Here is a 72,089-nt window from a genome sequence, read left to right as displayed (position 1 = left end):
TCAGTCTTCCAAAGTGCTGGGATTACAGGCATGAGCCACTGCGCCTGGCCTTTTGCCTACTTTTTAATGTTTTTTTTTTTTCCTGTAAATTTGTTTACGTTCCCTATGGACTCTGGATATTAGACCTCTGTCAGATAGATAGACTGCAAAACTTTTCTCTCCTTCTGTAGGTTGTCTGCTCACTCTGTTGATAGTTTCTTTTGCTGTGCAGAAGCTCTTTAGTTTACTTAGATCCCATTTGTCAATTTTTGCTTTTGTTGCAATTGCTTTTGGAGTTTTCATCATGAAATTTTGCCCAAGTCTATGTCATGAATGGTATTGCCTAGGTTTTCTTCTAGGGTTTTTATAGTTTTGGGTTTTACATTTAAGTCTTTAATCCATCTTGTGTTAATTTTTGTCTAAGTTTTAACAAAGGGGTCCAGTTTCAATTTTCTGCATAGGCTAGCCAGTTCTCCCAGCAACATTTATTAACTAGGGAATCCTTTCGCCAATGCTTGTTTTTGTCAGGTTTGCCAAAGATTAGATGGTTGTAGGTGTGTGGTCTTATTTCTGAGTTCTCTATTTCATTCCATTGGTCTATGTGTCTGTTTTGTACCAGCACCATGCTGTTTGGTTACTATAGCCTTGTAATATAGTTTGAAATCAGGTAGTGTAATGCCTCCAGCTTTGTTCTTTTTGCTTAAGGTTGTTTTGGCTTTTCAGGCTCCTTTTTAATTCCATGTGAATCTTAAAATATATGTTTCTGATTCTGTGAATGTCAATGTTAGTTTAATGGGAAAAGCCTTGCATCTATAAATTACTTTGGGCAGTATGGTCATTTTTATGATATTGATTCTTCCTATCCATGAGCATGGAATGTTTTTCCATTCATTGTGTCCTCTCTGATTTCCTTAAACAGTGGTTCTTGAAGAGGTCCTTCACTTCCATCAATCCTTTTCTCATTGGACACAGTTTGCCAGTTTTCTTGCCAGCATTTGCACCCCTCCTCCCAGAAGCTTCAGGAAGCCAGTTTGCCTCCAGGGAAGTCAGGACTTTGTGGTAAGACTACAAAGAAAACAGAAGAGGAAATGTGTGGTCTTTACTTCCGAGACTCCAAAAGGAGGGAGGGCATAGAGGTATGCCAGGCCAGAGGCAACTGGGTCTGGGGACTTTACCCCCAAAGGGATTTTTGGACTGGGGTAACTGGAAACAGTGTTAGGCCTCCCCTTGGGGGAGGTGAGGCAAACCTGAGTCGAGTGAGGAGGAAGAACAGGGTGATCAGAGACTGCTGGCACCTTGGTGGCAGTGCCCACTCACTCATGGGCTCCCTCCGTAAGTACTTGCTGAGTGGCCACCCTGTGCCAGGCTGTGCTCTAGGTACTGGGGATTCTGCAGTGACAGAACAGACCAAAGCCCCTGCTCCCCTGGGAGCACATCCCTGATAGGAGGATGACAGTGAACACAGAGGTGACTTAGCCCTCCCCTCCCTCTTGGTTTTTCCTCACTTGCAGGAGGAGGTCCTCCCACCTGAGCCCAGAGACCTCTTGGGGTCCTAGTGTACTCCTGGATTCCCATGAGCTCCACATCTACTCTACAGGGTGAGGGTCTTGATGCCAGAAAGTGGAGAGGGTGGAAGAGAAGGAGCTAGTGCCTGGTTGCAATGGCTTAGACAGGGGAGAAACCCATCATGCTTGGGTATCAATAACCACCTTATCCAAATTTCACTTTGGTATGATGCCGTGGACTTTCATTAGTGGGGAGATGAACTCCATCCCTGTGCCCTGGCATTTCTTCCTAATGTCCTGCCAACCCGGGGCTCTGTGGAAAGCAGTGGTATTTTTAGCCAGGACCATGTTCAGGACCTCTGTCACCTCATTCTGTCAGTCTTCGTGCTGAGAACTCTCCGGAGAAAAGTCACTCTTTATGGTGCTAGGAATGGCACTTTTTCTGAGCGCTGCTTTGAGCTTTATATTTTTATATTGCAAGTTACAAAACTGAGGTCTTATCATTTTTTTTTTTTTTGAGACAGAGTCTTGCTCTTTCCCCCAGGCTGAAGTGCAGTGGCACGATCTCGGCTCACTGCAACCTCCACCTCCAGTTCAAGCAATTCTCTAGCCTCAGCCTCCCAATTAACTGGGACTACATGCATGTGCCACTGCATCCGGTTAATTTTTAAAAAATTTTGGTAGAGACCAGGTTTCACCAAGTTGGCCAGTGTGGTCTGGAACTCCTGACCTAAGGTGATCTGCCTGCCTCAGCTTCCCAAAGTGTTGGGATTACAGGCATGAGTCATCTTGCCTGGCCTAATTTTTTTCTTTTTTAAATTTTAGTAGAGACTGGGTTTTACCATGTTGGCCAGGCTGGTCTCCTGACCTCAGGTGATCCACCTGCCTTGGCCTCCCAAAGTGTAGGGATTACAAGTGTGAGCGCCCTGCCCAGCGGAGGTCTTATCTTTCCCTCCCTCCCTCCCTCCCTCCCTTCCTTCCTTCCTTCTTTCTGAGGGAGTCTTGCTCTTTCGTCCCAGCTGGAGTGCAGTGGCGTGATCAACTCACTGCAACCTCTGCCTCCAGGGGTTCAAGTGCCTCCTGCCTCAGCCTCCCTAGTAGCTGGGATTACAGGTGCCCAGCACCACACCCAGCTAATTTTTGTATTTTTAGTAGAGAAGGGGTTTCATCATATTGGCCAGGCTGGTCTCGAACTCCTGACCTTGTAATCTGCCCTCCTTGGCCTCCCGAAGTGCTGGGATTACAGGTGTGAGACACCGTGCCTGGGTCCGGTCTTATCTTTTAATTGGTTGTTACAAAGCCCAGAGCCTCATTTGTGGCCTCTGGCAAGTGCACAGGACACCCAGCCAGCGTTTCGTGAACCCACATTGCTCCTGACTCATCTTTTTCATTTATTTTCTTTGTCCCATTTTCCTCATTTACCTATTTTAAACTTTATTTTATTGTATTGGATTGGATTAGTGAGGAGAAAATAAATATTGCCTGTCCATCGTGTTTGCTTCAGGCACACATGATAAATCCGTGAGCCCTGACCTCACACCTCAAGCAGGGTTCCACCAGCTCTCAACGCTTTGGGGATGCCTCAAGCACTTAAAAAATTTTCTCTCTTCCATCTGCGAAGTCACGACCTCTGCAAGATTCATTTCAGGCACCGCCCTCTCTAACAAGCCTTTTCTGAAATCTTGGTCCCCAGTTGGACTGACCTCTCTGCTTGGGCCCCCACACAGCCCTGGAAGGCGCCTCTGCTGTCCAACTGTCTGTGATTATATAGGGCCACCCAGACTGGCCCCATAAATATGTCAGATGAAGGCACAGATAAACAAGCTCACACCTTACGAATAAGTGGCATAAAATCATCACTCTAAATGTGTACTTCATGTCTAAGTACAGTCATTATAAGAATTCACAGAGGAGGGTGGGTGCAGGGAGGGGAGGAGGGGCTTTGCGGGTGTACCAGCAGCTGAAATTCATCAGTAAGAACTAAAATGTAGTCCATGTCCCGCGCCCCGTGCCCTGCTAAGTACTTGACTCACACAACACCCTAGCTGCCTGTCATCCCCATTTTAGGGATGTGGAAACTGAGGCCAGGTAAAGTTTTTGAGTGATGTGTGGTGAGATGTGGTTAGGCAGGAGGGGTTCAGTCCCTCGGTTGAGGCAAGCAGGTTCAGACCAGTATCTATGAAGCACCTTCTGGGGCCCCCACAGGCAGAGATAATCTTGGGGAGAAGTTCAAAAAGGCAGAGGAAGAAGACCACGTGGGGAGGGGTTTGGGGAGCCAGGGGAGGGTGGAGAGGACAGGACCCCGAGGGGCCGGGGAGGGCAGATAAAGGGGGGAGGGCAGATAAAGGGGACAGGGAAATTGAAATCCGATGTCAGAACCTGGCATCCGACACAGAGGCCTCGGGAGAATCAACGGAAGGTCAGGGCCGCGGACACCCGCGGCAGGACTGGGGCATGGGGAGGAGGGGAGAGCAGAAGAGCTGGCGCAGTGGGAGCGGGGTTTGGGGAGGTGGGGACTGGCGGGCGTTGGGGGCGGGGGAACGTTGCCTTGAAATCACAGCTGGCACCCATTGGATTTCAAGGCAAAGTTCAGACACTTTCGGTTCAATGCTCCGTTTTCTCGTGGCGAGAAATTCAGAGCCACCTCATGGACAAACACAAAAATCAACAAATAAAACAACCTGTTCTTGGTTCTTGAAGGACCTTGTGTCGGGTTGTGGGGATGGCAATTTCAGTCCCCGGGACCCCGCCAGCCTTGGTGGCAGCGGGGGAGGCGCTGGGGGGGCTCTCCAGATCGAGACGCCACACTGCGCCCAGGCCCTGCGCGAGGTTCCCGAGCCGCCGGCGCTGGGCTTTGCTTTCCGGTGGCGACTGACAAGCCTCCCCGGGCCGCCTGCGCCAGCCCAGCGCGCCCGCTTCCTCCCTCTTGCGCTGGCGCTGGCGCAAGCACCTAACCCTCTGTGTGGACCAGGGAGCCTCCGCACGTCCCGGGCCACCCCCGCCGAGCGCAGGGACCCCCGCCACAGCTGCTGCGCCTTGTCATTACAGCCTCCAGGGGAGCCACAGCGAGGAGTTCTGCTTTGACTGGGGGGCCTGCCATTTCCAGGCTGCTGGCAGGGACCAGGTTTTAGATTTGGATTTGGAGACACTGGTCACTTTTTCGATAGTCTGTATGGGGAGGATCCCGAGGATTCCCTAGAAAAAGGGTGAGGGGGCTAGAGTCCTTTAAAAAGAGAGGGCAGAGCAGAGTAACTTAATGCCCCGTGTTAAAAACGCAAGCTTTGAATGAAGAGACCCCCCCACACACACACCCCCAAACAGGCTTTGTGTAAGCAACATGGCTGTTTATTGGGCTAAGGCCGAAAAGGGCGTTAGCGAAGGGCGGCGGGATAGGAGTTGGTTTTATAGGTTTGGGGTGGGCAGTGGAAAGTTACAGAGTAAGATCAGTTACGGTGGTGGGGGTAGAGGCAAGGAGTATACATTACCATAAGTTCAGTTACAATGGCCGGTGGGATAAGGGTAGTTAAGATGGTAGGGTGGGGTGAGGAGTATTCACATTATCATAGTAACAGTTAAGATGGCTGGGTGGGGTGAGGAGAAGCTTACGGCCGGAGGAAGCTCCGCTGGGCGATCAGGGATAATGGCGAACGCAGGAGAGGGGTCGGGGGTAATCTGCTGAGGCCGGCAGGACTTTATAGACTTTCTGGGTCTGGGCTTGCACAAGGAGGCCTGACACTCCGGAGCAGGTAGCGTCACCTTTCTGAGGCTGTTTTTTTGTTTGTTTGTTTGTTTTGTTTTTGTTTTTGTTTTTGAGGCAGAGTCTTGCTCTGTCGCCCAGGCTGGCAGGCTGGAGTGCAATGGTGCGATCTCGGCTCACTGCACTTCTGCCTTCCCGGTTCAAATGATTCTCCTGTCTCAGCCTCCCAAGTGGTTGGGCTTATAAGTACGTAGTACCACCACACCCAGCTAATTTTTGTATTTTTATATTTATTTATTCGTTTATTTTTTGAGACGGAGTTTCTCTGTTGTCGCCCAGGCTGGAGTGCAATGGTGCGATCTCGGCTCACTGCAACCTCCACCTCCCGGGTTCAAGTGATTCTCCTGTGCCAGCCTTCCGAGTAACTGGGATTACAGACATGGGCCACCAGACACCACGCCCGGTTAATTTTATATTTTTAGTAAAGGCGGGGTTTCTCCATGTTGGTCAGGCTGGTCTCAAACACCTGACCTCAGGTGATCAGTTTGCCTTGGCCTCCCAAAGTGCTGGGATTACTGGCATGAGCCACCACTCCTGGCTGAGGCTGTCTTTTATTTTTGTTTTTGGTGTGTGTGTGTATGTTTTCCATCTACAGAATGGAGGTGGCTGGTGCAGTGAGTGGCTCATGCTTGTAATCTCAGCACTTTGGGAGGCCAACGTAGGTGGATCATTTGAGGTCAGGAGTTTGAGATCAGTCTGGCCAACATGGCAAAACCCTGTCTCTACTAAAAATACAAAAAGTAGCCGATGTGATGGTGCACACCGGTAGTCCCAGCTACTCTGGAAGCTGAGGTAAGAGAATCACCTGAACATCAGAGGTGGAGGTTGCAGTGAGCTGAGATCGTGCCACTGCACTCCAGCCTGGCTACGGAGCCAGACCCTGTGTCAAACAAAACAAAACAAAAAACCCCAAAATATCACTTGAACAGAGGAGGCAGAGGTTGCAGTGAGCCGAGATAGCACCACTGCACTCCAGCCTGGTGACAGGGCCAGATACTGTGTCAAAAAAAAACCCAAAACCAAAAACAAAAAACCCCAAACAAAAAAACACAAAAAAGAAAAGAAAACAAACAAAAAAATAAGTGGTGAAGATGCCCCCTCCAGGATCCTTTTGTGAAGGGTGAAGATTAGACAGGAAGGGTCCATGTCGCAGAGGAGACTGTTTCCAAGGAAGCTGTGTGATTATTAGCCATTTTTGTTACTAGGCTTCTAATAAGCCGTTTAACTCTGGTCAACTTCCTAACCTCACCAATCCTGCTAACCAAGTAGTCTTCAAGTTTTTTTAGTTTTCATGTTTTACATTTTCCCAAAGGCCTGTGGCTGGGAGAAGGCTAAAAGCAGGCTAAATGTGCAAGTGCTCTTGAGAGTGGGGAGCCAGACCCTCTGGACCACTGCAAGAAATCCACCCCCTGAGAGGGAATGTGGTCAGGGATAGGCTTGGAGAAACTTTGGGGCCTCCCAGGAGATCCCAGTGGACAGAGGTAGGATGGTGCCCTCACATTGGCTGAGTGCCACTACATGGCATGCCCTGTTAATCAGTTACCTCAGGAGATGGTGTTTGGCTCCTGCCAACCTCAGGACTGCATGCAGGGACTGAATGAGAACGGGCTAGATGGAATCCCTAGCCTCAGGGGACTACAGCTGGGGGCTCGTGGGGGTCAGGCACCAACTACTGCCCTGGTGATCCCCAAAGCACAACACTGTGCACCACCTTCATGGTTTCTGCTCTGATACCTAAACTGGTAGTGTCTAATATCTCCCTCTAAATCAACTCACATCTTTTACTATGAAAAGAAAACAAGCAATGTTCTAATATGTTAAGAAAACACTTAAATATTAAAACAACAACAACAACAGCAACTAACTATTTACCTATGGGGTAGTCTACCCCATATCTTATTTAATAAACACCAGGGATACAAATAACCTGTGGGAAACAATGGCTTTTTAAAGGGATACTCACCACAGTTCCATGAGATTGCTTTTGTCTTCCCCATTTTTCAGATTGGAAAATGAAGGCCAAGATGTGAGGTCTTACTTAAAGTCACCTAGCTAGTAGTGGGTGGAGCTGAGATTCCAAGCCAAGTCTGTATCCCAGATGCCTGTGTCCTTTTCACTACATGTGCCTGCTCAAAGAATCCTTTATTCCTGAAACCCTGTTTCATGTAGCACACCTGTGCATGGGGTGGGATGACTGATTTGCCCTCTCACAAACTCCCAACACAACCAGAAACTCAGGTCCAGTGAGGCAGTGATGGCCACCCCTCCTCAGAGAGCACATCTGATGAAGCTCTGGGGCACAGAGGGTGTCCAATGCTCAGAGTGGCGTCATGCTAACTGAGGGCTTAGTTTTTAATGTCCCTGGACTCTTCAAGGCAGAATAATTAATCTAGATGCCTGCTTACCCAGGGCTTCCCCTTGGCCATGGCACTAAGCATGACCTCTTAAAAGTACCTACAGTATGTAATTATGAGAAATATTAACTTCCAAAGATGTCTACAATGTCTACAGCGGTATGTCCTAGCCCACGTGCTCCCTAGAACCTTGCCACTCCCTCATAGAGGCAAAGTCTATGCTCCTTCCCCTTGAAAGAGGGCAAACCTTTGTGCTATATAGACCAAGAGGTTACCGAGGAACTGACACTGACTTCCAAGGCCAAACCATGAATCTACCATGCACTTATATCTTGTTCTTTAGGGATGCTTGCTCTTGGAACCCAGCCACCATTGCTGTGAGGAAGCCCAACAGCCTGTAGAGAGGCTCACATGGGAAAGAAATAAGGCCCTTGTTCCACAACCTCTGCCTTGCCTCAAAACCCAGCAGCAACTTGTTAGCTATGTATGTAAGCCATCTCGAAAGTGGCTCCTTCAGACCCAGTCAAGTTCCCTAGATGACACAGCAAGTGGAGGAAATGAGCTGTCCTCACTAAGCCTTGCCCAAACTGAAGATTCATTAGCAAAATAGATGATTGTTGCCATTCTAAGTTAGTATGTTGTGGGGTAACTTGTTAATCAGCAATAAGTAACTGATATGGATACTACTAAATACAGTAAATAATGCAAAAATAATACTATATTTTATTTATTTTTATTTTTATTTTTTGAGACAGTGTCGGGGGCCGGTGAGAGTGGCACGTCTGCCGGGGTCTCTTGGCCTGCAAGAGGGTCCCAATACCTGGAAGAGAGAGTGCACGGAAGAAAAGAAAAGACAGGACAGCTGGAGTCTGGAGGGCTGGCCCTAAAACCAGCAACTTTATTGTACACTGAGTTAGTATATATATCTTTTTCTACCTCATTTTACAGGAACATTCTTTGCCCCACCTCATTTACATAAGCATTCTTAGTCCCATCTCAATTATCAGAACAGGTGCCATTATCTTAATAAAGGGAAGAGAGAGCCATCCGGCTACAAGCTTAGGCAGCGGAAAACACACAATGGGTACAATCAAGTCACACAATGGGTACAATCAAGTCATGGAGGTGGGTCTCATTATCAGGGTGAGGAAACCTATAGTTAAAATGTTAATGATCTATGCAAGTCATCAGAGAGGCGATAGACCCATTAACTTTGCAAATAGCAGTCACAGGAACAAGCATGGGACCCATCAATAGAGGGTAAACAAAGTCATAAAACTAGCCCAGAGCAGGTACTTCAAGAAACAATGCCTAGTAAAACCACACAGCCTTCACCCAGCCTTTTAGGTCAGTGGACCAGAAATAGGCTTCTGCAAACTCAAACTTTTATTAAATCTCTCTTTCACTGGTCTCAACTGCTTCCAGGGGGTGAGAAACATGTCCGGGCTCAAGCTCCATTATGGCGGGGACACCAAGTGGTCTCAACGCTGGAGCGATCCCCACAAGACAGAGTCTCTCTCTGTCATGCATGCTAGAGTGCAGTGACGCAATCTTGACACACTGCAACTTCTGCTGCCCGGGTTCGAGCGATTCTCCTGCCTCAGCCTCCTGAGTAGCTGGGATTACAGGTGCCTACCACCATAGCTGGCTAATTTTTGTATTTTTAGTAGAGACAGTGTTTCACCATCTTAGCCAGGCTGGTGTCGAACTCCTGACATTGTGATCCACCCACCTCGGCCTCCCAAAGTGCTGGGATTACAAGCATGAGTCACTGCGCCCAGCAATACTATATTAAAAAAAAAAAAATGTATAGAGTGGTGTGCCAGTAAAAGTTTGGTTCTCTATATTGAAAAAGGAAAAAGCTCTAATTACTGACTTCTATGGTGTAAACGCTCCCACCATAGCTGATTTCAAGCTCTCAGTGGTTAAAGAGTCAGCTTGCTAAATTCCTGAAAATTTAACATTTGATCCCATCTGGCTCAAGCGCATCACTGTATGTGTAGGAAAAGGATTAAAAAATGCAGGGCAGACAAAATCCCCAAATGGCTGGAGAGCATTCAGCTGTTACTAGCCTTTTTGGACAGAGCACAGATTTAACAGCTCTGTCATGTGAGAATGGCTGCTGACTTTGCAAGAAGGAGGAGGACACTGCCCTGGGACTCCCAGTTCAGCAAAGCCAGTGCTAGAACGCCATGACTTTCCAACTTATTTTTTCATCTCTGACCAGCAGACACTCCTTCACGTAGGAGAGGTGAACTCTATTTTGTAGATGAGTTGGAAACATCAATATAAAAGATATTTACTTCTGGTTCCAAATGGCACACACCCAAACATGTTTTCATGACAAAACTATTTCTCTAATTTTATTTGTACTTTTCTCATTTAAAAAATACAAAGCTGGCTAGGTGCAGTGGCTCATGCCTGTAATCCCAGGACTTTCGGATGCTGAGGCAGACTGATAACTTGAGGTCAGGTGTTCGAGACCAGCATAGTGAAACCCCAACTCTACTAAAAATACAAAAATTAGCTGGGCATGGTGGATAATCCCAGCTATAATCTCAGCTACTCAGGAGGCTGAGGCAGGAGAATTGCTTGAACCTGGGAGGTAGAGGTTGCAGTGAGCTAAGATCATGCCACTATACTCCAGCCTGAGTGACAGAGGGAAACTTGGTCTCAAAAAAAAAAGAAAGAACAAAACACCATTGGAGATGTGGTAAAGGTAACTGAAGACCAGAAAAGAAAACTCCCAGGTGTCCTGGCTGAAAGAGAGAGGGAAGTGCAGTAGGGTGGTGTATTAGTCTGTTTCCACGCTGTTATATAGAACTTCCCTGAGACTGGAAGTTCTCAGGGAATTTATAAAGGAAAGAGTTTTAATTGACTCATAGTTCCACATGGCTGAGGAGGCCTCAGGAAACTGACAATCACGGTGAAAGGGGAAGCAGGCACCTTCTTCACAAGGCGGCAGGAGAGAGCATGTGAAGAAGGAACTGTCAAACACTTGTAAACCCATCAGATCTTGTGAGAACTCAGTATCAGGAGGGTGGCATGGGGGAAACCGCCCCCAAGATCCAATCACCTTTCTCCCTTTACTTGTGGGGATTACAGGTCCCTCCCTCAACATGTGGGGATTACAATTTGAGAAGAGATTTGGGTGGGGACACAGAGCCAAACCATGTCAGGTAGATTGTGAGGTTGACACCTAAGCCAGAAACACGTCATATCATTTTGATGAAAGGTTCAGAGAAAGAGACATCTTATTGTCCATCACATGGGCTTTGAAAAGCTGTTTCTTTGGATGGGTTGAATAAACCTCTTGCTGATCTGTTCGTGCTTTCTAAGAGGTGTTCCGTGAAAGATGTAGGAATAAAAAAACGAGTTTACTCCAAAGAGCATCCAATTGACTCGGTCCCCTTTGAGGCTACTTCAGAAAGAAGAATGACTAGCTTTAGCCCCTCCTCTAGTGTCTCCAGGACCACAAAGGAAGGGATGTGTAAGACAGACAACTGGATCACTTGTAAAAGTTAATAGACGTGAAGCAGAGACAGAGAGAAGTGAAATGCATTCATGATGTATTCAGACTGGGGACGGTCTTAGTTCAGGCTGCTATAACAAAGTACCATAGATTGGGTGACTTATAAACAACATATATTTCTCACAGTTCTAGAGGCTAGAAGTCTGAGGTCAGGGTGGCAGCATGGTCTAGTTCTGGTGATGGCTCTCTTCTGGGCTGCAGACAGCTGATTTCTTGTGTTTATTTATTTATGTGTTACACATGTAGAGGTCACTAAATTGTCATCTGTTTATCACCACATAGATTTTGCTTACCTTAAAGTAAGTATATTGTCAGTGATGCAAATTTGTTTACACTAAAATAATGCAGCAAAATATAAATTTCAAATCCAAGGCAGTGAATACCTGGAGGGGTGAAGAGGGGAAGGATGCACAGAGGTGTTGCTATTGTTTCATTTATTTTATTTTTTTTCTTTCTTTTCTTTCTTTTTTTTTTTGAGATGGAATCTTGCTCTGTCACCCAGGCTGGAGTGCAGCGGCTCGATCTTCGTTCACTGCAACCTCTGCCTCCCAGGTTCCAGAGATTCTCCTGCCCCAGCCTCCCAAGTAGCTGGGATTAGAGGGTGCGCCACTGCACCTGGCTAATTTTTTTACTGTTATTAGAGATGGGGTTTCACCATGTTGGCCAGGCTGGTCCTTTTTTTTTTTAAGACAGAGTATCAATCTGTCACCCAGGCTGGAGTGCAGCTGTGTGATCACGGCTCACTGCAACCTCTGCCACCCGAGTTCAAGCATTTCTCCTGCCTCAGACCCCGGAGTAGCTGGGACTACAGGTGCGTGCCACCACGCCCAGCTAATTTTTGTAGTTTTTAAAGTAGAGACGGTGTTTCATCAAGTTGGCCAGGATAGTCTCCATCTCTTGACCTCGTGATCCGCCCACCCCGGCCTCCCAAAGTGCTGGGATTACAGGCGTGAGCCACCACCCCTGGCCTATATTATTCTTTATTCCCTTTTGAATGCTGTGAGTAAAGTATTAATTAATTGCAGGCCTAGATCCTGGACAGACCTAGGCCTTCTTCTCACAACACTGTTTCCTTGAAAACATATCAAGTTCAATGTGGAGTAATGTATGTTGGAAACTGGTCACCTGCTTTGTTTACTGCGAAGTCCTTGGTCTGTGGGACTGTTCCTGACCTGGGAATGCACACAGACCTGAGCTTTCATTCACAAGGAAAATACAAACACTCGTGGGAAACCAAGCAGGGACTTCTCTCTCTCAACATGAACCACATACACCTTCATCTCTTTCTCTCTTTTTTTTTTTTTTTTTTTTTTGAGATAGAGTCTTGCTCTGTCGTCCACATTGGAATGCAATGGTGTGGTCTTGGCTCACTGCAACCTCCGCCTCCCGGGTTCAAGCCTCAGCCTCCCAAGTAGCTGGGACTACAGGCGTGTGCCACTGCACCTGGCTGATTTTTGTGTTTTTAATAGAGACGGGGTTTTGCCATGTTGGTCTGCTGGTCTCAAACTCCCGGCCTCATGATCCGCCCACCTTGGCCTCCCAGAGAGCTGGGATTAAAGGTACGAGCCACCAGGCCCGGCCCTTCATCTCATCTCTAGCCGCTGTGCATTCTCTGCATGTGGGTGAGTGAAGGGATGAGAAACTATGTGCATGGGTACTGCTGAACCTCCCAGTGAGCTGTAAGATGCTGGCCATACTGCATTTCCTGTTTTGCATTCTCTGTACAGCTAGATAAATGCAGTGCTAAATTAAAGCCCATTGAGACTTATGGATCTGATTGCCAGTCTGAATATGTGCCCAGTGCTGGTGGTAGGAAACATACCTTAAATAAATACATCTATATTTGAATTAACTTGAAGCCATATAAAAAACTGAAGATCTCTGGTAAAGGTAAATACATGGGCAATTATAAAGTAGTATTATTGTAATTTTCATTTATAATTCTATTTTTATTAATAATTGTCTGCATTTTAAAAAGACAAATGAAAAAGCAAGTATTAACCTATTTATTGGGCACATAATATACAGATATGATGTGGGACATCAATAACCAAAAGTAGAAGACAAAGATGCATGGAGCAGAGATTTTGTATGCTACCGATGCTAAGTTGGTATAGACTCAAAATAGAATGTTGTAGCTCTAATAAGTTAAATATCATCCTCATGGTAACTGGAAAGAAAGTAACTGTACAATACACTCAAAAGGAAATGAGAAGAAAATAAAAATTTTTCTCTGAAAAAAATCAGCTAAACACAAAATAGGCAATGATGGAGGAAAAGGGGGCACTGAAGAAATGGCACGTAGAAGAAAACAACACAATGGCAATAGCATTTACTACTTATCAGCAAATACTTTAAGTATAAGTGGATTAAGTTCTCTAATTGAAAGACAGAGATGGGCAAAATGGATATAACAAAACAGGATCCTACTATTGTATACAGGAGACTCACTTTAGGTCAAAAGACACTAATAGGTTGAAAGTGAAAGGATGGTAAAAAAATTTCATGTAAATAGTAACCAAAAGAGAGCTGAGGTGGTTATACTAATATTAGATAAAATAGATTTTAAAGCCAAAAAGTTTACAAGAGACAAGGAAGGACATTAATAAAAGGATCAAGACAGAAAAAAATATAGCAAGTATAAATATTTGCACACTTAATAGCAAAAATATATGAAACAAAAACATGACAGAATTGTAATAGGCAATTCTAGAGTAATAGTTTGAGAATTCAATATTCTACTTTCAATAATGGAAAAAACAACCAGAGAGAAAGTAAGAAATTTGAGGACTTGAACAATGAAACAAACCAACTAGCCCTAACAGACATAGACAGAACTTCGCTCTGCCCATTAACAATAGAATGTACATTGTTCTGAAGTGCACATGGGATGTTCTCTAGGACAGACCATCTGTTAGGCCATAAAAATGTTTTAATAGATTAAAAAGTATAGATATCATGCAAAGTACTTCTCTAACCACAATGGTATGAAGTCAGAAATCAATAACTGAGGAAACACCAGAAAATTCACAAATATGTTGACATTAAACAATGCACTCTCTCAAAACTAAAGCATCAAAGAGGAAACCACAAAGAATATTTGTATCTTGAGATAAATGAAAAGAAAAACACAACTTATCAAAACTTATGAGATGCAACCAAAAAGCAGGGCTAAGAGGGAAAAGTTGTAAATGTCTATATTACAAAAGATCTCAAATCAATAACTCAACTTTACGTCTTACACAAGTAGAAAATAAAGAGTAAACGAAACACAAAGATAGTAGAAATAAGACAGTAATAAAGATTAGAGCAGAGATTTTTGAAAAATAGAGACAATAAGCAATAGAAAACATCAGTAAAACAAATAATTTCTTGGGAAAGATAGACAAAATTGACAAACATATCTAGACTGACAAACAACAAAAGAGAAAAGATGCAAATGACTTTAATAAAAATAAAAATGGAGACATTACCACTGACTCTACAGAATTAACATAGATTATAAGAAAATAGAAAAATAAATGAAAAAGTAGACAACCTAGAGGAAATGAAGAAATTTTTTGAAACCTAGAAACCTAGATTGACACAAGAAATAGAAAATCTCAACAGTTCTATAACAAAGCTATTATAATCATAATTAAGAAAAAACTTTTTGGGTGTGGTGGCTCATGCCTGTAATCCAAGCACTTTGGGAGGCTGAGGTGGGAGGATCATGAGGTCAGGAGTTTGAGACCAGCCTGGCCAATATGGTGAAACGCCATCTCTACTAAAAATACAAAAATTAGCTGGGCATGGTGGTGCACGCCTGTAGTCCCAGCAACTTGGGACACTGATGCAGGAGAATTGCTTGAATCCAGGAGGCAGGGGTTGCAGTGAGCCGAGATCATCACTCCAGCCTGGGCAACAGAGGGAGACTCCATCTCAATAAATAAATAAATAAGAAAAAGAAAAAACTTCCCCCAAAAAGAAAAGTCCTGAATCAGATGGCTTCATGGGTGAATTATACTAATCATTTAAAGAAAAATTAACACAAATTATTTCTCAAATAATTTCAAAAAATTGATTTTTTTGGGATAGCAAGGAACACTTGCTATGTATTCTGTGAGACCAGCATTACCTTGCTATCAAAACCAGATGACATCACAAGAAAAGAAAATTGCAGACTAGTATTGTTTATAAATATAGCTGCAAAACCCTTAACAAATGTGAGCAAACTGAGTTCATCAGCATACTATAAGGATTATTCACGATCAAATGGAATTTTACCATGGAATGCAAGGATGTTTCAACAGAAGAAAATCAATGTAGTACATCACATTATTTGAACAAAAGAAAAAAAATCACATTATCATCTCAATTGACATGGAAAAAACATTTGATGAAATGTAACACCCTTTCTTAATAAAAACTCTCAGCAAATTTGGAACTGAGGGAAAATTTCTCAACAAGATAGAGTGTGTTTCTGGAAAACTTACAGCTAACATTATATTCAATGGTAAAAAATTGAATGAGTTTCCCTTAAGATGAGAGACAAGAAAAAGATTCCCGCTGCTATTTGACACTGAATTGAAAATTCTAGTCAGATAAGAAAAGAAAGTAGACTGGGTGTGGTGGTTTACACCTGTAATCCCAGCACTTTGGGAGGGCGAGGTGGGCAGATGCTTCGAGCCCAGGAGTTTGAGACCAGCCGGAGCAACATAGTGACACGCTGTCTCTACAAAAAATTCAAAACAACAACAACAAAAAGCAAAGCTGGGCATGGTGGCATGCACCTGTAGTCCCAGTACTCAGGAGGCTGAGGTGGGAGCATTGTTTGAACCCAGGAGACTGAGGTTGCAGTGAGCCAAGATCTCGCCACTGCACTCCAGGCTGGCCAACAGAGTCAGATCCCGTCTTAAAAAAAAAAAAGTCAGCCGGGTGTGGTGTCTCAGGCCTGTAATCCCTGCACTTTGGGAGGCTGAGGTGGGTGGATCACTTGAGATCAGGATTTCATGACCAGCTTGGCCAATATGGCGAAACCCATCTCTACAAAAAATATAAAAACTAGCTGGGCATGATGTTGGGTGACTGTAATCACAGCTACTTGGGAGGTTGAGGCGGGAGAATCGCTTGAGCCTGGGAGGTGGAGGTTGCAGTGAGCTGAGAGTGTACATTGCTTTCCAGCCAGGTGACAGAGTGAGACTCCATCTCAAAAAAACAAAAGAAAAAAAAAAGAGTAATCTAAATCTAAAAAAAGAGGTGAAACTATTTCTATGTATAGATGACATAATCCTTCGTATACAAAACCCCAAAGAATTCACAAGGAACCTCAGAGCTAATAAATGAATTCACCAAAATTGCAGTGTACAAAATCAACACAGAAAAACAAATTGTTTTCTATACACCAGAAGGAAATTAAGAAAGAAATTCCACTTACAATGGCATCTAAAAGAATTAAATACTTAGAAATAAATTTAACTGATGAGGTAAAAGAAAACTATAAAAGATAAAAACTACAAAAAAATTAAAAAGATCAAAGTAATTGAAAATACATTCTGTGTTCATTGATAGTAAGACTTAACACCCTTAAGATGTCAGTACAACTGAAAGTGATTAGCAAATTCGATACAATCTCATCTAAAATTCCAACAGCCTTTTTTTTCCTTCCACAAAAGGGGACGCTGATCCTCAGATTTAAATAGAATTGAAAGTGACCCTGAATAGCCAAAACAATCTTAATAAGAAAGAATAGAGTTGGAAGACTCACGCTTTCTGATTTCAAAACTTCCTACTTTTTTTTACTTCTCTCTCTCTCTCTCTCTTAAGTAGCCATGTGTTGGCTACTTTATTTTTAATTTTTTTAGGGTGTTGTCCAACTTCCTGTTGATTTGCAGTGTTAGCCATTTTAATAGAAAACGTGATCAAAAGTTGATTACAAGCCTTCAAAAAGACAGAGAAAAACCAATGAGTTTCAATTATATTACAAGTTTTTGTTTTGTTTTGTTTTTTAACTTAAATGCTAACTTCAGCCCAGGGATTTTTCACAACCAAACTAAAAGTTACTTACTACATGGGAACATCAATGCAACAAACAGTAAAATTTGTAAACTCAAGCCACAAACTTATAGTTAATAATCATGGTAAGGGATATTGCCAAAGAACAACTGATGTCTCAGTGAAGTTGGAAAGAAACTCTGCCTTCTGTGAAGGAAGAGAAGAAATATGCAAGCAATTCTGCTTCAGAGAAATTTGCATAGAAATGGAAAATGCTAGCGCCTTTAACACAAGTGAAATTGCAAAGCCTCAATATGTTCCACTCAATCCACAGAGCACCAGATGTCAAATTGGAGCCAAGGTAGGACTGAACATTGAATTTTCAGCTTGCAACTCGCAGAGCACAATTTCAGGTGTGGAAACCATCTGTAGGCAAGCTCTTTTAAAAACATGAATTTTGTACACCGTGAATTCTAAAACACACACTTCTTCATTGTTGTTCGAATTTCAGAAGGGCACCACAAGGTACCAGGGTCTTTCAAAGTCACTCATGGCAACAATTGTGTCTTTTTTCCCAGCCTTGGTAGCCCCTTTCTGCAATTCTCTAGCCTCTGCATGCACTGCGGCACACCACTGTTTATAGAATGAATTCTGACATTGAATCCAGTCATGTCCTAAGTTGCATGAGGCAGCTTTTCCCGGGCACCTCCCATCTCCTTGGCTTGGAAGGCTTCCCAGTCACTTCTTCGGGCCCCACACAGGAGGCCACTTCTGGAAGCACTATTCCTCCAGCTCCCTCTGCTGGAGACCAAAGTGACAGTTTGTTGCAAAGACTTGTAGAAACAGATTACCTACACATTCATTTTGTACACATTTAGTTAATTTAGAACCTGGGACTTTTACAATTGATTTCCCAAACCCCTTTATGGAGAGTGATGAACTATGCAGCAACACCAAAGCAGCACAGTTTCTCTTTCTAGGAAGAAGAGGACTAGCAGACATAATTGTGTGGGTCAAGAGAAATTTTAATAAAACAATTAAAGGAAGACCAATGGCCCAGAAACCCGCCTTTTATTGACACTGTCATTTTCTCAGATAGAGAATCTTAGAAAGATGTAATATTTTCTTTTCTTTCTTTCTTTTTTTTTGAAACGGAGTCACCCAGACTAGAGTACAGTGGCACGATTTTGACTCACTGCAAACTCCGCCTCTCAGATTCAAGCGATTCTCCTCCCTCAGCCCCTCGAGTAGCTGGGATTACAGATGCCTGCCACCACATCTGGCTAATTTTTGTATTTTTAGTAGAGGAGTTTCACCATGTTGGCCAGGCTGGTCTCAAACTCCTGATCTCAAGTGATCCACCCACCTGGGCCTCCCAAAGTGGTGGGATTACAGGCATGTGCCACTGCGCCCAGCCACGTTTTCTTTTAATGAATGAGAGAAGCCCACTTGTATCCCTGAGTCATTTTTTGGGGAAAGCAACAGAAACAATTGACAGTTATACTTTTTAAAATAAAGCAGTCACTACCTTCAGCCTATACCTCCATATTCTCATCTGCCTGCCCAATGGTTGTCATTCCATAAAGTCATCTTCTCCTTCTACTCTGGTATTAACACAAGAATTAAAATTTTCTTTTCTTTTCTTTTTTTTTTGAGATGAAGTCTCACTCTTATCCCCCAGGCTGGCGTGCAATGGTATGATTTCAACTCACTGCAGCTTCCGCCTCTCGGGTTCAAGCAATTCTCCTGCCTCAGCCCCCCAAGTAGCTGGGATTACAGGCGCCCGCCACCACGCCCAGCTAATTTTTGCATTTTTAGTAGAGACGGGATTTCACCATGTTGGCTAGGCTGGTCTTGAACTCCTGACCTCAGGTGATCTGCCTGACTCGGCCTGAGAAAGTGTTGGGATTATAAGTGTGAGCCACGATGCTCTGCCAAGAATTAAAATTTTCAAGCACAGAAAAAAAGAAGTAATGTTACAAATAAGTGAGTGGCGGCCCAAGGGAAACCCTTTGACCATGATTTCCAATTTTCTGTTCAATTCATACTGCAGTGATACAAAGATAAACCACCATTTTGGTTCCCAAGTTTTGTTCAAGAACTCGTACAAAATATTCCAGATAAATGAATTTTTTTTTTTTTTTTAAGACGGGGTTTCACCATGTTGGTCAGGCTGGTCTTGAACTCCTGACTTCAGGTGATCCGCCCGCCTTGGCCTCCAAAGTGCTTGGATTACAGGCGTGAACTACCACGCCCAGCGATAAATGAAATTTAGTCGTTGTCTTCCTCTTCTTCTTCATCGTTGTCGGCCTCCATGTGTTCCGTTAATTTGGGAGTAAGTAACGTATAACTACTCTCTTTGCTGTTAGCAACTATGTGCAACCAGTCATGTAGATTATTCCTCTTCAAATATTTTTTGGTGAGATATTTCAATAGTCTTTATTTTGTTTGTTTCTGCTCTGATCTTTATTATTTCTTTCTTTCTACTAATTTCCTTCTACTAATTTGGTTCATTCTATCTTTTCTAGTTCCTTGAAGTGCATTATTACTTAAGATTTTATTACTTAAAATCTTTTTTTTTGATGTTGGCATTTATTGCTATAAACTTCCCTCTTAGTACTGCTTTTGCTTTATTTCACAGCTTTTGATATGTTGTGTTTCTTTTTTCTTTTTGAGATGGAGTCTCGCTCTGTTGCCAGGCTGAAGTGCAGTAGCACAATCTTGGTTCACTGCAGTCTCTGCCTCCCTGTTTCAAAGTGATTCTCCTGCCTCAGCCTCCCAAGTAGCTGGGATTACAGGCATGCACTACCACACCCAGCTAATTTTGTATTTTTAGTAGAGACAAGGTTTCTCCATGTTGGTCAGGCTGGTCTTGAACTCCCGACTTGAGGTGATCCGCTTGCCTTGGCCTCCCAAATTGCTGGGATTACAGGTGTGAGCCACTGTGCCCGGCCGGTATGTTGTGTTTCTAATTTCATTTGTTTCAAGAAATTTTAAAATTTTCTTCTTAATTCATTGGCCCACTGGTACTTCAGAATCGTATTGTTTAATTTCCATGTATTCGTACAGTTTCCAAAGTTCCTCTTTGTTGATTTGTAGTTTTATTTGTAGTTTTATTTCACTGTGATAGAAGATTCTGATCTTATAATCTATTCACTGATATAGATTCAATTTAAAAAAAATTGTTGAGACTTGTTTTGTGTCTGCACATATGGTTTATCTTGAAGAATGTTCTGTGTGCTGATGAGAAGAATGTGTGTTCTACAGTTGTAGAATGAAATGTTCTGTCTGTTAGGTCTACTTGGTCTAAAGTGCAGTTTAAATCTGATCTTTCTATGTTGATTTACTGTCTAGATGATCTGTCCAATGCTGAGAGTGGCGTGTAAAGTCCTCTACTATTATTGTACTGGGATCCGTCTCTCCTTTTAGATCTAATATTTGCTTTATCTAGCTGGTTTCTCCAGTGTTGGGTGCAAATATATTTATAATTGTTATATCCTTTTGCTGAACTGTGCTCCTTATCTTTATGTAATGACTTTCTTTGACTCTTTTTAGAGTTTTTTTTTTTCTTTTTCTTTTTCTTTTTCTTTTTTGAGATGGTGTCTAGCTCTGTCACCCAGGCTGGATTGCAATGGCACAATCTCAGCTCACTGCAAACTCCACCTCCCGGGTTCAAGGGATTCCCCTGTCTCAACCTCCCCAATAGCTGGGATTACAGGTGCCCACGACCATGCCTGGCTAATTTTGTATTTTTAGTAGAGATGAGGTTTCACCATGTTGGCCAGGCTGGTCTCGATCGAACTCCTGACCTCGTGATCCACCCGCCTCAGCTTCCCAAAGTGTTGGGATTACAGGCGTAAGTCATCACGCCCAGCCTCTTTTTATAGTTTTAAAATTAAAGTCCACATTATCTAAGTATACTTACCCATGTTTCTTTTTGGTTTAGGTTTACCTGGAATATCTTTTTCCATCTCTTTACTTTCAGTCTGTGTGTCTTTATTAAAAAAAAAATTTGTGGGTACATAGTAGGTGTATATATTTATGGCATACATGAGACATTTTGATACAGTGATCCATCCCCTCAAGCATTTATCCTTTGTTACAAACAATCCAGTTACAGCTCTTTTAGTTATGTTAACATGTACAATTTAGTTATAATTGAGTACAGTCCCCCTGATGTGCCATCGGATAATAGGTCTTATTCATTCTTTCTAACATTTTTTCTTGGTATCCATAACCATGCTTACCTCCTCTCTGCCCACCCATTTCCTTTCCTAGGTTCTGGGAACAATCCTTGTATTCTCTGTCTTCATGAGTTCAATTGTTTTGACTTTTAGATCTCACAATTAAATGAGAACATGCAGTGTTTGTCTTTCTCTGCCTGGCTTATTTTGCTTAACATAACGACCTTCAGTTCCATGAACATCAAATGATAGAATCCTATTTTTTTTTTGGTATTTATTTATTTATTTATTTTTCCGAGATGGAGTCTTGCTGTGTCACCCAGGCTGGAGTGCAGTGGCACGATCTCAACTCACTGCAACCTCCAACTCCCAGGTTCAAGCAGTTCTCCTGCCTCAGCCTCTGGAGTAGCTGGGATTACAGATGCATGCCACCATGCCTGGCTAATTTCTGTATTTTAGTAAAACGGGGTTCACCATGTCGGTCAGGCTGGTCTTGAACTCCTGATCTCATGATCCTCCCTCCTCTGCCTCCCAAAGTGCTGGGTTTACAGGCATGAGCCACTAGGACAGACCAGAATATTATTTTTTTTAAATGGCTGTAAAGGCTGGGTGCAGTGGCTCATGCCTCGACACGTGAGCACCGTCATGCGCAGCTAATTTTTGTATTTTTAGTAGAGATGAGGTTTCACCATCTAGGCTAGGCTGGTCTTGCACTCCTGACCTTGTGATCCACCCTCCTCGGCCTCCCAAAGTGCTGGGATTATAGGCTTGAGCACTTTGGGTGGCTGAGGCAGGTGGATCATTTGAGGTCAGGAGTTTGAGACCAGCCTGACCAGCATGGTGAAACCCCGTGTCTACTAAAAAAAAAAGAAAAAAAAAATTAGCTGGGCATGGTGGCACACTCCTGTAATCTCAGCTACTCAGAAGACTGAAGCACTGGAATCGCTTGAACTTGAGAGGTGGAGGTTGCAGTGAGCCAAGACTCACTCGCACTCCAGCCTAGGTGACAGAGCAAGACTTTATCTCAAAAACAACACTGTATATAAGTACCACATTTTCTTTATGCTTTCAGCTGTTGATGGAAACCTAGGTTGCTTCTAAACTTGACTATTATGAACAGTGCTGCAACAATCTGGGAATGCGGCTGGGCATGGTGGCTCACGCCTGTAATCCCAGTACTTTGGGAGGCCGAGGCAGGTGGATCACGAGGTCAGGAGTTCAAGACCAGCCTAGCCTAGATGGTGAAACCCTGTCTCTACTAAAAATACAAAAATTAGCTGGGCGTGGCAGCGCACGCCTGTCCAGGCTGAGGCAGAGAATTGCTTGAACCCTGGAGGTGGAGGTTGCAGTGAGCCGAGATTGTGCCACTGCACTCTAGCCTGGGTGACAGCGAGACTCCATCTCAAAACAACAACAACAACAAAAAACGCCAACCAAACAAAAAAACATGGGAGTGTAGATATCTCTTTCATATACTGATTTCCTTTCTTTAGGAAACAGTGGGATTGCTGGATAATATGGTAGCTCTACTTTTAGTTATATGGGGACGATCCAAACTGTTCTCCATAGTGGTTGTACTAATTTATATTCCCACCAACAGAGTATGAGGGTTCCCTTTTCTCCACATCTTTGCCAGCATTTGTTATTGCCCGACTTTTGGATAAAAGCCATTTTAACTGCGGTGAGATGATATCCCATTGTAGTTTTGATTTGTATTTCTCTGATGACCAATAATGTTGAGCACCTTTGATATGCCTGTGTGCCATATATGTCTTCTCTTGAGAAATGTCTATTTAGATCTTTTGCCCATTTTAAACTGGATTATTAGATTTTTTCCTGTAGAGTTGAGCTCCTTATATATTTTGATTATTAACCCCTTGTCAGATGAGTAGTTTGAATATATTTTCTTCCATTCTGTGGGTTGTCTTTTTTTTTTTTTCTTGAGACGGAGTCTCGCTCTGTCACCTAGGCTGGAGTGCAATGGCGTGCTCTCGGTTCACCGCAACCTCTGCCTCCCGGATTCAAGCAATTCTCAGGAGAATTCTCAGCCTCCCAAGTAGCTGGGATTACAGGTGTGCATCACCACACCTGGCTAATTTTTGTATTTTTAAGTAGAGATGAGGTTTCACCATGTTGCCCAGGCTGGTTTTGAACTCCTGACCTTGTGATCCACCTGCCCTGGCCTCCCAAAGTGCTGCTGGATTTACAGGCGTGAGCTACCATGTCCAGTCGGAATATTTCTTTCTTATCCACAATAAAACCTGTTTCATAGCATGTCACACCATTTGTTAGCTTATCTCCAGAAAACACTGTGATGTCATACAAAGGTTCCTTTAAAATCTATTTGGATAATAATGAGTATTAGAGTCATTCAAAACTTAATTAAAACAAAAAACTCAAACATACCAGGAGATTTTCTCGATGCCAGCTCACTTCTTTTCTGAGCCTCTAAAGTATTTTATAGAGTTGTTTATGAATTGTGAATTTTCGGTATGAGAGATATTTGAGTGTGTGTGTGTTAAATCATGTATAGCCAGAAATATACAATACTCTAAAGTACATCAAAGGCTGGTAGTGTTGAAGACATGCTAAGTTAACATTGTGACAACATGAAAGGCTGCTGTGAACTCAATTCTGGTCATAGCACAAGAGTAGTGTATACAAGCACAACCATAGGAGATTGTGTGGTAAATGACACTTTTGCTGAGTTTGCAGAAAATAGAAGAACCATCTAGGTGTTCTGGGTTATGCTAATGGTTGAAAACAGCAGCAGGGGGCTTTGTAACCCCCGAGCTTAACATATCTGGGCCTGAGACTCCTCACAACTGAATGAGGTTGAACTAAATGACTGGTTGATTTTCACCTAGCCACACTGCCCTTCTCTCTTGTCCTCATGAGGCTATTGTAAAAATTGGATAAGATCAAGGACTCTGCACGGTAACCGGCATCTACTTAGTGCTAAACAGGTAACAGGAATCATGACTCTTATTGTTAACCTTATTTATAAAGCCAAATTAATCTACCTTAGATGTCAATTAGGTCCCCACACTGGGGCTGTTTAGGCACAGGCTGGATGATCCTCTGTTGACAAGGGTTTAGTAACTGGTTAGAACTAGGATTAGGATCCAGGGAGCAGCGGAGAGGAGTCTAGATATTTCTGTTAGCTCTAGTTACGTGAAACAAATTACCAGAAACCTCAAATTGCCAATTGATTTATGTTGAATGTTAGGAATGTCCCGAAGACTTTCTTCATTTCTGACCTGTAGACTCTTTTCAAAGACTCTTCTAATTAGCTAAATATACCTCTTGATTATATCACAGTCAGAAGACTATAGACCTTAAATACATCTGCAACATCATTCCCCCCACCCGCTCGTCCCAGCATTGCCATGTAAGTTTATCTAATTAGGGAAATGACATCTCAATATGTTCAGAAGTCCAGGCCTTCTTCAATGGGAGGAGATTATACAGGGGTGGACTCCAGGAGGCAGAATCTCGGGGTCCACCTTAGAATTGTGCCTATCAAAATAGTCTTTCAATCCTCTTCCAACTTGGAAAGTCGGAGGTTCTAATTTATAAGGAGGAGCAGCTCAATGTTTATCAGAAAGAACTGGGAGAGATGAGAGAGTGACACAACAGGAACTGAGTACCCGCTGTTCACCAGAGAGAGTGCTCTGTGTGCTTCAGCTGATCTGATTCTCACAAGAACTGGTAGTACCCTCATGAGGAGGCGTGAGCTTCCCAGGACAACACACCCACATCTTCATTGCATTTCCTCTCCTTTTTGGCTGTGATGCTCTAGATACTAAAACTCCTGCGCCTCATTTGCCCAAGGCCTTGCCTGTCCAGTCCTCTTCTTTCTTTCTGCTCCTACTGCCCTTCATCCCCTGCCACCAGTCCCTCCCTGCCCCAACGTAGCTGGGGACACATCCACACACTGCATGCTCCTGTGGCATCTCCTTTTGCCTGTTTCCTCCCTCCTAACCTTTGCTCCCTGTTCTCTCCTCCTGCCTGTCAAGGTGAGGAATAACCATGGCAGTGTAGGCGGGAAAATATGGTTTGAAATTTTAAAGGAAGAATTATATTAACATCAGATTCTAGTCATAAATTATGTGTTATTTATCCATGTTCACATAAATATTTGCCATGTGTATGTACATGTAATACTAATATAATGGTTAAGATGCATACTTTTGTGTCCTATTTTCTCAGTTCATATTCAAAGTTACTTTCTGATGGACCCGAATTTCTACTAATAAGATTATGTTTAGAGTTGCATGAAAAGCTAGAAACTGACCAACATAGGGTATTTTTCAGCAACTTTGGCTGCATGTGTATTTAAAGGCATTACTCTATTGAAAGGTATTTAACCTTTAACCTCATCACTTATTACTTGTCAAAAAATTTTGCATTCAACAACCCAAATAATATCATAATCCTATTTTTTTTTTTCAGACGGAGTCTCGTTCCGTTGCCCAGGCTGGAGTGCAGTGGCACGATCTTGGTTCACTGCAACCTCCACCTCCCGAGTTCAAGCACTTCTTCTGTCTCAGCTTCATGAGTAGCTGGGATTACAGGCACCGGCTACCACCCCCAGTTAATTTTTGTATTTTTAATAGAGACGGGGTTTTACCTTGTTGGTCAGACTGGTTTCGAACTCCTGACCTTAGGTGATCCACCCACCTTCGCCTCCCAAAGTGCTGGGATTACAGGCATGAGCCACCACTCTCGGCCCTATTTTTATCTTACTTTTAAAAACGGAGTCACATGGCAAAATTCTGAGTTCTTAAATGTATTGTGGGCTAAAGGATTCTTTATAGAAAGTTTTTATTTTTATTTTTGTGGGTACATAGTAGGTACATATTCATGAAGTACATAAAATGTTTTGATTCATGCATGCAGTACATAATAATCACATTAGAGTAAATGGGATATTCATCCCCTCAAGCATTTATACTTTCTTTGCATTATAAACAACCCAATTATACTTTATTAGTCATTTTAAAATGTGCAATAAATCATTGTTGACTGTAGTCACCCTGTTGTGCTATCAAATACTAGATATTATTCATTCTACCTAACTATATTTTTGTATCCATTAATCATCCCTACTTCCCCTCACCCTCCACTACCCTTCCCAGCCTCGGGTCACCATCCTTCTGCTCTCTACCTCCATGAATTCAATTGTTTTGATTTTTAGCTCCCACAAATAAGTGAGAACATGGGAAATTTGTTTTTCTGAGCCTGGCTTATTTCACTTAACACCATGACCTCCAGTTCCATCCATGTTGCAAATGACAGAATCCCATTCTTTTCTTACAGCTGAATAGTGTTCTATTGGGTATATGCACCTCATTTTCTTTTCTTTTTTTTTTTTAAATCCACATTATATTTTTATTATAATTATTCATATATATATTTTTAAAACCTGTTTTTCCTCAACTATCAGATTTTAGTCAAGGACTATCTTTTTTTTTTTAATTTTTTTTTATTGCGTTTTAGGTTTTGGGGTACATCTGAAGAACATGCAAGATTGTTGCATAAGTACATATGTGACAGTGTGATTTGCTGCCTTCCTCCCCTTCACCTATATCTGGCATTTCTCCCCATGCTATCTCTCCCCAACTCCCCACCCCCCACTGTTCCTCCCCTATTTCCCCTCAACAGACCTCAGTGTGTGATGCTCCCCTCCCTGTGTCCATGTGTTCTCATTGTTCAACACCCGCCTATGAGTGAGAACATGTGGTGTTTGATTTTCTGTTCTTGTGTCAGTTTGCTGAGAATGATGGTTTCCAGGTTCATCCATATCCCTACAAAGGACACGAACTCATCATTTTTGATGGCTGTATAATATTCCATGGTGTATATGTGCCACATTTTCCCTGTCCAGTCTATCATCGATGGGCATTTGGGTTGGTTCCAGGTCTTTGCTATTGTAAACTGAGCTGCAATGAACATTCGTGTGCATGTGTCCTTATAGTAGAATGATTTATAATCCTCTGGATATATGCCCAGTAATGGGATTGCTGGCTCAAATGGAATTTCTATTTCTAGGTCCTTGAGGAATTGCCACACTGTCTTCCACAATGGTTGAACTAATTTACACTCCCACCAACAGTGTAAAAGTGTTCCTATTTCTCCACGTCATCTCCAGCATCTGTTGTCTCAAGATTTTTTAATGATCGCCATTCTAACTGGCGTGAGATGGTATCTCAATGTAGTTTTGATTTCCATTTCTCTAATGACGAGTGACGACGAGCATTTTTTCATATGTTTGTTGGCCTCATGTATGTCTTCTTTTGTAAAGTATCTGTTCATATCCTTCACCCACTTTTGAATGGGCTTGTTTGTTTTTTTCTTGTAAATCTGTTTTAGTTCTTTGTAAATTCTGGATATCAGTCCTTTGTCAGATGGGTAAACTGCAAAATTTTTTTCCCGTTCTGTTGGTTGCCGATTCACTCTAATGACTGTTTCTTTTGCGGTGCAGAAGCTGTGGAGTTTGATTAGGTCCCATTTGTCTATTTTGGCTTTTGTTGCCAATGCTTTTGGTGTTCTGGTCATGAAGTCCTTGCCTATGCCTATGTCCTGAATGGTTTTGCCTAGGTTTTCTTCTAGGGTTTTTATGGTGTTAGGTCTTATGTTTAAGTCTTTAATCCATCTGGAGTTAATTTTAGTGTAAGGTGTCAGGAAGGGGTCCAGTGTCTGCTTTCTGCACATAGTTAGCCAGTTTTCCAACACCATTTATTAAACAGGGAATCCTTTTCCCATTGCTTGTTTTTGTCAGGTTTGTCAAAGATGGATTGGTTGTAGATATGTTGTGTTGCCTGTGAGTCCTCTGTTCTGTTCCATTGGTCTATATCTCTGTTTTGGTACCAGTACCATGCTGTTTTGATTACTGTAGCCTTGTAGTATAGTTTGAAGTCAGATAGCATGATGCCTCCAGCTTTGTTCTTTTTGCTTAGAATTGACTTGGCTATGTGGGCTCTCTTTTGGTTCCATATGAAGTTTAAGGTGGTTTTTTTCCAGTTCTGTGAAGAGGGTCATAGGTAGCTTAATGGGGATAGCATTGAATCTATAAATTATTTTGGGCAGTATAACCATTTTCATGATATTGATTCTTCCTAATCATGAGCATGGAATGCTTTTCCGTTTGTTTGTGTCCTTTCTTATTTCCTTAAGCACTGGTTTGTAGTTCTCCTTGAAGAGGTCCTTTACATTCTTTGTTAGTTGTATTCCTAGGTATTTTATTCTCTTTGTAGCAATTGTGAATGGCACTTCATTCTTGATTTGGCTCTCTTTAAGTCTGTTATTGGTGTATAGGAATGCTTGTGATTTCTGCACATTGATTTTGTATCCTGAGACTTTGCTGAAGTTGCTTATCAGTTTAAAGAGATTTTTGGCTGAGACGATGGGGTCTTCTAGATATACAATCATGTCGTCTGCAAATAGAGACAATTTGACTTCCTCTTTTCCTAATTGAATACCCTTTATTTATTTTTCTTGCCTGATTGCTCTGGCTAGAACTTCCAGTACTGTATTGAATAGGAGTGGTGAGAGAGGGCATCCTTGTCTAGTGCCAGATTTCAAAGGGAATGCTTCCAGTTTTTGCTCATTCAGTATGATATTGGCTGTGGGTTTGTCATAAATAGCTTTTATTATTTTGAGATACATTCCATTGATACCTAGTTGATTGAGGGTTTTTGGCATAAAGGGCTGTTGAATTTTGTCAAAGGCCTTCTCTGCATCAGTTGAGATAATCATGTAACTTTTGTCTTTGGTTCTGTTTATGTGGTGAATTACGTTTATACACTTGCGTATGTTGAACCAGCCTTGCATCCCCGGGATGAATCCTACTTGATCATGGTGGATAAGCTTTTTGATGTGCTGTTGCAATCGGCTTGCCAGTATTTTATTGAAGATTTTTGCATCTATGTTCATCATGGATATTGGCCTGAAGTTTTCTTTTCTTGTTGAGTCTCTGCCGGGTTTTGGTATCAGGATGATGTTGGTCTCATAAAATGATTTGTGAAGGATTCCCTCTTTTTGGATTATTTGGAATAGTTTCAGAAGGAATGGTACCAGCTCCTCTTTGTGTGTCTGGTAGAATTCAGCTGTGAACCCATCTGGACCTGGGCTTTTTTTGGGTGGTAGGCTCTTAATTGCTGCCTCCACTTCAGACCTTGTTATTGGTCTATTCAGGGTTTCGACTTCTTCCTGGTTTAGGCTTGGGAGGAGGCAAGTGTCCAGGAATTTATCCATTTCTTCCAGGTTTCCTAGTTTATGTGCATAGAGTTGTTTGTAATAATCTCTGATGATGGTTTGAATTTCTGTGGAATCTGTGGTGATATCCCCTTTATCGTTTTTTATTGCATCTATTTGGTTATTCTCTCTTTTCTTTTTTATTAATCTCACTAATGGTCTGTCTCACTAATGGTCTGTCTATTTTGTTGATCTTTTCAAAAAACCAGCTCCTGGATTTATTGATTTTTTTTAGGGGTTTTTTGTGTCTCTATCTCCTTCAGTTCTGCTCTGATCTTAGTTATTTCTTGTCTTCTGCTAGGTTTTGAGTTTTTTTGATCTTGCTCCTCTAGCTCTTTCAATTTTGATGATAAGGTTTCAATTTTAGATCTCTCCTTGCTTCTCATGTGGGCACTTACTGCTGTATATTTTCCTCTAGAGACTGCTTTAAATATGTCCCAGAGATTCTGGTATGTGGTGTCTTTGTTCTTGTTGGTTTCAAAGAATGTCTTTATTTCTGCCTTCATTTCCTTGTTTATCCAGTCAACATTTAAGAGCCAGTTGTTCAGTTTCCATGAAGCTGTGTGGTTCTGGGTTGGTTTCTGAATTCTGAGTTCTAACTTGATTGTACTGTGGTCTAAGAGACTGTTTGTTATGATTTCTGTTCTTTTGCATTTGCTGAGGAGTGATTTACTTCCAATTATGTGGTCAATTTTAGAGGAGGTGTGATGTGGTGCTGAGAAGAATGTATATTCTGTGGATTTGGGGTGGAGAGTTCTGTAAATGTCTATTAGGTTTGCTTGTTCCAGGTCCGAGTTCAAGTCCTGGATATCCTTGTTAATTTTCTGTCTCGTTGATCTGTCTAATATTGACAGTGGGGTGTTAAAGTCTCCCACTATTATTGTGTGGGAGTCTAATTCTCTTTGTAAGTCTTTAAGAGCTTACCTTATGTATCTGGGTGCTCCTGTATTGGGTGCATATATATATAGGATCGTTAGCTCTTCTTGTTGCATTGATCCCTTTACCATCATGTAATGTCCTTCTTTGTCTCTTTTGATCTTTGTTGCTTTAAAGTCTATTTTATCAGAGATGAGAATTGCAACTCCTGCTTTTTTTTGCTCTCCATTTGCTTGGTAAATCTTCCTCCATCCCTTTATTTTGAGCCATTGTGTATTCTTGCATGTGAGATGGGTTTCCTGGATACAGCACACCGATGGGTTTTGGCTTTTTATCCAGTTTGCCAGTCTGTGTCTTTTGATTGGAGCAGTTCGTCCATTTACATTTAGGGTTAATATTGTTATGTGTGAATTTGATACTGCCATTTTGATGCTGGCTGTTTTGCCCATTAGTTGATGCAGATTCTTCATTGTGTTGATGCTTTTTACCATTTGGTATGTTTTTGGAGTGGCTGGTACTGGTTGTTCTTTTCTATGTGTAGTGCCTCTTTCAGGAGCTCTTGTAAAGCAGGCCTGGTAGTGATGAAATCTCTGATTACTTGCTTGTTCGCAAAGGATTTTATTTTTCCTTCACTTATGAAGCTTAGTTTGGCTGGATATGAAATTCTGGGTTGAAAGTTCTTTTCTTTAAGGATGTTGAATATTGGCCCCCACTCTCTTCTGGCTTGTAGGGTTTCTGCTGAGTGATCTGCTGTGAGTCTGATGGGCTTCCCTTTGTGGGTAACCTGACCTTTCTCTCTGGCTGCCCTTAGCATTTTCTCCTTCATTTCAACCCTGGTGAATCTGATGATTATGTGCCTTGGGGTTGCTCTTCTTGAGGAATATCTTTGTGGTGTTCTCTGTATTTCCTGGACTTGAATATTGGCCTGCCTTGCTAGGTTGGGGAAGTTTTCCTGGATAATATGCTGAAGAGTATTTTCCAGCTTGGATTCATTCTCTTCATCATATTCAGGTACACCTATCAAACATAGATTAGGTCTTTTCACATAGTCCCATATTTCTTGTTGACTTTGTTCATTCCTTTTTACCCTGTTTTCTCTAATCTTGCCTTCTCATTTTATTTCATTCAGTTGATCTTCGACCTCTGATATCCTTTCTTCTGCTTGGTCAATTCAGCTGTTGTAACTTGTGCATGCTTCGTGAAGTTCTCATGTTGTGTTTTTCAGCTCCATCAATTCACTTATGTTCCTCTCTAAGTTGTCCATTCTTGTTAGCATTTTGTCAAATCTTTTTTCAAGGTTCTTAGTTTCTTTGCATTGGGTTAGAACATGTTCTTTTAGCTCACGGAAGTTTCTTATTACCCACCTTCTGAAACCTGATTCTGTCATTTCATCACACTCATTCTCCATCCAGTCTTGTTCCCCTGCTGGTGAGGAGTTGTGATCCCTTGTAGGAGGAGAAGTGTTCTGGTTTTGGGGGTTTTCATCCTTTTTGGGCTGGTTTCTTCCCATCTTTGTGGATTTATCCACCTGTCATCTTTGTAGTTACTGACTTTCTGATTGGGTCTCTGAATGGACATCCTGTTTGTTGATGATGAAGTTATTTCTGTTTCTTAGTTTTCCTTCTAACAGTCTGGCCTCTCTGCTGTAGGACTGCTGAGGTCCACTCCAGGCCCTGCTTGCCTAGGGATCACCTGCAGCAGCTGTAGAACAGTAAGGGTTGCTACCAGTTTCTTCTTCTGCTTTGTCCCAGAAGGATACCCGCCAAATGTCAGTCTGAGCTCTCCTTTATGAGGTGACTCTTTGGATATATGGGGATCAGAAAGCTGCTTGAGGAGACAGTTTGTCCTTTATAGAAGCTGAAATGCTGAATTGTGAGCTCTGTTGTTCATTCAGAGCTGCTGGGCAGGTACGTTTAAGTCTGCAGCAGCAGAACTCATAAACCTCTTTTTTTTCCCAGGTGTTCTGTCCGGGGGAGTTAGGGCTTTTTTATGAGTTTCCATTGTGCTGCTGCCTTTTTTTTTCTCGGCTGCCCTGCCCAGCAAGGAGGCAGCCTAGCCACTGCCTGTCTGCTGAGGCTTCACTGAGCTGCTGTGGGCTCCGCCCAGCTGCCATGTGAACTTCCCTGCAGTCCTGTTTATATGGGTATAGTAAGAACTGCCTCGGCAATGGTGGCCCGCCTCTGTAATGACGGACTCTCTCTGTAATGGCGGGTTGCCTCAGCAATGGCAGGCTGCCTCAGCAATGGTGGACTGCCTCCGTAGTGGTGGAGTGCCTCAGTAATGGCTTACACCCCTCCCCTACAGACCTGGACCCTCCCGGGTTCAGCTGTGCTTGCTGTGAAACTCTCAACCCAGAGCGTTTCCAATTGCTGGGTTTTTTTGTTTGTTTGTTTGTTTTGTGGGGGTGGGACCAGCTGAGCCTGATCACCTGGCTCCCTGCCTCAGAGCCTTTTTTTTTTAATTGAATGTTCGACTCTCTCCCAGGTGTTCCAGTTACCTGTTGAAAAGGTGCCGGGATCTGTGTGATTTCCCTTGCAGCGACCCACTGCACTGGCTGAAACAGCAGCACTGAGATTTGTGGTGCTTTTTTGCCCGGGAATCTCCTGGCCTGGCTCCCTGTTTCAGTCCTCCTTTTTTTTAATCAGATGAATGAGTGACTCTGCCTTCCCAGAGCTCCCCTTGATGGCTAACAGGGGACCATTTACTCTGTACAAGGAACCACCGCACCGGGGCACTGGCAAAACAACTGCGCTGGCCAAAACAGCCATGCTGGTGACCCGTGGGGCTCCTCCACCTGGGAATCTCCTGGTCTGTGGGCAATAAAAATCCATCTGGAAATGCGACATCCACTCACCTCTGTGCTTTCACTGGGAGCTGCAATCCTGAGCTTCTCCTAACCGGCCATCTTGGATCTTCCTTGTGTTATTGCCTTTTTAACTATTGATTTGTAAATGTTCAAACATATTCTTATACAAGTCTCTTCTTAGATATAGGATTTGCAGCTGATTTGACATAGTAATTGTTTTCTCATTTTCTTGAGATTCTACTTTGATAAACAAATGTTTGCAATTTTTATAAAGTACAGTTTATCTATATTCTCTATTATACTTGTGGTTTTGGTATCATATCTGTACAATAATTGCCTAATCCAAGGTCACAAAACCTCAGTTCCATATCTTCTTCTATGTGTACTAAACTTTTGGCTCTTATATTTAGGTCTTTGATCCATTTGGGTTAATTTTTATAAATGGTGTGTGAGAGGGGACTAACTTCAGTCTATACATGTGAACATCCATCTGTCCCAGGAAATTTTTGACAAGACTATTCACTCCTCATTGAATTGCCTTGTCTCCCTTGTCAAAATCACAACAATTACTGTCCTTAATTTTATATCTGGTCACATGTTCCTAGTTGGTAATTATACCTTCTTCTACTCCCCATTCTGTATTCCTTTAGCTTTCAGCAATCAACTCAGTTGGTCTTGGTTCTTTATATGGAGTGATGACCTAAACCTTCCTTCCTGAAGGAATTGGGCCATTGGCAGCTGTGCCTGAATTGGGTTGTTGTAGTTTTCCGTTAATTTTAATCACAGGGCATGGTAATACGTAGCACTGATGATACCCTAGGAGACCCCCTGTATTCCAGAAGTATTATTTCTTACTTCTACTGTGGAGTAGAAGCCATTTCCCCTTGGTAGTCAGAATCAACCACCCCTGCCAGCATGGTAGCTCCCTTCTTTGCCTGTTTATTCAGAGACACGAGGAGCTCAGAGTGAACAGGGACTATATTAACTTCCAGTTTAGTAGAATCATTTATTTGTATTCTGGTGGATGTACTCCTCCTTTTGGAACCAAGACTTCTAGACCAGCAGAGCATAAGATTGAGGGACAGGAAATGAAATTTTGCTAGTATGTTACTAGGGGTAATAGTGATGATGAGAACCAATGGGTATGGAAGACCATGAGGGTGGATAAGGCACTCTGTAACTCTAGACAGTAGTGTAATTTTATGAAGTAAAATTTATCAGTGGTGACAGGAGCATTGAGGGTAGGAGGGGAAACTTTCATTCATAGTATCTGTTTCAGTGAGAACAAGACATTGCTCCTTCTGTGATGGAGGTGGTTCAGAGCCACAGCCAGGTTGCCTTGGTGAGTGGAAGTCCATGTTGCAGAACCCAGGCATCACCTCCACCCCTGCCACCATGGCCACTGCATTTATGAACCCATTGAGTAACGATAGGGATGGCTGGGGAAAGAGGCTGAGTGGTGTCCACAGAACAGGTCATCCTATCCATTTGATTATTGAAATTCTTCTCTACTAAGGCCACCCTCTGGAGAGCATTTACATAGCACTGAATGCACTCTTGCTTCTGGTTTACTATTTTACTAGGTCGAACCAGTTCTAGTGGCTTATAATTGGCTTTTCCTATCATACTTGTCTTCAGTCCGTAGGTGAGACAACCAGCGTAGGGATGCTGAAAGTTGCTGAGTATGGGTCTATTCCAACCACAGGGTGGGTTCAGGGACACATTGGATCCACTGTGATACAGACATGCACTAACACTCCATCCACCAGCTGACCTCCATAAGCCCCTACTCTGGTGGACCATGTTTTTGGTCTCTGGGAATTTGTGTCAAATCAGAGCCAATGTCCAGTAATTCCCCAAATATCTGAGAATTTTCTTTTCCCCAAGTCACATTCATCCTGGTAGAAGGCTGTATTTGTCCCTTTGGGGAAGACTGGGAGAAAGATTAACGATGCAAATTTTTGGCAATGTAGCAGCATACTTCCCCTCAGGGGTTGTGGGCCTGTGAACTGGCTCAAGTCTGGGAACTGATTGAGGGTTGCAGATCTGTTTCATTAATCTGAGTTAGTCTTCTATTCAGTTGACCTAGAATTCTTCATATTTTAAAGAACAAGTAAGACATTGATACAGCCCATTAGCTCTCCCCTGTGGATACCGTGGACCACACAACGCCATGGGTTGTGAATCAAACTATTCTGACTGCTGCTCTGACACTGCTTTCCACTGTGGTGACCACACCCACCTCATCTTTGGTGATTAAGGACAGCTCATGTTCCCTGCCACCCCAGGATTCAATTATCCTTATTTTATTTATAGATTTCAGTCCAGTGGCAGCAGTTCCTGCTGTAACATTTTGCCTACTGAGAGCACAAGCTCAAAGATCTTCCAGGTTATTGGGCTCCTCCCACAATATTATTTCTCATGATTGTTGTGAAAAGTATGTTCTCTAGACCCTCCAGTGTGAGTGAGCAGGTTTGACGTAATAAATCCAATATCCTTAAATTTTTGCATAGTTTCCTCCACACATAAACCAAGGAAGTTGTGGCATTTCAACTTTAGGTACCTTAGGTAAACTCTGATTCTGTTTCAGCCAACCAATCAAGCAACCAAACAAGCAAGCAAGCAAGCAAGCAAGAAGTCAACCAACCAACAAACAACCAAGCAAGCAAGCAACAATTCAAACAACCAAGCAAGCCACCAAGCAACAATTCAACCAAACAACCAAGCAAGCAAGCAACAATTCAACCAAACGATCAAGCAAGCAAGCAACAATTCAAACAACCAAGCAAGCCACCAAGCAACAATTCAACCAAACAACCAAGCAAGCAAGCAAGAATTCAACCAAACAACCAAGCAAGTAACTGATCAAACCAACACTTGGAGCCCTTTCTAAAGCTTTGACCTACAATCCCGAATCAAGGATCTCTGTTTAGTTGGCCCACATTAATAAATTTAGCCTAATCCAACTTTATGTTACTTCCACCATGGTGCCACACACTTAATATCCATCGCCACATATAGTCTCCAGATTTTTTCTGTATAAATTGTGTGTGTGTAGAAAGAGACCATCAACTGAAAAGTGACACAATTTATAAATTTAGAAAAGAGGACTTTATTTCTTCTGCAAGGTGGCCATTATGACAGGCTGGGAAGTGTGGCCTCCAGCCAAGGCCAGAAGCAGGCACTTCCAGGGAGAGAAGGAGAGGACAGGAATTTGAGTCAATGGGTTGGCCACATATACATATTCAACAGGATATCAGAGGAGCGATATCATTTTATGAGAATACTCATAAAAGAGGTCCTAACATATACATATTAAATAAACATGCATGTTCATTTTTCGGGGGAGACTTGACATTTAAATGCATTATAATTGGGTCCTACACATCAAAAAGTTAAGCAGAGACATAAAATTACTCAGCTTCTGTAAAGGCACACAGCCTCTGTAAAACTGGCCAGAACTAGTCCATGGAAGATGGTCTCTTATCAGGAGAAAGTTACTGAAATCAGTCCCTTGTCCAGTGAAAGCTGTCATTAAGGTTGGTGGGGCAGGAGGGCAGTTGCTCAGTATCTGTGAACTGGGTGAGTTGTAGTTATTTTAATCTTGCTTCTCTCAAGGCCAGTGCTTGCTTGGCTGCCAGAGAAAAAATAAAAACCATGTGGTAGTTAGAACTTGGCTTATTCATTAAGTGTAGGGTGCATGACTTAACCCTTGCCTAGCATGGCCCTAGGTCCTGTTTATAATTTGGGGTCTTATTGCCACAAACTGTGTATTCTGTCAGTCTCATGATCTCTATTTTAACATTTATGCTGTTCAGTTGTTGAGTCTAAACTGTAAGAAGGAATGAGGTACAGGGAGGTATGTCTTACCTCCTTTCTGTCATGGCCAGGAACTCAATTTTAAGATTTATTTGAGGTTTTGTTGGTCGAGAGGGGGTCTGTTAAGTTAGTTGTGGGGCTTAGGATTTTATTTTTAGTTCTCAAGGGAGAGAAGAGAATTTAATCGATTGGCCCCTGTGACTGTGGGACTAACATGGCTATGATCTGTCGGGCAGACTCCAGGCTGGCACACAGGCCAGATGCTATGCTGTAGTAAATGCATCTTGTGTACTTGTAACATGTGCATAACAAGGTCACGAAATACTTTCACGGTGACACCTAGATTAGTGTTTTATTGAATAACCAATGATATAACCTAGCTCATTTGATGGAAAGACTAACCATCACAACCATACCAAGGTTGTCACTGATCAGAGGCCCAACCCAAGGAGGGGAATGTGTGCAGACGCAGTGGTGGGGAGGAAAGATGATGCAGAGGCCCCTGAGGGGATACAGTGCTCACTAAGTGGTAAGCATAGACTCAACGTAGGCTGTAAGGTCTCCCCCTGTACAAATGGGACCCCAACCACTTGAGAGTCAAGGGTCTGTTTGGGAGGCAGGGATAGCCACATCTGAAGGTAAAAAGGAAAATAAGCCACCAAATTGGTATCTTTCTGTGAAGTGGACATCGTGCTTAGCATTTCCATTTTCACAACCCAGAGGAATAAGTATTGTCATCTGCATTTTATAGCTGAGGAATCTGACTCAACAAAATTAAATTACTCACCCAAGCAATTAGCAATTAACCAAGTCTTTCTGACTCAGAAACCCAGCTGTTGCCTGTTTACACTCAGCCCCTGTATTGGAGTCAAGATCTGCCCTGTTCTCAATGCAGAAAGATCCAGGCAGGTCATGCTGGACTCCCAGCACTGAATCTGCCTCAAGGGGACATCAAGTTTGACTGAGTCGTGGGGCTCAGGAGCATCACTCTCAAAAACAGCAGCACAGGAAGAGGAGATGGCCCTAAACAGCATTTGCAGGCAGATCCCATGCTAATCATAAGGGTCAGTACTCTCTGTCTGTCTTTCTCTCTGTCTCTCCTCTAGGGCTGACCCCACTTTTTACGCCACTGCATCCATGTCCATTACACACCATAACTGCCTTTTCTTCTTCTGCCTGCTCATGGGAAAGTCCCCTTCTCTGTTTCCTTTTCTCCCTGCCCTATTACACCGTGCACTTTTCTTCTCCCTTCCTTAAAGAACCACCATCCCTCTAGGAAGAGGGAAAGGGGTGGCTCTGGCAGGAAAAGCCAGACCAACAGAGAGAGAGAGAGAGAGAAAGAGAGAGAGAGAGAGAGAGAGAGAGAGAGATGGCCACATATTTTCTCCCCCAATCCAAGGCACAGGGTCTTGGCTGGGTTGCAGATTCCATGCTGCTCTCCTGCTGTGTTGGTGAGTTCTGGTCAACCTGCAACCTCCTCACGTTGCCACTGCAGGTCATCGAGTCTTCAGGGACTCCCCATGGCCTGGAGTACTTTGCCTTGCTTACATGGGAGAGGAGAATGGATTTATAGAGAACATCATCTAAATCCAACTTGGCCATTGTGTGGCCACACTTGCTAGATTGCCATAGTCTAAGTCTACCATGGTAGAAAGATGGAGGAGCTTGGAGCTGCACAAACCCAGGTCTGGAACTGGCTCCTTATCTTGGAAGCTGAATGACCCTGGCAGGACCCTTAGCCTTCCTGGGCCTCAGTTGCTTTAACTGTTTCATGGGAATGAGGATCTCTGCTGGGTGGTTGGGTACTGGGGGGCTGTGTGCAAGCAGCTTGTCAATACAAGCTGAAACAGAAATATTTCTCTATAGAGTATGAAGGTCAAATAAGAGAATATATTTAAATTAAACGGAAAATTAAAATGGCAAAAATGAAAGCTGTATTGAAAGTTCTAAGCTTCTCTATAAGGAGCTTTTTGACTGGGTAAGAATCCTGCACTCGTTCCCCATAAATATAAAAAATAATTGAAGGAAGCAGGAGGGAAAGTGATGCATGATGGATGAGGTCTCCACCTGCTGTTGCTGGCTTTGAGGATGGAAGGAGGCCACAGACCTTCTAGAAGCTGGAGCACCTAGAAGCTGGGAAAGGCAGGGACCCAATTCTACCCTTGAACCTCTAGAAGGAACACAGCCCCAGCAGCACTTTTAGTCCAGTGAGATCCTCTTAGGACTTCTGGTCACCAGGACTATAAGATAGTAAATGGAAGCCACTGAGTCTGTAGCTATTTGTTGTAGCAGCAATAGACAACTAATGCAGATGTCCGAGAAATCATTGGTGATGAGACCGGGGAAGCGGGCTCAGGAGGTCTGGATCTGTGATGAGACCGGGGAAGCGGGCTCAGGAGGTCTGGATCTGTGATGAGACCGGGGAAGCGGGCTCAGGAGGTCTGGATCTGGGGTGGGGATCTAGAGTGGAAGGGGAACTCATTTGTGAATCATTGTCTATCTTTTGCATTGATTGAATGTTTTACTATATATATGTGAATTTTCACAATAAAAGTATTTTTCCAAAATAAAAAAATAGAAACAAAAGGGGCTTTTTCAACCCCTTTTTTCCTTTCTGTGTCTGAACTCACTTGTATTGAATGAGTCTTCCTGCTAACATCCTTATATTTGGTGACAATCTGAATGTCATGACCAGTCAAAGCAGTGGCAGAACTTGGAGTGTGGCAGGGGGGTCCTGAGGGCCCTGTTCCCTGCCATGAGGCATAACCCTTTAGGACCAGACCATGCGGAGGTCCAGGGGTTGCAGGGGAGGGCCGTGCATCTGCAATGGCTCTCAGTTATGGCAGTTGGTGAACCTGCTGTCTCTCATGCTCTAGAAAAGTATTTCTCTTACCTGTGACAGACTTCCTATACCTAACAGCTTGCAAAAACGTTCCAGGTTAATGAGAATAATCTCTCAGAGCCATACCTTCCTGCCTGGGGTCTCAGTTTCCCAACTATCTTCAGAGAGGTTAAGCTAGAAGGTCCCTGGGCCTCAGCCCCTATGTCCCCCTCTTGTCACCCAGACCTGACCTGGGTCTTTCACCCTGGGTGCAGCATGACAGGGGTGGGCAGGGGCTGGCTCTGGGCCAGAGGACCCTTTCTGATGGACTTTGGCTGTCGGCCTGCCAGGGGAGACTGATCAACCTCGCAAGAGTCATAAGGTGAGCAGCAGCGGGCAGATCCATCCCCTTCATCTTAGATTTATGAGGATACAGAGAGAAGGAAGAGGGGCTCCAGGAAGACGGGCAGGTGGGAGTACCAGGTTGAAACCACAGACACCTTCCTGGAGGAGTGGCTGTTTGAGCCAGCTCTGAGAACAGGTGGGGTCCAGACAGGACTGGAGAGGAGGAAGGGGTTCCCTATGAACAAAGACTGGTCACTCCCCTATCTAATACCCTGACAGGCCCCTCCAGCATCCCTGGCCAGGCCTGACACCACCCTGTTTTTCCCTCTGGCCCCAGGAATTCAAAGTAACCAAGGAGGTTCGCTGCTCTGGTTGGCTGCAAACAATTACAACCTCAAGTCCAAGCTGCACTTTGGCTCCTGGTTTGGGACCATGAAGCAGGCCAAGTAAGGCCAGGGCAGGAACTGGGACAGTAGGATTGAACTCTCCCTGGGGGCCATTTCCAGAAAGTCTGTGGCCATGGCCTCTTGGTCAGCATCAGACCCTGTGGCCTGGCAATGCCTGGAACCTAGATCCCACTCTGGACAGGCCCTGGGAGGGCGCCCTGGTGAGACTCCTGGTTGCCTCACAGCCACCCTTCTGTCTGTAGCTACAACCTGTCATGCCAGCTGGAAGCTCCATCCCAGTTGGTTAGGAGCACAAAGGCCAGGAAGACAGACATCACCCACGACAGGGGGCCTGGACCAGGGTGGGCAGAGGTTGGTTGCCTTGGGCTATGGGTGGGCTCAGGGAGTCAGACAGCAAGGGACTAGCTTCCCACCCTACTGCTGACCAGCCCTATGACTGGGAAGAGTCACCTTACTTCTCTGGGCCTCAGTTTCCCCCTCTGTGAAGTGGAGTGATGCTAAATGATCTCTCTGGGGACTGGGATCAGTGGGGCACTGGTGATTGACCAGCCACTCAGCACATGCCTGGAGCACACAGTGCAGGGGCTGCAGTAGGGAGGTGGCCTGAGTCCTTGGGAAGGCACCCATGTGTGCCTGCCCTTCTGACCAGCCATCAGGCCCTCAGGGCAGAGCCCACTACCAGCAGCAGCTCAACCCTGAGACCAGCTCAGAGGCAGCCCGTACCTCAGCAGCAGCGACGTCACTGACACTTTCAGCTGGTATTAGGGCAGCTTCTCCAGCTTCCACACGGACAGGGGTCCCAGCTGAGTCCCACTCACGTGGAGTCTCATGCCCCTGAAAGTGCCATTCATCACTGCCCAGGCTCATGAGGCTGCATGAGAGAGGGATCACTGGGGAGGAGATATGCGGGGCAGAGGGAAGGTGGTTGAATTTTTGTGTAATAGGCCAGTGTAAGTGTTTGCCATTTGGGAGGGAAAATGTTTGTTATTATTAGCAATGCCACACTTGAATATTATATTAAAATTCATTTTCTTTATAACCTGGGAGTTGCTCTTTTGTTCTTTTTTTCTTGTCTTAATTAACATGAGATGCAGATTCTCATGGTCCACAGTCGATTAAGAAATTTCGCAGGGTCATCAGGTTATGTCTTGAAGAGCAGGGTTTCAGTACTGTTAGCCTGGCAAGGAGCTGGGCCTGCCCCTCAGAGCTCCCAGGGCTGGGGGTTTTGGTACATTCACAGGGCACTGCCACAGCCTCTGAAATGCACTGTCTTTAAAGACATTTGCAGGCCGGACACGGTGGCTCACACCTGTAATCTCAGCACTTTGGTAGGCCAAGGTGGGTGGACCACCTGAGATCAGGAGTTCGAGACCAACATGGCAACATGGCAAAACCCCATCTCTACTAACAATACAAAAAATTAGCCATGCGTGGTGGCAGGCACCTGTAATCCCAGCTACTTGGGAGGCTGAGGCAGGAGAATCGCTTGAACCCAAAAGGCGGAGGTTGCAGTGAGCAGAGATTGCAACACACTGTACTCTGGCCTGGGCTATAAGAGTGAAACTCCATCCCAAAATAAACAAATAAATCAATAAAACATAAAGGACCATGTTCTCACCCAGAATGGTGCCTGCCTTTCTACAGTTTTTCAGGAAGAGGAAACATTTTCTGCTTCTCTTGCTGAGGTTTCTTTTAACCACCCTTTAGGAACCTATAGATTTCAGGATCTAACACTGTGATTCCCTCAGCGCTAAGAGAGGAATATTGCAAACAGATCTGAAAGTGCAATGTGGAAAGGTCAGGCTGAGGAAGGTTCTTAGCCAGTAGACCAAGGGCAGGAGGGACCCTGCCTCCTCAATCTCCCACTGGGGAACTTACGGTTCTCGTCCCATGACCTCAGAATTCCTTGTCATGCTTTTGTCTCTGAGGGAAGGGTTTGCATTGCAGAGGTTAAGGCTAGAGTGGGCCTCGTGCTGTTAATGTTAACCATTTCTCTGCTTCGCTGGCCTAGGTGAAGCCGGGGCCGTGTGGTTCTGAGGTCCACTCTGTAGGGGATCACCAGTTCACCCTCCTCACTGGCAAGCTGGGCCCTAGTTTGGCAACAGGCATCTTCCACCTACCTGGGAGGCAGGGTTCAATCCTCTGCCCCCTGCTTAGGCAGCCAGAAGGGGTCGTCCAGCCAGCACCTGGGCTTTGGTGCTCCTCAAGCAGTTGGAGGAGGTTTCGGGCACCTGGCTCCTCAGGTGTCTGCCATACAGGTGCTCTTCAGGCCTTTGGCATCAGCGGCTGCTTTAATTTGCACAATTTCCAAATACCTCTTTTTTCTTCTTTTTCTGATGAGTCTCGCATTTTAAAGAGATAGTTATCAGGTTCTAGAGAAGACATGGTAGAAGGCACAGAGCTGAGACTTCAGGTTTAGATACTGTCATTTGCCTAAACCAAGAAGGAGGGTGGAGGTACAGTTCTAGTTAAGACAAGGTGGCCAGAAAAACACCTTAAACAAAGGGACGGCTTGTTTTGCTGATTTAAGCCAATGGGTTCTTTATCATAAGAGTTCCTAGTGATTTAGTCCTCCTTCTCTTCCAGTGCCCAGAGACATTTCTTTATAGATGTAAATTTATCTTACAAAAGTGTTTCAAAATAACCAGATGAAAATCGTCCTTATGCCAGAAAGATGTTTTTTTTTTTCTTAATAGAAATGAAACAGTATTTGTTGTATTGACATACTTAGGCTTAGACCTATGTTTAACAAGAAAGCCTAATAATAGCACTGTGCTTAGACTCTAGCCTGTTTTTCCAAGTCATCATTTTATAATTTATTAAGGAAACAAGGGATCAAATACCTTTCATCCATCTGATATTATCCTTTTAAACACATTCCGCTAATAAATCCCATTTGGAACAGCTGAAAATCTGTTAGTAAAAACTTTTTAAAGATGAGCTCATGGGCTTAGTGTAAATTTTACAAGCTTAGTTAGATCAAATGGAAGGAGCTCAGATGAGTAGTTGCCCAATCAGAGCCCATTATTTGTAAGTCATCAGCCCCCTCATGACCTTAAAACTCCACTCTGATCTAATTATTGCAAACCTATATACAACAAAGTGAAAGGATTAATTTTCATTCATCAACCTCTCAATCCTAGGTTTTCAAAGAAAAACCTATCTAAGGAATACTTACCAAAACCAGACAGGACAATTAGAGCCTGCATACTTATGAGTCACATTTGTTCCACGACAGCAAGTTCGAATACGATTACATCGTTTGGTTCCGCATACACTCTAGAACTGACCAGGACAGAGTTTAACATAGAAAAGCGGTAAGAAATAGGTTCCTTGGCCAGATGCGGTGGCTCAGGCCTGTAATCCCAGCACTTTGGGAGGCCGAGGTGGGCAGATCACAAGGTCAGGAGTTCCAGACCAGCCTGGACAACATGGTGAAACCCCGTTTCTACTAAAAATACACAAATTAGCAGGCCATGGTGGCACATACCTGTAATCTCAGCTACTCGGGAGGCTGAGGCAGGAGAACTGCTTGAACTCGGGAAGCGGAGGTTGCAGTAAGCTGAGATCCCACCATTGCACTCCAGTCTGGGTGACAGAGCAGAAAACTAATGTAATGTGAGACCCCCCTCCCTTTGTTTCAAAGAAATAGACTTTCTGTAAAACTATACACAATTTTTACAGACAAATACATTTATAAGTTGTTTCTGTCTTAAAAATTGGGGATATTTTATATTAGTAACTAATTATTGAGCCTTAAGTTTTCTTGGCCATTTCTAGGCTAATAAAGTAAGAATCATTTAAACTAAGCCAAAGTAGAACAGGTATAAAAGTCCTGAACACTTCAACTTCTTATTCTTCAAGAAGTATACCTGGGAAAGCTGATTCGAGAGAGGAGGGGAAATGCTTTCCTCTACCCTCTGTTCAGCTCTGAGGCTTCTCATCACAGTTCTATGACTTGTAGCTTAAATCCATGTTACATGGTCACTGGCACTGTTAGTGCTTCTCTCTTAACACTGTAGGAAATTAATGAATTCGGTGGCATATTTAATTCTATGACTGGCCTGGCTACTGGTCATCCTCCTGTTCTCAACAAGGAAATTAAGTCAGAAAGGCTTATTTCACTAAGTAAGACTTTGGGGACATAGCAAAGTTCATGACGATAAAAAAAAAAGAAATGGCAGCAAGGGTTTGAAAAGAGTGGTTTCAGTCAACTGAGAGGTTCCCATGGGAGAAGTAGGATCAAAGAGAGAGAGAGAAAAAAAACTAGAGCGGGCTAATTAGATTAGTCGATAGTTGTCCCAAGAGTGACACCTCTGGGGGCTTCCTTTAGTGGGGAAACAGTCCGGGCCAAAGGGATGACCCATGAGATGGCTGCTGTAAAAGCGGACAATTCTTTTTCCAGTGGCCTGGTACAAGTACTCTCAATCCCTGCAGTTGTTGTAACTGGGAAGACATGCACCTATTTACCTTTGTAATGGTTTCCCCAATACGGCCACTGTAACTCTATGTTATCTTTAGGGAGGTGGAACTTACCTATCTACTGAATCCAGTCCAGTTTCCATCTGATCATCAGACTGAGTGGCCTCTTACCTGGATTCAATACAGTTCCCCATCAAATCCAATTTGATGCTGGACTTATTCCAATTTTTGCCAATGACTTATCAGCTACCCAAACCTTAAAAGGCCATATGTCCTCTCACAGCACAAACTGGCCATTGGCACCCACCACAAGGTCATTTGCCATCTCACAGTACAAAACCCTGGAATTCGAAACCCAAAAGGATCAAGGTTCAACGCAAAGAGAACAGAGGCTGGCCTAAGAGGAAGAGGACAAAGGGGCCAGCGAGAGGGGCCAGCTGTGTCTTTCCTATATTCCTCGAAGGGTCTTGGGAGGTGGATCCCATTCAGCTTGCCAGAACTCTCAAAAGACAAAATTACAACAAATTTAGTTTAAAGATCTTACTTAGCTTTTATTTATTATTTCAGAATCAACTTCCAAACCCAGTCTGGATAAAAAAAATTTGCTTAAACAAATGCATAGCTCAAAACACAAATCCTTGGAGCTTCAAAATTTGAAAGAGAACTTGCCCAGGACCCTTTCTGCTGTGAGAGATTGCTGTGCACAATGGGCCTGGTGGGTCACTGTGCTTGGGCACTTTGTGCTTCTGGGGTTTGATGGAAGTTCTACTTCAGATTGCATTTCCTACACTAATCGGTTTAAAAAACCCTTACATACATTAAATTTAGCAGAGTTTTTTTGAGCAAAGAAACAATTTAGGAATCAGGCAGCAGTTTGCACCAAAAATGGCTCAGAACGCTCCATGACACCATATGTGCAGGTTATATTTACAGCCAGAGAAAAAGAAGAGCACAGAAACAGCCTCATTGGCTGCTGTTGGCATTTGCCTTATATAGTCATGTTTTGGCTGCTTTCAGCCTCTGATTGGCTGAAGGCTCAGCTGTTTTCATTGGCTGAGACTCCGTTACATGTTACAAGGTTATAGTCTTAGGTTAAATTACAGTTATTTTTACACATTAAGTTAGGTTACAACTAGCTATGTATAGAGAACTTGTTAGGCCAAACTTAAAATAAGTACGGAAGCAGTTTTAGGACAAAGTTAATTCAATTTAACAATACCTTTATGTATATATTTACTTTTTATGTATTTCATATATATTAATAAATATAAGTAGTTGTACGTCCATATATAAAAACATACATATGTGGATACACATGTATGTGGGTGTGTATGTTTGCTTCTACCCTGCATGAGTGAAGTGTGCCAGAGTGGCAGAGTGCTACATATATATGTGTAAATTTCTATATTAAATATATTTATGTATGTTACCTATATATTTATATGCTCATAAATATATGCTTTCTTGTATAGTCACCTATGTTTTGTATATCTAAATTTATAAATATGCATATTTATGTGTATGTATATCTATATATGTATATTTATTTTTTATGTGTTTGCTTCTGCCTTATTGGTAAGCTAGCCCAGAATGGCAGCGAGGTTATGTATGTATGCTACAAATTTTTATACTATACATATTTATGTTAATGTATATGTTTATATATGTTACATATTTCTTTTTTTCAAGAATTTGAAAAAGTTTCAAGATTGAGGAAAAATTCACATAAGATTAAGCACTTTAAAATGTATAATTCAGTGACATTTAGGACATTCTTAACACTATCTAGTTTCATAATTTTTTTTTTCCTGTCCCTTAGGTTGGAGTTTGGAGATGTGATTTTGACTCACTGCAACCTCCACCTCCCAGGCTCAAACAATCTTCCCACCTCAGCCTCCTGAATAGCTGGGACCACAGGCATGTGTGCTACCATGCCTAGCTAGTATTTTTATTTATTTATTTTTTAAAGATGGAGTCTCACTCTGTTGCCCAGGCTGGAGTGCAGTGGCACCATCTCGGCTCACTGAAACCTCCGCCTCCTGGGTTGAGTCAATTCTCTGCCTCAGTCTCCCAAGTAGCTGGGATTACAGGTGCCCACCACCTTGCCCGGCTAATTTTTGTATTTTTAGTAGAGATGGGGTTTCATCATCTTGGCCAGGCTGGTCTTGAACTCCTGACCTCACGATCCACCCACCTCAGCCTCTCAAAGTGCTAGGATTACAGGTATGAGCCACCACGCCTGGCCCCAGCTAATTTTTTTTTTTTTTTTTTTGTAAACACTAGTTTCATCATGTTGCCCAGGCTGGTCTTGAACTCCTGAGCTCAGGCGATCCACCTGCCTTGGCCATCCAAAGTGCTGGGAGTTTTTAAAGTTTGAGGTCTTACATTTAAGTCTTTAATCTCTCTTGAATTAATTTTTGTTTATGGTAATAAGTAGGGGTCCAATTTCATTTTGGCATCTAGATAGCCAGTTATCCCAGAATCATTATATTGAATAGGAAGTCCTTTCACCATTGCTTATTTTTGTCACCTTTGCCAAAGATTAGTAGGTTGTAGTTGATGTGTGGCTTTATTTCTGGGTTCTTTATCCTGTTCTGTTGGTCTATGTCTGTTTTTGTACCATTACCATGCTGTTTTGGTTACTGTAGTCTTGTAGTATAGTTTGAAGTGAGGTAGTGTGATGCCTCCTGCTTTGTTCCCTTTGCTAAGGATTGTTTTGGTGATTTGGGCTTTTTTTTAGTTCCTTATAAGTTTTAGAATAGTTTTTTTTCTAATTCTGTGAAAAAGTTTGATAAGAATAACATTGAATCTGGAGATTGCTTTTGGTAGTATGGCAATTTTAATAATATTGGTTCTTCCTGTCCTTGAGCATAGAATGTTTTTCCATTTGCTTGGGTCAGCTCCAATTTCTTTCAACAGTGTTTTGTAGTTCTTGTTATAGAGATCTTTCACCTCCCTGGTTATCTATATTCCTAGGTATTTCTGTGTGTATATGTGTCTATTGTGAATGAAATTGCATTATTGATTTGGCACTTAGCTTGGATATTGTTGGTGTAAAGAAATCCTGCTGATTTGTGTACCTCAATTTTGTATCCTGAAACTTTGCTGAAGTTGTTTATTAGATCTAGGAGCTTTTAGGCAGAGACTACAGGGTTTTCTAGGTATAAAATCATATCGTCTGCAAACAGAGATAGTTTGACTTCCTGTTTTCCTATTTGGATGCCTTTATTTCCTCCTCTTGCCTGATTGTTCTGGCTAAGATTTCTAGTACTGTGTTGAATAGGAGTGATGAGAGTAGGCATCCTTGTCTTGTTCCAGTTCTCAAGGGGAATTCTCCCAGCTACTCCCTGTTCAGTGTGATGTTGGCTGTGGGTTTGTCATAGATAGCTTTTATTATTTTGAGATATGTTCCTTCAATACCTAGTTTGTTAAGGGATTTTAACATAAAGAGATATTGAATTTTATCAAAAGCCTTTTCTGCATGTGTTGAGAAGATCATGTGGTTTTTGTTTTTAGTTCTGTTTATGTGGTAAGTGACATTTACCGATTTGCACATGTTGAACAAAACTTGCACCCTAGGGATAAAGCCTGCTTGATTATGGTGGATCAGCTTTTTGATGTGCTGGTAGATTCAGTCTGCTAGTATTTTGTTGAGGATTTTTGCACCTGTGTTCATCAGGGATAATAGCTTGTAGTTTTTTCTTTGTTGTGTCTCTGCCAGGCTTTGCTATGAGAATGATGCTGGCCTCATAGAATGAGTTAGTGAGGAGTCCTTGCTCCTCAATTGTTTGGAGTAGTTTCAAATAGGGATGGTAGCAGCTCTTCTTTATATGTCCGGTAGAATTTGGCTGTGAATTCATCTGATCCTGGGCTTTTTCTTGCTCAAAAACATAAAATTACATGGAAATTATTTTATTACTGACTAAATTTGAGAACTAGTCATTAGTCTGTTCAGCGTTTGAATTTCTTCCTGGTTCAATTTGGGGCAGTTGTGCTTTCAGCAGTTTTTCCACATTTTGTAGGTTTACTAGTTTGTGTGCCTAGAGGTGTTCATAATGGTCTCTGAGAGTTTTTTTGTATTTCTGATAATGTCCCCTTTTGTCAATTTTGATTGTGTTTATTTGGATTTTCTCTCTTTTTTCCCTCTGTTAGTCTAGTTAGTATTCTATCTTATTTCGTCTTTTCAAAAAACCAAATTCTCGTTTTATTGATTTTTTGTATTTTTTTTTAATGCCTCAATTTCTTTCAGTTCAGCTCTGATTCTGGTTATTTCTTATCTTCTTCTAGTTTTGGGGTTGCCTTTCTAGTTTTGCTCTTGTTTTTCTAGTTCTTCTAAGTGTGATGTTATATCGTCAATTTGAGATCTTTCTAACTTTTTGATATGAACATTTAATGCTCTAAACTTTCCTCTTAACACTACTTTAGCTGTGTTGCAGAGATTCTGGTATGTTGTATCTTTGTTTTCCTTGGTTTTGAAGACTTTAAAAAAAATTTCTGCCTTAATTTCATTATTTACCTAGCAGTCATTCAGGATCAGGTTGTTCAATTTTCATGTAATTTTATGGTTTTAAGCAATCTTCTTAGTATTTGCTTCTATTTTTATTATGCTGTGGTTCAAGACTGTGGCTGGTATGATTTCAATTTTTAAAAATTTGTTGAGAATTTTTTTTTGTCAAAAAAAATTACGTGGTCAGTTTTAGAGTATGCACCATATGGTGATGAGAATATATACTCTGTTGTTTTGGGGTGGAGAGTTCTGTAGATGTCTGTTAGTTCTATTTGGTCAAGTGTAAAGTTCATGTCCCAAATATTTTTTAGCTTTCTGCCTTGATGATCTGTCTAATACTGTCAGTAGAGTGTTGAAGTCTCTCACTATGTGTGAGAATTTAAGTCTCCTTATAGGTTTCTAACAACTTATTTTTACGAATCTCAGAGCTCCCTGGTTCTCCCTGGGTGCACACATAATTCTTGTGTTGGCTGTATATATATTTAGAAGAGTTAAGTCTTCTCATTGAATTGAACACTTTATCATGCCCTTCTTTGTATTTTTTTATTGTTGTTTTTTTTTTTTTTTTTTTTTTTTTTTTTTTTTTTTGAGATGGAGTTTCGCTGTTGTTACCCAGGCTGGAGTGCAATGGCGCGATCTCGGCTCACCGCAACCTCCGCCTCCTGGGTTCTGGCAATTCTCCTGCCTCAGCCTCCTGAGTAGCTGGGATTACAGGCACGCACCACCGTGCCCAGCTAATTTTTTGTATTTTTAGTAGAGACGGGGTTTCACCATGTTGACCGGGATGGTCTCGATCTCTTGACCTCGTGATCCACCCGCCTCGGCCTCCCAAAGTGTTGGGATTACAGGCGTGAGCCACCGCGCCCGGCCTATTGTTGTTTTAAAGTCTGTTTTGTTTGAAATGAGAATAGCAGCCCCTGCTTTTTATTTATTTATTTATTTATTGGTTTTTCTGTTAGCTTGGTAGATTTTTCTCCATCCTGTTACTTTGAGCCTATCTGTGTCGTTGCATGTGTGAGATGAGTCTCTGGAAGACAGCATACAGCTGGCTCCGCGGCTCCACAAGCCAGCAACTCTTGCTTGGTAGGAGCTTCAGGGGTGGGTGAGGTCATCTCATCGGCTCTCTGGGATTCCTGGGGGAAGATGGGGTTGTGCCCGCCCCCAGAGTTCAGGCAGAAACAGGACCACTGGGCTGGAAGCTCTAGCGAGTGTGGCCTGTCTGGCCGCTAGAGGCGGGATGGGTGGAGTGCCTGGCCCTGTTCTCTGAGTGTTTCCCAGGGCATCAGGAGGCTGCGCCTGCAGGCTTTATTTAGACAGTAGCGAGACTGCTGGGCTGGAGGCTTTAGCAGGTGTTGTCCACCCGTGGGGTCAGCCGCCCTGTCATCCGAGTGTTTCCCGGAGCGTCAGGAGGCTGCGCCACCGGCTGAGTTCAGACAAATGAGACTGCTGGGCCAGGATCTGGAGGAGACTTGTCTGGGGAGGGCGGGTGGAGCAATCTTACTGCTCCCAGGCACCAAGACTCCATTGAGGCTATGGCACTGGTGCCAGTCTGTTCTGGGGTCCAAGGCTTGCAGAGGTCCCCTTGGACTTGAGAATTGCTTCTACAAAACATCCCGGTGGCTTTCTGCCTCAGTTTAGAAGTGTGGCAGGGGGCGTGGTGGGGGGCGTGGCGGGGGCCGGGGGATTCTCTGGTTCCCAGCCTTGCACAGGTCCCTGTGGAGAGTGGGAATCCCCAGGGGTTCCCACTCACTCACCCTTTCCAATTCTGGGGAGCTTCTCCTGGCTCCGAGTTGTTCTCCGGTAGGCTGCAGCTCAGCTTCGCTCCTCTCTGCTCCGCTTCACTCCACTCTGCGCCCTGGCTGCCTGGATGGATTCTGACGTGGTTTCTTAGATGAGCAGCTTCCCGGGACGCACACATGAGCTGCTTCTAATCTGCCTCTTGGCCCATCCCTGGCTTCTTTGATTGAGCATATATCTTTGAGGTACACTCGTGATAACATTATCAGTGCTGCATTGCCTTTTGTGGCTGAATAATCTTGCATTGTATGAATGGACCACATTTTAGTTATCTGTTCAGCCCTTGATGACATCTAGACTGTTTCCACCTTTGGTGATTGTGAATGGTGCCACTATGGAGATTCATGTATAAGTATTTGCTTGAGTACCTGCTTTAAGTTCTTTTGTGGCCTGTTCACTTGAAAAAAATTTTTCTTAATATTTTTCCTGAATAGAATTCTTTGTTTCCTTTAATTTTTAGCCAACACATAATAATTGTACACATTTATGGGGTACAGAGTGGTATTTTGATACATGTATACAAGGTGTGATGACCAAATTAAGGCAAATAATGAATTAACTAACTTAAATGTTGCTGTCTATAATTATATCCATTTTATTACTTTATATATACTCATAGATGTTTATATGTGTGGATGTACATATATTTCTATTTATATCTTTGCTTCTCTCCTGTATCCATGAAACACCCCAGACTGACAGACTATTCTGATTTTTGATGGCAATGATTTCAAAAGACTGAGACCCTGCCCTGTGCTGGTCCACTGCTCTAGAGTGAAGATGCAGGCTATATATCAAATTCATGGATCAGAACCATTTGATCCCTTGGTACTTGGTCTGCAGCTCAAGCCGAGAGCACAGAGAGTTGGCTGGCTGTTTTGGAACACGGGGGTGGGGCGAGCCGCAAAGCCAATGGGACTCGGGAATACCATAGTGTCTCCCATTTAACTCCTATCTAGAGGTTACTTCCTGAGCTTTTAAAAACAGAAGAGGCTGGGTGTAGTGGTTCACAACTAATCCTAGTTACTCAGGAAGCTAAGGCAGAAGGAACGCTTGATCTCAGGAGTTTGAGGCTGCAGTGAACTATAATTGCGCCACTGCACTCCAGCCCAGGTGACAGTACGAGACACTTTCTCTTAAAAGAGAAAAATAAAAACAGAAGAGATGGAGCTCTTTTTGGCTGGGATGGCCATGCACTTCTCAGCCTAGTCTTGACAATCCTAGAGTCTGATTGAAAGCTTGCAATGCTGCTGGTTGGAGAACAGGTGACTGGCCCAGGGCCTGGGGGCTCTCTGTAGACTCAAGGCTTGCACATGTGCAGTTCACAACTGCCATGACAGACATACCTCATGCCACAAGCTGTGCCCTAGTTTGACATGAACATCACCCATCCCCATGGGGAGGCAGAGTGCAACACTGTCTCCTAGCTAGTTCCTTTTGACTGTCACCTGCTTTGGCAGCCAGAAGGAGTTGTCTAGCCAACACCCTGTCTTTGGTGTGTCTCAAACATGTAGAAGAGATTTCAAGCATCTGAACCCCTAGGTGTCCCCAGTCCAGGTAGCCTTCAAGTCTTCCCTTTAGGGCTTTGTGAATCCAGCTGGAGTTGGCCAGAATAGGCTTACTCAGAAATGCGTGGTCTTCAGCATGTAGAGTCACTTTCCTGGCCCTCGGAAGCCCCCATCGTCCTCAGCATAGTCCTACACTGGCATGGGCATCCTTCCAGGCTGATGCCACCTCACCCACCCACACTGCCACTGACATCAGTATACCTGTGGGCTCAGACCTAGCAGTTGTTCGTCTCCACTAAAAGCTGCACTCCTCCCACCAGAATGGGACTCACTCTATGTGCTCCCCTTGGCACTTGAAAAGAAGAGCATTGATTCTGATTGATAGGGTCGGGACAATTAGATGCTTCTTTGTTGGAGTAGGATGGCCCTTGTTCTGGCTCTGGCATAAGGTGCTTGACATCAGTCCAGGGACACCTGGAACTGGCAGTGAAAAACTCCAGTGGCCTTTTGGCTTCCTGCAGTGCCAGGAGGCGGCCAGAGGCTCACTGGCCCTTGATGTGAATGTCTGTGTGTGTGCGTGTGTGTGTGTGAGTGTGTGTGTATGTATGTTTCCTTGGATTATGTTTATTTTATATGTGCATATTTGCATTTATATATTCATTTGTTTATACATCTGTGTATTTATGTACACTTTCTATATTTATTTATTTCTAAATATATATGTATACATTGTGTGTGTGTGTGTGTGTATATATATGTATGTATATATATATTTCTGTTTGTTATTCTTCACCACATAGAGAAACAGCCCAGAGTGGGAGGCAGAGCTACATATTCATATGTATATCTATATATATTTCTGTATTAATTCCAATGTTGATGTATCTGTTATATACATTAAATATTTTTCTGTATATTTATAACATATATGCATTTTTTTGTGTACATATATATTTCTAGCATGTGTTTGTCTATGTTGTGTTTGCATGAAACAGCCTGGATGGACAGATTGTGCTACACTGTTTCTTGAGAGTAGTGATTCTACAAGACTGAGACCCAACTGAGTGTTGGTACTCTGGTTTAGTGCAGACTCAAGTGTATACTAGACTACAGGTGTGAGTCATTTGCTTCCTTGGTTCTTGAGAGGAGACTTTCTCTCTCTCTAGGCAAGAGTAGACAGAGTTGGCTAGCTGTTATGTGCTACAGGGGTGGCAAAAGCCTATGGGACCTGATAATATCATGAACCCTTCTATTTAAGTCCTGTCTGGTCACTGCCTCTCTGAATTTCTAAGAGAAGGGATGGGCTCTTTTTGGCTTACTTGGCCATATACTACTCAGCCTAGCCTTAAGTGATCCAAAGTCTTGAAACAAAAGCTGGCAGTGCTCCTGGCTCCTGGCCAAATGCTCTTTCCAGGTTTTCAGGACTCTCTGTTGCTTCCTGGCTGGTGCATGTGTGGTTCACTTCCATTAGGAAGAACCCGCCTAGCTGTGAAAGCTGGGCCTCCTTCTGCAATAGACATCATCCATCCATGTGCAGAGGCAGGGTCCAGCACGCTAACTCTGACCTGGTTTTGTCTGTCTCCTACTTTGGCATTCAGAAGGGTTTGTAAAGCCAGGACCCTGTTTTCCATGCTTCTCAAACTTGTGGAAGAGGCCTTAGCCACCTGGCTCCCCAGCTGTCTCTAAACTAGGTGTTCTGTTTAAGTCTGTTGGGATAAGAGAGACAAATCTCTAAATTTAAAATGTTTTATTTGGAAAGCAAGATTTGCAATTTAGAGCATACAAACAGTCAAACAGTCTGAGTGGTCTTTGGTATATCTAAAGAAAAAACGAGAAGGTTAGAGGTTTTATTAGAAAGAGAAATGTCACGTATTGTTTTGAAAGAAAGCTCTTCAGGACTAGTAAAGTTTTGGGACCTGGCAATGTCTGACTGCTGAGTGACTGCAGTAGGATAACCAGTCTTGAAGTTGCAGCAGGCTGTTTCAGAAGTTATTATATAAAACTGGTTTCAAGTTGCAACAAGAAGTTGCAGCAGCGAGGCCTGGTGAGAATTAAATTCTTGGAGCAATGTTATGTGTCCTGAGTGCTTTTCCTTTCTTGCTTTTCAACTCTCTTTTAGTTGGGCATGAAAAGAATAATCCAATTTGCATGACTGACTTTCATTTTTCCCCTTTTGATCAAGACCTTTCTCTGAAGGCATTGATGATGAACCATTTTGAAGTTAATTGTTCCTTGATGTATGAGAGTCTATGTGAGGGACCCAGTACACACTGAATAGCAGCGGGGTCGAAAGAAAAAAATCTTCAGGGCAACTTTGCCTGGAGTCTAGCATTGAGTTCCACCTTATCAGTTCCAAGGTATTAGCAGTTATCACAAAGCATTGGACTAATCTTATCCTGCTGGGAGAGATGGCTTTATAAAGATTAGACAGGCAAGAAAAACAAAGCTTAAAAATTAAAAAAAATTAACCACAATATTAAATTTAGTTTATACAATGATTTTAAGCCAGGATCTCAAGCCTAAGAAAAACCAAGGAAACAAATTTTAAAAACCATGGGAGAAACGGGGTGAGAACTATTTTAACCATCGAGTAGCATTTTATGACTGAGTTGAATTAAAGCAGAGAATGCCAACTCTACAAAAGGTACCAGCAGTACGATTTGAACAAAAAGTTGTGTTAGGATTATTATCAACAGCGACCACCAGGTAGTTTAAAAGGATTTTATTTTTTTGAGATGGAGTCTTCCTCTGTTGCCCAGGCTGGAGTGCAGTGGCAACATGTCAGTTTACTGCAACCTCTGCCTCCCAGGTTCAAGCTATTCTCTTGCCTCAGCCTCCCGAGTAGCTGGGATTACAGGCACACACCACCACACCCGGCTAATTTTTGTATTTTTACTGAAGATGGGATTTCACCATGTTGGCCAGGCTGGTCTCAAACTCCTGACCTCAAGTGATCCACCTGCCTCGGCCTCCCAAAGTGTTGGGATTACAGGTGTGAGCCATTGCACCTGGCCAGAAGGATTTTTTAAGGTCAGGTTTTTTTTTTTTTTCAAATTACCTGTAGCAGTCACTGACTGTGAATATTTAATTATGCATTATTTTGTCAAGTGAAAAATAGCATTGAGAGGGAGTAGGATTTTCATTACTACATGGATTCTTGTTCTAATGTCTTAGGAAAAGCTGTCTGCCATGTGAAAAATAACAATTTCTCTTCCTGGTTTGCAGTTTAAATGTCTCTGGCTATGGCATTGGGATTTTGATAGTTTTCTGGCTGACTACATCAGATTTTATTATGTAGACACAACATATAATGTAGTATATGTACACATGCAGAAACAGACAAGTATACATAAACACACATAAAGATCTTATAGCTTTTATTTTATTTTATTATTATTTTTATTTTTGTAAAGAAAAACCTTAGTTTATTGTAGGATCAAAATATTGACAGAGCTGTATCAGTCAAGAGCAGTATTCCCGTTGCTAAAACGAAAAGACAGCCTGAGCCTGGCTCCATCCAACCACCTCTTCCAATGCTATTTGACTGGGTGCTTTCTATAAATGACACAAAGCAATAGATGATGATTATTGTTCACAGTGAATAGAGTAAGTTCCTTGATTGGTTTAACATATATAGACTGCCTGAGAGAATAAAAACATCACCATATGATAGGTTAATGGTAAATCAAGGTCTTCGTAGCTGCGATGGGAGAAAAAGGTTGGCTGCTGGAAACAGTATGGTGTCCTGGAGGCTGAATACATACACACTTAAGAATTCACATCGGCCGGGCGCCGTGGCTCATGCCTGTAATCCCAGCACTTTGGGAGGCCGAGGCGGGTGGATCACGAAGTCAAGAGATCGAGACCATACTGGTCAACATGGTGAAACCCCGTCTCTACTAAAAATACAAAAAATTAGCTGCGCACGGTGGCGCGTGCCTGTAATCCCAGCTACTCAGGAGGCTGAGGCAGAATTGCCTGAACCCAGGAAACGGAGGTTGCGGTGAGCCGAGATTGCGCCATTGCACTCCAGCCTGGGTAACAAAAGCGAAACTCTGTCTCCAAAAAAAAAAAAAAAAGAATTCACATCACCTTTAGCAGAAGATTAGAAGTCAATGGATATGGATGCTTGTGCAGAATCTTCTCGCCCCCTGACATAAATTTCACAAGGAATCTCCTCCATTACTCGGTCTTCTGGGGCCTGCTCAGGGCAGTCGTGTCCCTGTTTGAAAGTGTAACTACTTTTCTTGAAGGTGCTATTAAATGTTTTCATTGGCTGTGGTTGTGCAAAGTCATTTCGGAAAGGAAGTTCCATGGAACTGAGGTTGGTCCTGCTTTGTTTGACGCTGGAGGCCTGCGACCCACAGTGGTGGTCATGAATGCAGCGGGAGGCGGTGGAGGAGTGCCGTATCTTCTGGTAGTTGTCCAATTCTTCTGACAAGTCTGCCAGGTCTGCAGAAATCTCTTTGTCCCTTAATGAAAACAGTTCATAATGAAGAGGATCAAACACTTCTTGGAACCCGGTTTCATTAAAAGCAGTTTTGCAAGCCATGACCTTTTTTCGAGTCTGTTTCACTTGTACGAAAATAGAAATAATGAGAAGGACCAAGACAATCCCTGAAGTAATGCCAATAATTGTCCCATGCGTTTTAGTGATTTGCTCATAGAGTCTGGTTTTTTCTTTTCTTTACAATGATTTTCATTCCAAGGGTATGCACAATTTTGGACACCATTACAGACTAAAGAATTATTGATGCACATGTTGCTATGGCAAAAGAAAGTGCTGCCCGTGCAGGGAGGCTCCTCAAAGGAAGTAAAGAGCATTCGAAACCTGCTAAGCCGACTACCTTCATCTGCCCACATTCGAATCACTCCAATTCCTGTTTTAAGCTTTACATCATTGGCCACAGTGTTGCAAAACTTGGCCTTCAGGTTTTCAATAGAACTGTTTCCGTCATAGACTGCAACGAAGTTTCTCTTGCATTCATTTGAGTGCTCCATTTGATAATCTAGAAACCTCAAATAAATCTTAGCTTTTGGAGTGGCTTTAATGATCCAGATGCAATCAACAGCTTGGCCAGGTTTCATTTTCTCTTCTTGTTCTACCTGACTAGAGCGTACTATTCCATCAGCTCCCGAGAGCTCGAACTGACAATCTCCTAGGTAAGTAAAGTCTGGATCTGGAATAAATGAATATTTTCTCGAAATCCCAGTCCTTCAAGCTCTTCATCAGAACTAAACTTAATCCGCATGAATCTCCCTGTTGATCTAATTAATGGAGGGCTTTTCGCACCACAGTAACGATCTATAAGAGAGAAACCAAATGGCCCATCTCGAACTTCCAAGTGATCAAACGACACTCAAATGATGGCTCTATATAATAATGTTCATCAAAGGTCAACTCTATTCTTTGACGTGGAGCAGTTTCCAAAATGTAGATACACTCCTTATTTGGTGGATATGAATCAGGATAATTTGGTGAAGCAAAATGACCTCCATTGCTGGTTCGAACCCAGATGCCACACTGGGTTGCAGGAATATGCTTGATTCCAATATTTTGTCCATCTTGGGTTTTTGGGGCCACAGCAATCCCTTCCACTACCAGTACTGTTTGAGGACGGAGCAGAGCCGCTCCAGGGCCATGTTCCCGAGCTGCCCGGAGCTTCGCAAGGGGCTCAGGCGGCTGCAGTGTGGGGCTCACGGCCCGAAGCAGCGGCGGCGGCCCCGCTCCATCCTCATCGCCGGCCAGCAGGTGCCTCCCCGCGGGGCGGGGCTCAGGTCCTGCGGCCTGCCATGCCCGAGCCCCCCGACGAGCGCTGCCTCCTGCTCCGCGGCGCCTAGTCCCATCGACCGCCCGGGGACCGAGGAGTGCGGGCGCGCTGCGCGGGACTGGCGGTCAGCTACAAGCGCGGCCCCGGCGCGGAATCCACTTGAAGCGGAGGGCGCAGGGCACCCAGGCTCATTTAAGCAGGGAACGCGAGCGCCGCGTGCCGGCCGCCAGCTTTTATTTTAGAATTTTAGTAGTGAATTTGTAAAACATATAAACTCACCAGTTTAGCAGAAACATGCCTGGAGAAGCTTCACCAGAGTCCTTCTCCACTACGATAATGCTTCTGCTCATTCCATTAATCAAACAAGGGCAATTCTGTGAGAGTTTTGCTTGGAAATCATCAAGTATCCACCTTCTAGTCTTGATTTGGCCCCTTCTGACTGTTTTTTTCCCCTAATCTTAAACAAAAACACCTCTAAAGGGCATCCATTTTTGTTTAGTTAATAATGTAAAAAAAAGACTGCGTAGACACGATTATATTCCCAGGACCATCAGTTCTTTGGAGATGGACTGAACAATTGATATCATTACTTACAAAAGTGTCTTACACTAGATGGAGCTTATGTTGAAAAATTTATATTTTAAATTTTATCTTTTAGTTCTATTTTTTAATAAAATTTTTGAAATTCCTTCAGTTGAGTGTATAATTTTTTCCTGTATGCAAGGAAAAATTCCACCACAGACTGGCAGACAGCACTACAAATTTATTTCTGTAAATGTCTATACTTTAACTTTTAATTATTTACAAACTGATGAGTATATTTATATCTGTTACCTATTTCTTAAAATATATATATTTATGTGTGTGTACATATAAAGAGAGAGAGAGAGAGAGAGAGAGAGAGAGAGAGAGCCAGACAGAGAGAAACATTTTTGCTTATTCTCTGTAGGCATGAAACACTCCACACTGACAGACTTGCCACATTTTTTTTGAAATCAGCAATTCCAAAACACTGAGACCCCCACTGGATGTTGTTCCTCTAGTCTAGTGTGAATATCCATTTACACAGTGGGCTTCAGTATCAGAGCCATTTGTTCTCTTGGTGTTTCTGAGAAGTTGCACTTCTACTCTAGAAGAGAGCAGAGAGAGTTGACTTGGTGTTTCCAGGTGAAGGTGACAAAGGCCCATGGGACCTGGTGATATTAAGGGGTTTTCCATTCAAGTCCTGTCTGGCGACCATATCCCTGAGTTTCTAACAGCTTTGCTTATCCAAAGCTTTCATGGGACAGATCCTAGTGCTCCTGGCCCAAGGTCAGATGCCTTACCCAGGGTCTCAGGGCTTTCCTTATGCATGTGCAGTTCACATTTGCTATGAGGAATTCACCTAGCCACAGAGGCTGGACCCTAGTTTGGCAACAAGTGTCAGCCATTTGTTTGAGGAGGCGGGGCTCAGCGTTCTATCTTTGATCTTGTTTTCTTCCTTTACCACCTAATTTGGCATGAAAAAAAAAAAAAAAAGATTTGCAAAACCAGTCTCCTGTTTTTCTTGCTTCTCAAACTTGGGAAAGAGATCTCAGGTACTTGGTTTCAGGTGTCTTTAATCCAAGAGTTCTTCAAACCTGCCCTGCAGGATTCTTTAGATCCAGCTGAAACCAGCCAGGACAGGCTTATGCAGGGCTGTGTACCCTTTAACATCTGGGGCCATTTATCTGGCCCATAAAAGCCTCCATCATCCCTCAGTGCAGACCAGTCATGGCTTGGCTGTTCCTCCAGGCTGGTATGATCTTATCCACATTCCCACTGCCTCAGAGCATCCTGAGGGTGCAGACCTAGCCTTTATTCCTCTCTGCAGAAAGCCTTTCATCCACTCACTCAAACTAGAACACCAGTGTATGCACCTACCTTAGGTGTTTTTCTAAAAGTACCTATTCTGATCGACAAGTTTGGGAAAAGTGGAGAGCTTTCCCACTGGTGGAGATGGCATGTGGGCTGGGTCTTGCTCAAAAGCACTGGCCTGGTATTTGCCATCAGCATAGGATTACATAGCACAGCAAGGGAATGCTTCTTATGCTCTTAGGATTTTTATGGCTCTCTTCACTGACAGTAGGTTCAAGAGGGCTCAGTGACCTCTGGTATAAATGTAAGTGTATCTGTATGTATGTGTTGTTTTTTCAAGTTATGTTTACTACAGGTGTGTGTGTATATATATGAATATGTAATAGATTTCATTTATATTTATATATACATATATGTAATTATATATCTATATTTATTTATAAATATTTATAAATCTATATTTTCTTATTGTATGCATCAAGAAATGCTGCCACCAACTGGCAGTGATACAAATATATATGTATAAATATTTTTGTTTTTTTTTAATATACTGGTGGATACACTTAAATATGTTAAAAGAGATTTAGGCATTCAGATACAGGAGGCTTGAAGATTCCCGGGCATATATAATGCAAAAAGCTTTTGCCCATAGCATGTTATAAACAGACTATCCAAAGTGAAAGTCAAAAAGCAAATCCTAAAACAGCAAGAGAAAAGCATCTAGTCACCTGTAAAGGAAACCCCATCAGACTAACAGTGGATTTATCCTCAGAAATCTTATTAGCCAGAAGAAAATAGGATGATATATTTAAAGCACTGAAAAAAGGAAACAGACAGTCAAGACATTATATCCAGCAAAATTATACCTCATAAATAAAGGAGGATTGAAGTCATTCCCAGACAAACAAATACATAAAGAATTTATTACCATTAGACTGGTCCTACAAAAAAATACTCAAGAGGCCTCTAAATCTGGATGTGAAAAGACGACATTCACCATCATTAAAACACATAAAAGTATAAAGTTCATTGGTAAAGCAATCATTTAAAGGAGGAAGAGAACGGACTGAAATGGTACTCTACAGAAATCCACTAAACCACAACAACAAACCCTAAGAGAAAAAGAAATAAACAAATGATATATAAAACAACTAGAAAGCACTCAACAGTATGACAGAAGTGAAGCATTACATATAAATAATGATCTTGAATGTAAACAAATTAAATTATCCTCTCAAAAGGTATAGAATAAATGAATATATTGAAAGGCATGATACAACTATATGCTGTTTTTAAGAAATTTACCTAACTAGTAAACACACAAATAGACAGAAAGTAGAGGTGTAATACTCTTGCTTGCTTTTAGTTTCTGTCTGTCACAGAAAGAAATAAGCAGATTTTAAGTCAAGTACAGCAAAAACAAACAAACAAACAGCAACAAAAAAAAAAAACAGAGAAAAGGCAAATACACACACACACACACACAAAAAAAAAAACTGGACCACCCAGATTCATAAAGCAAATATTGTTAGATCCAAAGAGAGATTGCCTGCAATACAGTAACAGTGGGGGATTTCAACAGCACACTCTCAACATTAGACCGATAATTTAGAAAAGAAAATAACCAAATAAAGAAACATTGGATTTAAACTAGACTTTAGATCAAATGGACCTAACAGATCTTTAAAGAACATTTATCTATCAACTGCAGAATATATATAATTTTCATCAGCACATGGAACATTCTCCAGGACAGACTATATATTAGGCCACAAAACAAATCTCAACAAATTTTTAAAAATTGAAATCATATCAAGCGTCTTCTCAGTCCCCAATGGAATAAAACTAAAAATCAATGCCAAGAGGAACTCTGGAAACGATACATATATGTGGAAATTAAACAACATGCTCTTGAATAACTACTGGGTTAACAAAGACATTAAGATGGAAATAAAAAATTCCTTGGAACAAATAAAAATAGAATCACAACAAACTGAGGGAAGTTCATAGCAACGAATACTTACATCAAAAATGTAGAAAGATTACAAACTTACAATCTAAAAATGCACCCAAAGGAACTAGAACAGCAAGATCAAACCAAACCCAAAATTAGCAGAAGAAAAGAAATAATAAAGATTAGAGCAGAACTAAATGAAGATTAAAATACCCCCAAATTATCAACAAAATGAAAAGTTCCTCAAGAAAAGACAAAATGAAATTTATAAACTGCAAGCTAAACTAACCATGAAGGAAGACCCAAACAAACAAAATCAGAAATGGAAAAGGAGACATTACAATAGATACCACAGAAATGCAAAAGATCGTGGGACTATTATCAACAACTATAGGCTGGCAAACTGGAAAGCCTAGAGAAAATGGATGAATTCTTGGAAAAATACAATCTATCAAGATTGAATAAAAAAGAAATAGAAAACCTAAACAGAGCAGTAATGAGAAGTGAGATTGAATCAGCAATAAAAGTTTCTCAACAAACAAAAGCCAAGGAACAGATGGATTAACAATTGAATTCTATCAAACATACAAAGAACTAATATAAATTTTCCTGAAACTACTTCATAAAATGGAGGAGGAAAGAATTCTCCCTAACTCGTTCTATGAGTTCGGCATTACCCTGATTCCAAAACCATACAGTGATACAATAAAAAGAGAAAATTGTGGTTCAATATCCCTGATAAACATAAAATCCTCAACAAAATTATAGCGAACCAAATCCAACAGTGCATCAAAAAGATACTACACAATGATTAGGTGAGATTTATACCAGGAATACCAGGATTTTTCAAATCAATAAAGGTGATACATCACATCAAAAGAATGAAAGACAAAAAAAAGTATGATCATCTCAATGGACACAGAAAAAGCATTTGATAAAATCAAATGTCTCTTCATGATAAAACTTTTAACAAACTAGGTATAGAAGGAACACACTGCAAATAATAAAGGCCATATACAACAAACACACAGATAACATTATACGGAATGGGGAACAGTTGAAAGTTTTTTCTCTAAGAACTGAAACAAGACAAGGAAGCTCACTTTCTGCACTCGTATTCAACATAGCACTGGCAGTCCTATCCAGAGCAATCAGTCAATAGAAAGAGATGAAACACATTCAGAATCTACAAAGAACTAAAACAGATATACAAGAAAAAAACATACAACCCCATTCAAAAGTGGGCAAAGTATATGAACAGACACTTTTCAAAAGAAGACATATATGAAGCCAACAAACATATGAAAAAATGCTCATCATTACTGGTCATTAGAGAAATGCAAATCAAAACCACATTGAGATACCATCTCGTGCCAGTTAGAATGGCGATCATTAAAAAATCTGGAGACAAGAGATGCTGGAGAGGATGTGGAGAAATAAGAACATTCTTACACTGTTGGTGGGAGTGTAAAATTAGTTCAACCATTGTGGAAGACAGTGTGGCAATTTCTCAAGGATCTAAAAATAGAAATTCCATTTGACCCAGCAATCCCATTACTGGGTATATACCCAAAGAACTGTACATCGTTCTACTATAAAAACACATGCACACGAATGTTCACTGAGGCACTGTTTACAATAGCAAAGATCTGGAACCCACCCAAATGCCCATCAATGATAGACTGGACAAAGAAAATGTGGCACATATACACTATGGAATACTACGCAGCCATAAAAAAGATGAGGTTGTGTCTTTTGTGGGGACTTGGATGAATCTGGAAACCATCATTCTCAGAAAACTGACACAAAAACAGAAAACCAAACACCACATGTTCTCACTCATAGGCGGGTGTTGAACAATGAGAACATGTGAACTCAGTGAGAGGAGCATCACACACTGGGGGCAATTGGAGGGGGCTAAGGGAGGGACAGCGGCGGATGGGAAGGGTGGGGAGGAATAACATGGGGAGAAATGCTGGATTTAGTATGCACCTATGCAACAACCCTGCATGATCTGCACATGTACCCCAGAACCTAAAGTAAAATTTTAAAAAAAAAATCCATATTGGAAAAGAGAATTTTTCCTTTTTGCTGATGATATAATCTTATATCTAGAAAAACCTGGACTCCACCAAAAAACGTTTAGACTTGATAAATAAATAATTACAGGAAAGCTGCAGGATACAAAACCAATGTACAATAATCAGTAGTGTTTTTACACACAAATAATGATCTAATTGAGAAAGGAACAAAAAAGGCAATCCCATTTACAAGAGCTACAAAAAAATACATACGAGTAAATTTTACCAAGGAGGTGAAAGATCTCTACAGGGAAAACTATAAAACACAAAAGAAATAATAGGTAACACAAACATGAAAAAATATCCCATGTCATGGCTCAGAAGCATTAATATTATTAAAATGATCATATTGCCTAAAATTATCTACAGACCCAAGGCAGTCCTTACTAAAATACCAATGTCATTTTTCACTGAATTAGAAAAAGCAATCCTAAAATTCATATGGAATCCAAAAAGAGCCCAAATAGCCAAATAAATTCTGAGCAAAAAAAATATAGCTGGAGGTATCACATTACCTGATTTCAAAAATATATAACAAGGTTATAGTAATAAAAACAGCATGCTATTGGTATAAAGCAGACAAACAGAATAGAAAACCCAGAAATAAAGCCACGTATTTACAGCCATGTGATCCTCAAAAAAGGCAACGATGACTTACATTGGGGAAAGGACACCCTCTTAAAAAATGGTGTTGGAAACATTGTGTAGGCATATGAAGAAGAATGAAACAGGACCTCTGTCTCTCACTGTTTACAAAAATCAATTTAAAATGGATTAAAGAACTGAAACATAAGACCCAGAACTATAGGAAAATCTAGGAAAAACTCTTCTGGACATTTGTCTAGGGAAAGATTTAATGGCTGAGACCTCAAAAGCACAGGCAACAAAACAAAAATAAATGAGATTTTGATCAAACTAAAATCTGCACAGCAAAAGAAATAATCAAGAGAGTGAAGAGACAATCTGTTGAAAGGGAAAAATATTTGCAAATTATTTATCTGACAGGACATTAATATGTAGAATTTGCAAGGAACTTGAACAACTCAACAGGAAAAACCAAATAATCCCATTAAAAAGTGGGCAAAGGTAAGGATAGACATTTCTCAAAAGAGGACATACAAATGGCATCAGGTATATAAAACATGCTCAGTATCACCAATCATCAGAGAAATGCAAATCAAAACAACAAATGAGATATTATTGTACTTCAGTCAGAATGGCTACTATCAAAATGACAAAAACAAAAACAAAAACAAACAAAAAAACAGATGTTTTTAAGGATGTGGAGTAAAGTGCATACTTATACACTGTTAGTCAGAATGTAAACAAGTACAGCCACTATGGAAAACAGTATGGATATTTCTAAAAAACTAAAAATAGAAGAATCATTTAATTAAGCAATACCTTCTAGGTATCTACCCAAAGGAAAAGAAGTAAATCTATCAAAGGGATACCTGTACTTGCATGTTTATTTCAGCACTATTCACAATAGCAAAGATGGAATCAACCTAAATGTCTATCAGTGAATGCATGGATAAAGAAAATGTGGTATATATACACAATGGGTTACTATTCTGGCTTTAAAAATAATGAAGTCATGTCATTTGCAGCAACTTGGATGGAACTGGAGGTCATTATGTTAAGAGAAATAAGCCAGGCATGAAAGACATGTATTGCATGTTCTCACTTAACTCTGGGAGTTAAAAATTTAGAACATATTAAGGCAGACAGTGGAAAAACAGATATAAGAGACTGGAAAAGGTAAACGGATGACAGGGGGAAGGATAAAAAGAAGTGAGTTAAAGGGTGCAAACCTAACAATAATATGGAAGGAATGAATTCAACATTTGATGGTAGAGTAGGATAACTACACTGAACAAAAATGTATCATACCAGAGTAATGAACACTCTGAGTACCCTGACTTGACCACTAAACATTATATATATGTAACAGAATTTCTCAAGTATCCCTTAAGTTTGCACAAATAAAAATTTAAAAAATAGAAACAAAGCATACATATTTACATGTATAGGCATATTTCTGGTTAGGTATTTGCTTGTGACCTGTGTGCATACAGCACTCCAAAGTCACAGACTGTGCTGCACTATATCTTGAGAGCAGCAATTCAAAATCCTAAGACCCCTCATGAATGTGGATGTAGATGGGACTTTGTGTGTCAGGGCCATTTGTTGCCTTGGTGTTTTGGAGAAGTTGTGCTCCTGCACTAGAATAGAGCAGAGAGAGCTGAACTGGTGTTTCAGGGTGAATGCTGGAGACAAAAGCCCATGAATACAGTAATATCAGGTAGTTATTCATTCAAATCCCATTTGGCCACTACTTCCTTGAGCTTCTAACAACACAAGAGATGGAGCTCTTTGGGCTTGCATGGCCATAAACTTCTCAACCTAGCACTGATGACCCAAAGACCAGACCAAAAAGTTGTGGTACTTCTAGTACACATTTTCAGTGATGGACCAGCCCAGCCTCACAATCTGGGTCCTAATTTGGTAAAAGGTATCCAGGTAAGGAGGCAGGATCTAACACCATGCTTCCAACCTAGTTTTCTTTGTCTGACACCTACTTTGGCATACAGAAGGGGAGACTGTAAATTCAGTTTCTGGTTCTCTTGCTCCTCAAAATTGTAAAAGAGGCCTCCAGCACCTAGTACCTGGGTGTCTGCTGTTCAGGTGTTTTTTGAGCCTGTCCTATATGGTCCTCAAGATCCAGCTAAAATCGGACAGGACAGGCTCATTCAGGACTGTGAGACATTCAACATCTGGAGCCATATTGCTGGCTCACAAAATCCCATTCTTCCTCAGTTCAGTCCAACCCTAGCTTGGTTGTTTTTCCAGCCCAGTATCATCATAGCTATGCATATGTGTTAGCCTGTTCTCACACTGCTGTAAAATCTGTGGGTTTTCCAGGTGCATGGTGCAAGCTGTCAGTGGATCTACTATTCTGGAGTCTAGAGGATGGTGGCTTTCTTCTCATGGCTCCACCAGGAAGTGCCCCAGTGGCGACTGTGTGTGGGCTCCAACCCCATATTTCCCTTCTGCACTACTTTCTCCATAAGGGCTCCACCCCTGCACCAGACTTATGACTGGACATTCAGACATTTCCATACATCCTCTGAAATATAGGTGGAGGTTCCCAAACCTCAATTCTTGTTTTCTGTGCACCTGCAGGAACACCACCATGTGGAAGCTACTGAGGCTTGGGGCTTGCACCCTCTGAAGCAACAGCCTGAGCTGTACTTTGACCCCTTTTAGCCATGGCTGGAGTGGCTGGGATGCAGAGCAGCAAGTCTGGAGGCTACACATTGGAAACCATTTTTCCCTCTTAGGCCTCTAGACCTGTGATGCAGTGGGAGAGGGGCAGCTGCCTCAAAGGTTTCTGACATGCCGAGACATTTTCCCCATTGTCTTTGCAATTAGCATTTGGCTCCTTGTTACTTTTACAAAGTTCTTCAGTGCGCTTGAGTTTCTCCCCAGAATTTTTTTTTCTGCATTGTCAGGATGAAAAATTTCCAAACTTTTATGCTCTGTAAACTTTTGAATGCCAGCCTGCTTAGAAATTTATTCTGCCAGATACCCTAAATCATTTCTCTCAAGTCCAAAGTTTCACAGATTTCTAGGGCAGAGGCAAAAAGCCACAAGTCTCTTTGCTAAAGCATAGCAAGAGAGGCCTTAACTTCAGTTCCCAACAAGTTCCTCATCTCTACCTGAGACAACCTCAGTCTGGACTTCATTGGCCACATCACTATCAGCATTTTGGTCAAAGCCATTCAAAAAGCATCTATGAAGTTCCAAACTTTCCCACATCTTCCTGTCTTCTTCTGAGTGCTCCAAACTGTTCCAGCCTCTACCTGTTACCCAGTTCCAAAGTTGCTTCCACATTTTTGGGTATCTTCACAGCAGTGCCCCACTATGTGGTACCAATTTATTGTATTAGTCTGTTCTCACACTGCTATAAAGAACTGCCTGAGACTGGGTAATTTATAAAGGAAAGAGGGTTAATCGACTCAAAGATCTGCAGGGCTGGGGAGGCCTCAGGAAACTTAGAATCATGGCAGAAGGGAAAGCAAGCATATCTTACATGGTGTCAGGTGAGAGAAGAAGTGCAGGTAGGGGAAATGGCAGATGCTTATAAAACCATCAGGCTGGGTGCAGTGGCTCATGCTTGTGATTGTAGCACTTTGGGAATTTGAGGCAGGTGGATCACTTGAGCTCAGGAGTTCGAGACCCGCTTGGCCAACATGGTGAAACCCCATCTCTATTAAAAATACAAAAAATTAGCCAGGCATGGTGGTGGTCTGCCTTGTAGGGTTCTGTTGATCCCAGCTACTTGAAAGGCTGAAGCAGGAGAATCACTTGAACCTGGGAAGCAGAGGTTGCAGTGAGATGGTGCCACTGCACTTCAGCCTGGGTGACAGAGTGAGACTCTGTCTCAAAAACAAAAACAAAACAAACATCAGATCTTGTGAGAATAGCATGAGGGAAACTGCCCCCATGATTCAATCACTTCCTTTGAGGTCCCTCCCTTGACACATGGGGATTATGGGGATTATAATTTGAGACAAGATTTGGGTGGGAAAGCAGAGCCAAAGCATATGGCCATACTTGCCTTGTCCCTAGAGCATTCTGAGGGTACAGCTCTACCCTTTAATTCTGGCTGCACAAAAACAGTTCTACACAAACCCGCACTGGAACATGATTGTATAAACTCACCTTAGGTGTTCAAAATAAGAGGACTTATCTTGATTGCAAGGTTTCAGGAAGTTGAAACTTTTCTCATTGGAGGTTGATGGCACTTGCACTGAGTCTAGTTAAAGTCATTGGCCCGGTGTTTGCCATCAGGAAAGATACATATGAAACTGGCAAAGAAAGAGCCAGTAGCCTCTTCAGCTCCCTTTGCTAACAGCAGGTAGCAAAGTGTTTAGTGACCCCTGCTATAATCTGAACACATCTGTCCATGTGTTGGTGTCTGCCTGTTTGTTAGTTCTTTCAGATTAGGTTTATCCCACAGATAAATTTTGAGATTTATGTATGTTTTTAATATACTTATGTATATATACCTATGGGTAGTTACATGTAAAATCTCTCTATATATGTGCATATACATTTATGTATATATATAATATGTTTGCTACTCTCTATGGCAGCTTCCATCTACCTGGGCCAGCAGGGTTCAGCAGTTGGCCTCTGACTGTTTCTTCACTGGCCTTTGACTTTGGAGACAAGAAGTGTATGTCAAGCCACATACATTTGTCCACGTTTCTTACTTGTGAAAGAGGCCTTGGCCACCTGGCCCCAGCTGCCTTTAATAAAAGTTTCTTCAAGTCTGCCTTGTAGAATTCTGTTGATCCCCCCACAATGAGGCAGAGCTGGCTTGCTCAGCACTGTGTAGCCTTCCACGTGTAGGGCCAGTGCCTGTCCCCTAAAAGCCACCCACGACCCTCATTGCAGACCTACCCTGGGCTGACTGACCTTTTTGGCTGGTACCGTCTTACTTAACCCATTGTCACAATGCCCTCAGCCTATCCTGGGAGCTCACGTGTAACCTTTCTTTCTCTAAACAGAAAGCCTCTTTTTCCCTCACCCAAACTGAAGCACCATTCACTAACTCCACCTCAGAAGTTCGATAGAATAGCACCCTTTCTGATTCAAAGGTTTTAGAGAAGGAAATAGGTTTCCCCTGTTGAATGATGGCACTTAGGCTTATGTGCTTAAAGTCTCAGGTCTTGTATTTATCATCAGGGCAGGGTCACAAGGAACTGGCAAGAAAGGAATTCAGTGGCTTGTTCATCTCTCTTTACTTCCAAGAGGTGGCAATGGTGCACTTGTATGTGCGTTGGTATGTGACTGTGCTTGTGGGTTCTTTCAGATTATATTTATCTCAAAGATAGATTTTTCTATTTATTTTTATATATTTATGTATATATACCAGTAGATAATTATATATTATACATCTTCACATATATGTACAAATATATACATATATTTGCTTCTCTCCTACAGGGAGAAACACCACCACAGTCTGGTAGACAACACTAGAAAATTGTGTGTATAAATATCTCTATTTTAATTTTTATTGTCTCTATGTTGAGACATATATTTATACATCACATATTTCTTAATATATTAAAAAACATCTGCATTTACCTGTGTGTATTTATTGATTTTGAGTCATGTTTTTGCCTATGCCCTGTATTGGTGATCCCCTCCAGACAGACAGACTATGCTCTATTGTTTTTTGAGAGCAGCAGTTCCAAAAAGGACCCTATGGAGTATTGTTTTTCTGGTCCTGTAAGAAGACACGGTTGTACACTGCACTATGAATAGAGGAGACACCGGTTTCCTTGGTGACTGGGAAAAGTGTGTTCCTGCACTAGCGGAGAGCAGAAAGAGCAAACTGCTGTTTTAGGGGTAATGGCAGTGCCAAAGTCCTATGGGATCAGGTAAGATTAGGTGGTCTTCCATTCAAGTTCTATCTCATCCATGACATCCTGCACTTCAAAGAATAAAAGGGATGGGTCTTTGCAGGTGGACATAGACCTCTTGGTCTTGTCTTGGTATCCAAAGTCCAACCAGAAAGCTAGCAGTGCTTCTGGCCCAGGGTCTTAGGTCTCTCTTCAGCTTCCTGGCTTGACCATGCATGTTTAACATCCACCACAGTGGTGTGGCTTTTAGCCCGGAAGCCTGTTTTCAGTTTGGCCACAGGCTGCTTCCATCCTCTAGTACTAGCAGAATCCACCAGTTGCCTTTTACCCAGTTTTCTTCGCTGGCCTCTTCCTTTGGCATACAGAAATTTATGTCAAGACACATACCTTTTGCTATGTTTCACACACTTGTGACAGAGGTCTCAACTACTTGGCCCCCAGGTGTCTTTAATCAGAGGTTCCTCCTGACTGCCCTGTAGGGTTCTGCCCATCCAGCTGGAACTGGCCAGAGCTGGCTTATTCAGGACTGTGTAGCCTTCCACACTTAGGGCCATTTGCCTGGCCCCTAAAGGCCACCAGTGGCCCTCAGTGCAGACCTACCCTGGCCTGACTGTACTTCCAGCTCAGCACTGTCTTAAACAACCCACTGTCACAGTGCCCCCAGGCTATACTGTAGGCTCAGACCTACTCATTCTTTTCTCTCTGGAAAGCCTCGTCTCCACCCACCCAAAAATGCCACCCACACCTGAAATACCATTTGGTGCCCACCTCAGATTTACAAGAAGAGTACATTTCCTGATTCAAAGGTTTTAGAGAAGGGAACAGGTTCCCTACTATTGAGTAATGGCTCTTAGGTTGGGTCTGGTTAAAGCCTGGGGTTTGCCATCAGGGTGGGGTCACATGGAACTGACAAGGAAAGACTGCAGTGGCTTTTTTGGTTGTCTTTGCTGACAGTAGATGGCAACAGGTCCCCGTGACCCCTACTATGATGTTAAATGCATCTGTTTGTGTGTTTGTGTGTGCTTGTGTTTGTGGCTTCTTTTAGTTTATATTGATCTCACAGATATTTATATTTATACATTTTTGCTCTATGTATTTGAGTATATAGATATATATACACACACACACACACACCCCTATAGGTAATTATACTCAA

The 72,089-nt window shown here is 42.4% G+C and overlaps 1 pseudogene; it reads right to left on the bottom strand.

The window, feature by feature from the left end:
* Positions 1–56,903: 56,903 nt before the first annotated feature.
* Positions 56,904–58,494, bottom strand: LOC105709932 (neuropilin and tolloid-like protein 2; annotated as a pseudogene).
* Between the last annotated feature and the right edge of the window lie 13,595 nt (positions 58,495–72,089).

Source organism: Aotus nancymaae, unplaced genomic scaffold (assembly GCF_030222135.1).
Source record: "Aotus nancymaae isolate 86718 unplaced genomic scaffold, 86718_ANA_hifiasm-v0.15.2.pri h1tg000131l, whole genome shotgun sequence".
Taxonomy (NCBI): domain Eukaryota; kingdom Metazoa; phylum Chordata; class Mammalia; order Primates; family Aotidae; genus Aotus; species Aotus nancymaae.
This window is presented reverse-complemented; position numbering and strand designations above follow the sequence as displayed.